Raw genomic sequence first — 72,089 nt, forward strand, 5'->3', positions numbered from 1 at the left:
ACTGACTTGGGTGTCAAATAACACCCAACGCCCGAGAGCGCCCAAGAAGCGCCCTGAGAGCGCCCTACGAGCGCCCCAGGAGCGCCATGAGCGCCCGAGGTGTGCCTGAGGACCTCACTAGTGTCAACCTGGGCACCCAACACGCCCTAAATCGACCTGGGTGAGGTCGACAACTGACTTGGGAGTCAAAAAAACACCCAACGCCCGAGAGCGCCCGATAAGCGCCCTGGGAGCGTCCTATGAGCGCCCCACGAGCGCCAATAGCGCCCGAGGTGCGCCTGAGGACCTCACCAGCGTCAACCTGGGCACCAAGGATGCCCTAAATCGACCTGGGTGAGGTCGAAAACTGACTTGGGTGTCAAATAACACCCAACGCCCGAGAGCGCCCAAAAAGCGCCCTGAGAGCGCCCAATGAGCGCCCCAGGAGCGCCATGAGCGCCCGAGGTGTGCCTGAGGACCTCACTAGTGTCGACCTGGGCACCAAGGATGCCCTAAATCGACCTGGGTAAGGTCGAAAATGGACTTGGGTGTCAAACAAACCCAACGCCCGAGAAGCGCCCTGGGAGCGCCCCAGGAGCGCCAAGTGCGCCTGACAGGCGCCCAACGCCCGAGAGCGCCTTAGTTGCGCCCCACTAGCGTCCTGGGAGCGACCGAGGACCTCACCAGGATCGACCACGGCACCCAAGGCACCCTAAATAGACCTGAGTGAGCTCTACCATCAATTTCGGTGCTAAAAAACACCCGGAGCTCGAGAGTGCTCGAGAGTGCTCGAGGTGCGCCACATGAGCGCCCAACGCCTGAAGGCGCCAGACTTGCGCCTGAGAGCACCCGAAGAGCTCACCATGATCGACCTGGGTACCAAAAGCACTCTAAATCGACCTGGGTGAGCTCCGCAATCGACTTGGATGCCAAAAGGCGTGCAACGCCTGAGAGCGCCCGAGGTGCACCCCATCAGTACCCCAAGAGCGCCCGAGAAGCGCCCTGGGAGCGCCCTATGAGCGCCCCAGGAGCGCCAAGAGTGCCCGAGGTGCGCTTGAGGACCTCACCACCGTCGACCTGGGCACCTAAAATGCCCTAAATCGACCTGGGTGAGGTCGACAATCGACTTAGGTGTTAAAAAACACCTAACGCCCGAGAGCGCCCGAGAAGCGCCTTGGGAGCGCCCTATGAGCGCCCCAGGAGCGCCAAGAGCGCCCGAGGTGCGTCTGAGGACCTCACCACCGTCGACCTGGGCACCTAAAATGCTCTAAATCGACCTGGGTGAGGTCGACAATCGACTTAGGTGTCAAAAAACACCTAACGCCCGAGAGCGCCCAAGAAGCGCCCTGGGAGCGCCCTATGAGCGCCCCAGGAGCGCCACGAGCGCCCGAGGTGCGCCTGAGGACCTCAACAGCGTCGACCTGGGCACCAAGGATGTCCTAAATCGACCTGGGTGAGGTCGACAACTGACTTGGGTGTCAAAAAACACCTAACGCCCGTGAGCGCCCATAAGCGCCCGATGAGCGCCCACGGTGCGCGCCAGCATCGACTTGGACGCCCTGAGCGCCCTAAATCGACCTGGGCGAGGTCGAGCGCCCCTGAGCGCCCGAGGTGCGCCCGAGTTGCGCGCCAGCGTCGACCTGGACGCCCTGAGCGCCCTAAATCGACCTGGGCGAGGTCTGGCGCCCTGGAAGTGCCCGGAAAACGCTCAAAAAGCGCCCCAGAACACTTGATGTACCCCCAAAATGCCTCGGATCGACTAAGGAAAGTCCAGAATCGGCCTAGATGGCTGACCTTACTCAGAATAGGCCCGAGAAGTGATTGAAAATGCTCTAAAACTTTAGAAAAGTTTCTACGAAACTTATCCAAAGTTGGGGGGCAAATAATATGGGTCTGAAATTGGCCCTAAAAATTATTGGGTAATTTTGAGTCCGGGTCTGATTAAAGGCCAGAATATAAGGCCCGGATTCTGGGTTTATCACCCAAAATTCGTGGCTAGCAGATTGAGGTTATAAAAAGCCCGTTGGGCATCTATGTTTGAGAAACATGGGCTGCCCGAACTCAAGGCACGAGCCCCCAGCCCGGTCAGGGCCCAGAACTCGAATCCTAGTCCTACTAGGAGTCTGACTGACGAGTCCAGGACTTCGAGAGTCCTACAAGAACTCTGAATTTCGTGGATAACTATCTAGAGTCCTAGATAACCTCCAGTAGCTCAAGATAAGGATCAGAGATCAGTCCTATCCTATCTCTGACTCAAAAACCTATTTCTACTAGGACTCTAACACCAGGGATCCTACTTCTAATCAGTCTCTAACCCTGAGACATCTATATAAAGGGCTCTACCCCTCCAAAATAGAACTACGTTTTTTGACTTGATTCTTCACCCCGCTGAAGATACGTAGGCACCTCGTGAGGACCCGTCTGAGTTCCGACTCGCGAGATCAGTCAAAAAGCACGAAGCTCACCCCTCGATTTTTGATCCATAACACCACCCTTGTCTCAGGTCACCGCTGGAACTGATAAGTGCATATTTTGGTATATTTTAAATGCCTAATTATTGCTTGTGCTCACTTATTTATTTGTTTATTTGTCTTTTTTTTAGGAAAATTGTAAAAGCTTGAAGAAATAAAAGAATAAAGCAAAAAGGAGGAAAAGATGGGAAGAAAAGGATCATAGGGGAATATTCTCAAGGAAGCATCTAGATGGGACACCTACACCCCCCCTCTACCCTAATTTCCCCCTATAAATACACATCTCCCCATCATGTTTCAACCAACCTAGGATCTCATATTTTTAGTAGCCTCTCTTTTATGTAGTAGATCTAGTAGTAGCACTCTAAATTTGTAAACACTTTTATTATATCAATACAAGTATTCATTTTTGTTCTTAAATCTTGCTCTTTACTTTTACTTCTAGGCTATGAAATCTTTCTCTAACCACATGAGACTCAAAATTACTTGTGGATTGGAAGGAGCCTAATTATATGTTTTAAGCTTGCATTTTTTAGTATTTAGATTGAGCCTTTTTTAATTCTCAATATTATTAGTGGGTTCAATGGTTTAGTATTCTTGATTTTGATTTTGGTTTGTAGTTTGATGGGGTTTTGTTGAAAATATGGTAGATAGGCTAGTTTTGAAGTTTTGTGTGATTTGGAGTTAGTTTGGCATGATTTGGTGTTGTTCTTGTTCTTGGTTTTGGTAGTTTTGGGGGCTTTTTAGTGTAAATTTTAGTTTATAATTTTGAGTTGAGGTTAGTGGGTTTATGTTGGAAATATTATGTTTAGGCTAGATTTAAAATTTGGTGTAGTTTGGAGTTCATTTGGTTTGATTTGAGTCTTGTTTTGGTCAAAAATGGGTAGTCTAGGAGCTATTTAGTGTAAAAATTAGAGTCAAATCTTGTTTAGAGGTTAATGGGGTTTTATTTGTTATGGTTAGAATGACTAGATTTTCCGGTGAAATTAATTTTCCGGTGAGATTTAAGCTATTCCGGCGACCTCCATAAGTTCCGGCAAGGGTTCGTTAGATTTATTTGTTTTTGCGACTGTTTAGTAATTACGTTCATCTTCAGGTTTTTGTATAGTGTATTATACGCGCGTTGACTGTTTACTTTGTTTCAATTTTTTTTCTTTTCATTTCTTTTTGTTTTTTTTATTTCCGTTTCTTTTATATTCAGTTTGGTTTACTTGACCAGTGTATGTGTATCTTCAGGTGTATGTGTTTGGTTTATTTTACCCAGATTAATGACCAATTCCACCGTGACCTGCTTTCTGTTATATTTTCTTTTACTTGCTTTTTTTTATTTTTTTACTTTTCTCATTAGCTTCTTAATTAATGATCTTCTCTCTAATATAAGTTTGGTATTCAATTAGTTTACTTACAAAGTTTTCTTAGTTTTTAATTTTACTAAAAATATCTTCCAAAATTAATTTGTCTAATTCGCCTAAATTAGAAATTAAGGTTTTCGTGAAAATTATTCTAGTCCTTGTGGTTCGAATCTAAAAGTATTAAAACGAGATCGTGCACTTGCGATTAAAATCTTATTTTAAGCACATCAAGTTTTTGGCGCCGCTGTCGGGGACTATAATTAATTTTTCGCTCCTTTATTTTTAATCTTTCGGATTAGTTTGTTTCTCTCTATTTTTGTTTTTATTTCGAGGAGGAGTATTCGGGAATCATGAAGTAAAGTAGATAAATTTTGCTCGGATTTGGAAGCTTGCTTTGGTAACCCGTATCTCTCCACTCTTATTTTTCGTTTTTATTTAGAAAACCACAAACAAATTTGAAAATTGAAAACACAAACAAATTAAAAAAATTAAAATTCAAAAATATTAGTTAGAAATACATATTTGTTGCATCATGCATTTTTACACTTAGGGCACATCATTTAGATTTTAATTTTCATTTTTTTTTAAATTTTCGTACCTATATTTGTGGTGATCGCTGGAGGACCCCAAGGTACGTTAATTTTTTCTTTTCTTTAGATTAAAACACGTAGTGTAGAGCATCCATAGTTGTTTATAGCTTTAATTAAATCGTTGTGTGGTGCATCATTTTAAATGAATCTTAAGTGATTTCATCACTCTTTCCTTGGCCCACAACGACCTAATTTCTTCATTTGCATTTACCCAGCCTTTAATAAAATTGAATTAGACATTAGCCCCTAGGTTTCGCGCTCAATTAAGAAGGTACCTAAAAGACGAGGTAATCTTTAATTATTCCGACTTTTCGGTGTCTAAGGCAAGCGAAAGCTTACCTGGCCGATTAAGGTTTGGTGTCTAAGCGCGGAGATTGGCCTCTTGGCAATGCCTGCTCCAAACTGGCCAAACCGGTCCGAATAATTTTGGATTTATCGAGTTTTTAGTGGTCCTTAACGTTAGGAGCAAGGTCTAGTTCTTTTTATTAGGGAACCATAGACTTAGGTTTTTCTTTCATTTTTACACCCTTTCTTTTGTGTGATTTAATTTCTCGCACTTATTTGCTACGTGTTTACTATCTAGTTTATGCGAACTACTTGGGTTAGGAACGAAGCATCTAGATTAGTAAGACCGATAATCGAGATTCCGTCTTCATCCTCTTCCGATTCCGAAACCCTAGAAGTTCCAGAACCGATAGTAACCATGGCGTTGTCTCTCAAGGATCGTTGTTATCCATCTCGTTCTAGTCAACCTTCGTGCATCACCCTTCCTCCCGTAAATTGGAACAATTTCGAAATTAAGGCACATCACATTAACATGTTGCCTAAGTTTTTAGGGAGTGAAGGTGAGGATCCTTATCTTTTCATTTAAGAATTCGAGGAAGTTTGTTCCCTCCCAAAGCTCCACCAATTAACGGAAGATTCAATTAGACTTAGGCTCATTAATTTTGCGCTTAAGGAGAATGCGAAAAAATGGTTATATAGTCTTCCCGTTAATTCTATTTCCACGTGGGAGGGGTTCGTTGTGGTGTTTCTTAAAAAGTATTTTCCAAATCATAAGACTACTCGAATTACAAATGAAATAAATCAATTTCATCAAAAGGAAAACGAGTCTTTTTGGATTTTCTTTGACCGCTTCAAAAATCTTCTCTCACAATGCCCCCACCACGGAATAGAAAAATGGAGACTTTGCAAGATAGTTTACGAGGCCTTAGATAGTCAAACCACGGCGTTATTAGAGTCTATGTGCCAAGGTAAATTCATGGAAAAAGATGAGGACCAAGGTTGGGAATTTTTCGAGGATTTAGCGGAAAAAACTATGATGTGGGAGTCAACTAGGGAACCCAAAAAGTCAAGTCAGTCGTCTAGTGCTAGGGGTTTGCATTCGATAGGAAACAATGTGGCAACCGATGCCAAATTAGCTACCCTAACTAGGAGACTTGAAGCTTTAGAAACTAGTAAACCTCCCACACAAATGTCGACGCACCCTTGTTACAATTTTCAAAATCCCGCAACTCAACCCTTGAACGAGTTTGAACAAGTAAATGCTATGTTCCAAAATTCTAGGAATGATGCGTTTGCACCCACTTATAATCCCGGGTGGAGAAATCACCCAAATTTCTCATGGACCCAAGGTAAAAATTGTCAAGTTCCTCAACCCAATTTTCAAATGAATCAAGGGCCAAATTCTTTTCCAACTCCTCAACAAAATTTTCAACAAAGGCCCAACCCAAACTCTTACTCAAATCAAGGTCCAAATTCATGTCATAACCCAATTCAAACTCCTTTGAATCCTCCCGGTTTCAATGATTCGGATAAACGCCTCAATTCTTTAGAAAAGAGTTTGGAAGCCTTAGTTAAATCGCAAACTAATTTGACTCAATCACAACAAACCTTCATGACAACCCTAACCCAAGATAGGCAAATTTTGCATTCTAATGTGCAAGCCGTGTCTAAGTTAGAGGCCCAATTGAGTCAATTAGCTAGCGCATTGTGTGAGCGAGAGAAAAACAAATTCCCAAGTCAACCCGAGGTCAATCCTAAGTTTCCTCTCAATCAAAGACCTCCCGAGAATGTTAATGCAATTATTTCTCTAAGGTCGGGAAACCAAGTGGATAACAAAGTTGGTGAGAACGTTAATGAGGAATCGATTCCTAGAAAAAATCCTTCTTTGTCTAGCACTAATCATGATAAGCCCGAATGTTCAAAAGCTCGTGAGTCTATGAGTGAACCTAATCCTGGGCCTATTTCTCAAAAGCCCAACGAAGAAGTTTACAAGCCAAGGGTTCCTTACCCACAAAGACTCATTCCTCCTAAACAATCGGCCCAAATGGAACAAATTCTAGAGGTTTTCAAACAAGTCAAGATAAACATTCCTATTTTAGATGCCATTCAACAAGTTCCTTCTTATGCCAAATGTCTAAAAGATTTGTGTACCCATAAGAGAACAACTCATGTTCCAAAGAAAGCCTTTTTGACCTCACAAGTAAGCTCGATTCTCTCGAATCAAATTCCCGTGAAATATAAGGACCCCGGTTGTCCTACAATTTCTTGTGTCATAGGCGATAAATTTGTGGATAAAGCTTTACTCGATTTAGGAGCGAGTGTGAATCTTCTTCCGTTCTCGGTTTACCAAGCCCTAGGTTTAGGGGATCTCAAGACCACCAATATGACCCTTCAACTTGCCGATCGTTCCATTAAAATGCCAAAGGGGATTATTGAGGATGTGTTGATAAAAATCGGTGATTTTATCTTTCCCGTTGACTTTGTTGTTCTCGAGACTCAACCCGTCTCGAATCCTAAGAACCAAATTCCCATCATTTTAGGACGACCTTTTCTTGCTACATCCAATGCCTTAATCAATTGTAGGAATGGTTCAATGAAGCTCACTTTTGGAAACATGACCATAGACTTAAACATTTTCAATGTTGGAAAAGAACCCAATGAGCTTTATGAGCAACCTATAGGGGTTAATGTGGTCAACAAGTTTGTCACATGGTCTAGTTTTGATGATAGTGAGATTGAGTCTCTTCTCAACGAGGACTTCAAAGTCAACCACAAGAATAATCGAGAATATCACGAGTCTTTGAAAGATTTGACCTCGGAGGAATTGTTAGGAGAATTGAACGACATTTGTTCAAAATGGGAAACTCCACCCGAGATTGTTAGAGTGAGCCCTAGGCCCGATTTTGAGAGCCATGTAGGTGGACCACCTACATTTGACTCGTTGTTCCATCATTCACATAGCGCCTTTGGAAAGGATGACATCATTTCTTACATCATTCCTAGTGATTTATCCCATGACCAAAATTGCATAGTCTCTAATTTGCTTGATAATAAAGAAGCATTAAGTTGGTTTATGGAGAACATTAGTGATACTTGTCCTATAGGGGTAAACGATGGTCATATGCTAGAAAAAGTTTTTGTGCCTAAAACTTTTCGCACACATTTTGACTCTTTCTCGAAGCTTCCTCCCATCTTTCCTTCCGGAATTGGTTGATTCGGTTCTTTTTTCGAGCCTTCCCTCATGAAGTTCAGGTATGGGGAAGGAAATGTGTGAGTGTGTGGGTCGTGTTAGTGTTAATAAAAATCCCCTTCATCTCCTATTCAGGTATTTTTCCTCTTTACTCTCTCATTTTAACTCTCTCTTTTGCATACATTGAGGACAATGCATGATTTAGGTATGGGGAGGGCTTTAGTATAATTCTTAAAAAATGAAAATCCCTAAAAATATGAAAAATTAGAAAAATCCAAAAATAGAGATTTTTTTGAGCTAAGTTGTCTTTCCTTCACTCGAACTTTAGGAGTAGTTGGTGTTAGCATGTTTTCGAAAACAATATATATGTAGTGTCTTTTAGATAATTTGAACGTAGTTGAGTAAGGTTGTCTTTTTGAAACTTGTATCGACCGATTTGTACTCGTAATTCCAAGATGGCACACACATTTGCACAAGACCTTTGATGGAGAGATTGTCTAGTGATATTATTCGATACCTGAGAGAGAACCCACATGTTGAAACAATGTCGAATCGAACCTTTGCGAATAAAAAGAAAAAAAGAAAAAAAGAAAAAAGAAAAAAAAGAAAGAAAAAGAAAAGGAATAACTACTTCAATACCCATTGTTCTTTATAGATAAAATCTTTAGATAATGGGCAAAAGTAGATTGGCTAGTCTCGTTTTGTGGCCTTTGTTACTCGAGCAATTAAGTCCGTAGGGGGATTTCAAAACCTAGTGCCCTAAGACCGTTTGGTTTGGGAGTCACTGACCCAAAGCTCGCTACATGGGTAACATTGTTTGCCTAAGAAAACAGACAAAATAAAGTCAATGCAAAAAAAAAAAAGAAAAAAAAAGAATAAGAGTTTGTGAAGTTTGGCTAGATATTTGTTTCGATAGAGACTGGGTCAGTTCAAAATTGGTTGAAAAAGAGAAAATGTTCTTAGACAATTAGGATCCATCAAAGGCCTTAAATTATTTACACTCCTTGGATTTCTAGTAAATTTTTGTGTCGATTCAAGTAGATTATAGACACTGTATCTTGATTATTAGTAGAAGAGTCTTTGAGTCGTATTTTCTTTAAAAACATTTTTTGTTAATACCAACGAATCTAGCGTAGAGTCGAGGAGTACGCTTGCTAGAATGTCTCGAAGATTTTATGGGTATATCTTCTGTAAACCCTTAGGAGACAAAACTCCTCTTGTAGAGATCGTCTACGAGTTTAACGGGTTGGTGAACCTAAAATCACCCGTCACGCCTACGAAAAGGAGCCTAGGAATCGCATCTAGTTTTTATAGTTTATTTTCTTTTCTTTTGATTTTACTCGAGGACGAGCAAAATATAGGTATGGGGAAGTTTGATAAGTGCATATTTTGGTATATTTTAAATGCCTAATTATTGCTTGTTCTCACTTATTTATTTGTTTATTTGTCTTTTTTTTAGGAAAATTGCAAAAGCTTGAAGAAATAAAAGAATAAAGCAAAAAGGAGGAAAAGATGGGAAGAAAAGGATCATAGGGGAATATTCTCAAGGAAGCATCTAGATGGGACACCTACACCCCCCCTCTACCCTAATTTCCCCCTATAAATACACATCTCCCCATCATGTTTCAACCAACCTAGGATCTCATATTTTTAGTAGCCTCTCTTTTATGTAGTAGATCTAGTAGTAGCACTCTAAATTTATAAACACTTTTATTATATCAATACAAGTATTCATTTTTGTTCTTAAATCTTGCTCTTTACTTTTACTTCTAGGCTATGAAATCTTTCTCTAACCACATGAGACTCAAAATTACTTGTGGATTGGAAGGAGCCTAATTATATGTTTTAAGCTTGCATTTTTTAGTATTTAGATTGAGCTCTTTTTAATTCTCAATATTATTAGTGGGTTCAATGGTTTAGTATTCTTGATTTTGATTTTGGTTTGTAGTTTGATGGGGTTTTGTTGAAAATATGGTAGATAGGCTAGTTTTGAAGTTTTGTGTGATTTGGAGTTAGTTTGGCATGATTTGGTGTTGTTCTTGTTCTTGGTTTTGGTAGTTTTGGGGGCTTTTTAGTGTAAATTTTAGTTTATGATTTTGAGTTGAGGTTAGTGGGTTTATGTTGGAAATATTATGTTTAGGCTAGATTTAAAATTTGGTGTAGTTTGGAGTTCATTTGGTTTGATTTGAGTCTTGTTTTGGTCAAAAATGGGTAGTCTAGGAGCTATTTAGTGTAAAAATTAGAGTCAAATCTTGTTTAGAGGTTAATGGGGTTTTATTTGTTATGTTTAGAATGACTAGATTTTCCGGTGAAATTAATTTTCCGGTGAGATTTAAGCTATTCCGGCTACCTCCATAAGTTCCGGCAAGGGTTCGTTAGATTTATTTGTTTTTGCGACTGTTTAGTAATTACGTTCATCTTCAGGTTTCTGTATAGTGTATTATACGCGCGTTGACTGTTTACTTTGTTTCAATTTTTTTTCTTTTCATTTCTTTTTGTTTTTTTTATTTCCGTTTCTTTTATATTCAGTTTGATTTACTTGACCAGTGTATGTGTATCTGCCATTCTGCCTGTTCTATTCGCCCACTCCGCTCCATTTTATTTTACCCAGATTAATGACCAATTCCACCGTGACCTGCTTTCTGTTATATTTTCTTTTACTTGCTTTTTTTTTATTTTTTTACTTTTCTCAGTAGCTTCTTAATTAATGATCTTCTCTCTAATATAAGTTTGGTATTCAATTAGTTTACTTACAAAGTTTTCTTAGTTTTTAATTTTACTAAAAATATCTTCCAAAATTAATTTGTCTAATTCGCCTAAATTAGAAATTAAGGTTTTCGTGAAAATTATTCTAGTCCTTGTGGTTCGAATCTAAAAGTATTAAAACGAGATCGTGCACTTGCGATTAAAATCTTATTTTAAGCACATCAAGTTTTTGCCTCGAATCCCGTCACAACCACACCACCAATCACGGTGACCCTTGCTAGCAGTGGCACAACCACCGCTGCTCAAACCTCGATTCCTATGATTTTTGGCACGTTGCCCCCTATGACTAATGTTGTGTCCACAGCCACTGATCATGGGACTCATTACTCAACCGTTGTGACGACCACAAGAGGACCAACAGATGAGTATGTAGTTTATACGGACGACTCTTCTGAAGATTCGGAGAGGGACTATGATATTCCCCCACGAAGGAGGAGAGACGGAAACCAGAGCCGAGGCTCCCAGCACAACACCAGGCCGAATAACCCCGAGTCCCGTCGACCCACGGACCAAGAGTACGAAGCCAGGATTCGAGCTTATGAACAGGAGATAGCTCAGTTGAGAAGAGACAGGGCGGCACACCAGACCAGGAAGCCACCACCCGAACCTCGGCAACAGACTGAAAACCCTCAGAACGCAGGTATGAATAGAATTCACTTGTTGGCTGCAGGTGATCCAGATAACCCGATCCCCCCATTCACCGAGGAGATCATGGCAGCAAGGATTTCTCGAAAGTTCAAGTTGCCCAAAATTAAGGCGGATGATGGAACGGGTGACCCCGCGAATCATGTACGAACTTTCATGAATGCATTGCTGTTGCAACCAGTCACGGAGGCCATTAAGTGTCGAGCCTTTCCCCAAATTTTGAGTGGGATGGCACAACACTGGTATAGTCGACTACCCCCTAACTCTATATCCTCGTTTGGAGCTTTGAGCCGAGCTTTCATAGGCCAGTTTATTGGGAGCAAGACCCACGCTAAGAGTTCAGCCTCGTTGATGAACCTAATCCCTCAGGGACTATATGAATAGGTTCACTAAGGAGGCGCTCAAGGTCCCAGATTTAGACCAGAAAGTAGCCATGATTGCCCTACAGCAAGGAACCACGGATGATAATTTCCGCCGATCACTAGCCAAGAGGGCCCCTGAAAATATGAATGAGCTCCAGGAGAGGGCCGAGAAGTATATCAAGGCTGAGAAAAGCCTGAAGAAATCTCAGAATAACATGGGACCGACCCCGAACCCAAAGAAACGTGGAAACGACACCGAGTACAACGCGGATAGTAAGTATTCAAAGACAGGGGATGGTGATAAGTCCCCCACCAAAAAGAAAGCAGGACCGAGGTTCACTGAGTATGCAAGGCTGAATACCCCTAGGAGTCAGATCCTGATGGAAATTGAGAAAGATGAAAGTGTTCGATGGCTGAAGCCTATCAGGACTGACCCCGAAAAGAGAAACAAGGACTTGTACTGCAGGTTTCATAAGGATAGAGGACATAAGACCGATGATTGCCGGCAGTTGAAGGATGAGATCGAGTTTTTGATCCGAAAAGGGAAGTTGTCCAGGTATACTAGGGATACGGACAAGAATCCCCGTGACAATGACAACCGTGGAAGAGACAACGATGATAGGAATAAGAGAAACCAGCCTAGAGGGTCTGTGATCAATGTAATTTCTGGAGGACCGACCACAGCAGGCCTATCTAGTAACTCACGAAAAGCTTATGCTCGTGAAGTGATGTACATTGTTGGAGAGCCCCCGAAGAGAGCAAAAATTGAGTTTGCTCTAGCATTCGACAATTTAGATCTTGACAGAGTTAAATTTCCCCATGATGATCCTTTGGTAATCACCCCGGTGATTGGAAACTTTTCTGTAAAAAGGGTACTCGTTGACAGTGGAGCCTCAGTAGATATCTTATTTCATGATGCATATGAGAAGATGGGATATTCTGATTCGCAATTGACACCTTCAGATATGCCTATATACGGCTTTAATAACGTGGAGACAAAGATTGAAGGTATGATCCAACTACCCGTGACAATGGGCACCGAGCCTAGACAGGCCACATGTATGCTGAATTTTTTGGTCGTTAAGGCTTCATCAACCTACAATGCTATCCTTGGGAGGACTGGGATACATGCTTTTAAAGCAATCTCATCCACCTACCACTTGATGTTGGAACAATCGGACCTTGGTCCTGCGTTTTATGATACTAATTAAAAGTTCGAACAGAATATTAACCTTAATCGCTACGGCGCAAGCGATTCAAATCCACGTCTTCTACTGTATTCCTTGATTCTCCTTGGACGAAGTGTGGCCTTCGATCTCCCAAGGTGTGCCTCTCCTTAAAGCTCCGAAAACCAAAAGCCTAGCTGTCTCCTTGAGAAAACCGTCTGCCTCTCTCAAACTCTAGGATCAATTCGTTTTGGTGTATCTTTCAGCTTTAGGAGAACGAGAATATATATAGGCTACAGTAGGGATCATGGACCATTAGGTCAGGCCTTCCAATGACATTCCGGGCCAGGCCCAATGTCATTAAATATTAATTCTATCCACTAAAGAACTAATATTTGCACTACCTTTCCTAACTCCGTAAATTAATTATTTAATTCGGTTCCCATATTAATTGCTTATAAATTCCCCATGTTTAAGATATCGCATGTCCATTAATTAAATTAATTTCTGACAATTAATTTAATTAATATCTTTTATCCTTGATCATCCACTCAACCTTATAATTATGCAAGAACAAATCTGCCTGCAGGACTAAAGCATAATTATCTTTATGAGCTTTCAAGAGGACATCATCACCCGAATATATTTTTCGGACACGGTTTCCTTTTATAGTCAATATCCCACTCTGTATATAATGTCATTGCCCAATATATAAATTCGTAATTTAAAATAAATTACTTAATTTATGAGTCAAGGCATGTGCATTAAATACAAGTGTCAATCACTATATCCAGATTAAGAACTTAAGCATTAATAACATCATAGAATCTTAGTTCTTTATTGTCAGAATTAAAGAAACAATTATTCTACTATTTTGATCCCGTTCAATGTACACAAAGTATATAAGTATTATTCAATAGTCAAGATAAACTATTTCCAAATAATACTTCAGCCGTTCCAGTGGTTTGTCTAACACCACCTCGACTGTGAACCCTTATTATATTATATAAGGAGTCTGACAATCTAATCTTCTGCTATCCCATTTGATACTAGATTGTCTACAATATATAAAATACAGACAATGTGAAAACATGCATTCAAGATTCTAAAATAATTGTTATATACTTCAAATGAATATTTCAGTATAACCCTAACAATCTCCCACTTATACTCAAGATATTCTTTAAGTATATCAGTGTCTATTACAAGCAATCCACTACCAACTATAATAACTATGTGACCAAGTATCTGACTCCTATCGCTTCCACGTGCTCCTGAAAAGCCTTAGCTGGTAAGCTCTTCGTGAAAGGATCTGCCCGGTTATCCTTCGATGCTATGTCAGCCACAATGATATCTCCTCGCTTAACGAACTGTCGTATGAGGTGATACTTACGCTCTATGTGTTTCGCTGCCTTATGGGCCCGCGGTTCCTTGGTATTCGCCACAGCACCAGTGTTATCACAATAAATCGTGATTTGCTGTGGCAGATTTGTAGGAACAATCGGATCTTGGCCCTGCGTTTTATGATACTTATCAAAAGTTCGAACAGAATATTAACCTTAATCGCTACGGCGCAAGCGATTCAAATCCACGTCTTCTACTGTATTCCTTGATTCTCCTTGGACGAAGTGTGGCCTTCGATCTCCCAAGGTGTGCCTCTCCTTAAAGCTCCGAAAACCCAAAACCCTAGCTGTCTCCTTGAGAAAAACGTCTGCCTCTCTCTGACTCTAGGATTAATTCGTTTTGGTGTGTCTTTCAGCTTTAGGAGAACGAGAATATATATAGGCTACAGCAGGGATCATGGATCATTAGGTCAGGCCTTCTAATGACATTCCGGGCCAGGCCCAATGTCATTAAATATTAATTCTATCCACTAAAGAACTAATATTTGCACTACCTTTCCTAATCCCGTAAATTAATTATTTAATTCGGCTCCCATATTAATTGCTTATAAATTCCCCATGTTTAAGATATCGCATGTCCATTAATTAAATTAATTTCTGACAATTAATTTAATTAATATCTTTTATCCTTGATCATCCACTCAACCTTATAATTATGTGTAAAGCATAATGTAACGTAACTGTAATTACGATAACTCAACACAACAAAAGACAGGAAACAATACGTAAGTATTATACAGGAATCTACAGGTTGGAGATTCGATACGAACAGACAAAGACAATCCAGATATCTGAGACAAGCATCCGTCCACTGAAAGAAGTTCATTAATATGTTCAAGCCTCAGTGAAGAATAAAGTTCAATGTGTCTGCTATCAAGATTGCCTGAAGATCAAGTATCAAAGACCAGAAGATTCCAGTACATTTTAATTTGATTATTAATAATCAAATTTATCGAAGCAACATCTAACCCGGAATGACTGATCAAGTATATTATCAAGCAAAGAATTCAAGGGATTATTTCAGTTCGAGTCGTTCGTGAACCAGACCAGTGCACAGGACGTCAGGACGTACGAAAGCATTCAGTGGATTCGATCAACGAATTAATTGATCAAGTCAATCGAGCTCTCCAGAATATGCTGCCAAGGAACTCACTATTATATATATATATATGTTAATTGTGAATTACCTGAATTTAATTAATTCAGGTAATTAATAAACAATTAATAATATATATATATAATAATGCAATTTTGTCTAAGTGCTCAACACTTACACAGGGGAACACAAGGAGTATTGGGCGCCATATTTGACTAAGTCAAAGGCTGAAGGTATTTGTGTCAAGAAGTTTTCTAAGTAAAATTACTACACAGTGGATACAGTGGAACTTCAAAGGCGCAACCTTTGACCAAAGTCAAAGGCGCAACCTTTGACTGGTCAACAGTTGCGACAATTCACTTACTTGGATTTATACTCTAAGTAACATACTGATGCCCTGTGAGGCGCAACTTTTGACTCGAAGTCAAAGTTGGCGCCACACATATACTCTCCCAGGCGCAACCTTGGTTACTTGGATTTTCTCCAAGTACTATAACTACAGTGGCTGCTATGAAGACATTGTGAGGCGCAAGAATTGACTGTCGCATGGTTTGACTTTCTATATACATATATATATGTTCAAAGCGCAACTTTGTTATATATATATATATATGTATATAGAACCTGCGCTTCCTTCATGCATACATTTGAGTTAGAATTATTTTGATTAATCGAATCCGTCCAGGACGAACTCAAGTCGTCCAGGACGAACTCGTTAACCATGGTTAGTTGTTGGAAAGCCTATAAATAGAGGTTGATAGTTTCATTTGAAACTAACTACACACTTTGTAAGTGCACACACTATACACATTCTCGAGAGTTAAATTAGAAGATCATATTTATCGAGAGTTTGTAATAGAGTGATTGTAGTCTCTGCAGCCGACACTTGTGTTGGAATCTGTAGCACCCGAGGATTATTTCTAATACAAGAATATTCCCCGACTTGCTGGAGTTATTTATTTACGATTGATTTAACATGGACTGAAACAGATTATCCGCAATTAAATTAAATCGAAGAAATTGGTACGACGTATTCAACCCCCCCCTTCTACGTCTGATTGGACCTAACAATTGGTATCAGAGCCAGGCTGATCGATATACAGATCTGAGATCCGTAACCAATCTGAAAAGCTAGCTGTCCGTACAATCGTAATTTTATCTGATAACAATGTCGACACACAAGTTAGGAATCAAAGTACCTCCATTTGACAAGGATGACTACAACAACTGGAAGATGAAGATGTTGCTGTACATCAGAGTTGCTAATCCCATGTTCATTGGGATTCTGGAAAATGGTCCATTTGTGCCTATGAAGATTATTCCTGAATCTGTTGAAAATGGTGTTCGTATTCCACAGAAGTCTGTTCCCAAAGAGAAAAGTGAATACACTGACACTGATAAGGAATATGTTGCACAGGATCATAATCTGCAACTCATAATTGTTGAATCAATGACCAAGACAATGACACATCTGATACTAAGTCTGAAAACTTCAAAGCAGATGTGGGACACTATTGAGGCATTGATGGAGGGATCTGAAGAAGTCAGGGAAAACAGATACGATATGCTAATTGCCAGATATGAAGCATTTCAGGCAATACCTGGAGAGAACATTTCTCAAATCTACGAGAGGTTCATGTTGTTGTTGAATGAACTCACCCTGCATGGAAAGACTTATCCACAGAAAGAGATAAACAGAAAGTTCTCATTTGTGATGCCACCCCATCTAGTTGTAAAGACAGAGACCATCCGGGAAAGAAGCGACTTCAGGACTATGACTTTGGAAAAGCTGTTTGGAAAACTGAAGACGTTTGAGATGGAACTTGAACAGAGAAAGATCATATATGGTGGTGGATCAACAGAATCCAAGAGTATGGCCTTACAGAAGACCACTGCACTGATTGCTGATCAACCATACTTTGGTTATCAACAATTAGTTGAATATGGTATCAATGATCACACTGTTGCTCAGAGTGATTGTTCATCCATCAAAGCTGACTATCCTTCTACCATTACTGAGATTGTAGAAGCTGAAGTTGATGAAGTTTCTGAAGAACCGGAGGATGAGTTCTACACTCAAGAAGAGCTGGAGCAGCTGGAAGATAAGTCAATGGCTTATATGGCTGCAAGGTTCAAGCATATCAAGTTCAGGAAGAACCCCCGGTACAAGAAAACTTCAGGGAACAAGTTTCAGGGTAAAGGAGGATACTCAGGCTCAGGGTCAAAAACTACTGGCAGTTTCAAACCAAACATGTATGACAAGAGCAAGGTCAGATGCTACAACTGCAATGACTTAGGGCACTTTGCAACAGAGTGCAGGAAACCCAAAGCAGCTCCTGTCAGAAGCAACTCATATGAGAAGAAGAATTCTTATGAGGATCTGAAGAAAGAGAATGAGAAGCTGAAAGCTAAGTTGGAAGCAATGGTGGCCAAGCACAAAGGAAAGGCTTACATTGCTGAGGGAAAAAGCTGGGATGACACAGATTCTGATGATGAACCTGTCCAGAGCAATTATGCATTTGCATTAATGGCTGACACTGTCGAGGAATCTCCATCTCAGGTATCTCCTGAAATTTCTGTTGATGACATGACTACTGCTGATTATAAAAAGACTATAAATGAACTAGGTCAAGAGATGTATAACTTGCACACTAGTTTGTTAGCTTCAGAATCAGATAACAGTAGTCTCTCTCTAAAAATAGCTAAACTTGAAGAAAAAGTAGATGAATTGGCTTTAGAGAAACTCATGTACACTAACCTTAAAGATAGAATTGCTTATCTAGAGAATAAGGAGAAGTGTAGTACAGAAATTGAGGAGTCCCTTAGGTCTCAGGTTGCTGACCTAGAAACTAAGCTTAGGGCCTATCAGAATTCTGCCTTTCTACAGAAAGAGATCTTGGATAGTCAAAGGGTTGATAAGAAGGTTGCTATTGGCCTTGACTATAGTTCTTTGGAAAGAGCTAAAAGAAAGAAGAGAAAAGAGAATGAAGGCATATTTGTTTCAGCAGGAACTGAGAATGCTCCTGAAGGAACAAATATACCTAAAATTCTGAAGAACACCAAGACCCCTATCTTTAGAATGGCTCAAACAGAACCTCTGATAGAAGAAGACCTTGTCATCAAGGAAGAGTTGAAAAATGAGGAAGTTGTTAAGCCTCAAGTAAAACAGGAATCACAAGATGTACCTTCTAATCCCCATGTCAGAGATGACTCAGATAAAACTGGATTAGGAAGTACTAGTTCCAACAAAAAGAAGAACAACAGGAATGGCAAGTTAGATCCTAAGAACACCAACTCTAGGAATTCTAATGCTAGAAAGGTTTGTAATAATTGCAATTCTACTAATCATCTTACTCATGCATGTAAAGTGATTAAAGTAGATAATTCTGTTTCTAGCATGCCTAATACTGTTAACATGAATGCTGTTCATTTGCCATGTGGTAGAGTAGGTTGCATGTTATGTGCTATGAATATGATGTCTGCATGCTTTACCATGTTGAATGCATCTGTTTTTGCACCATCTACCATAAATATGAATATGCCTGCACCTTCTGTTGCCCCTGTGGCAAAGACTGCTAGTCCTTCTAAGAAGAAGGAAACTCCCAACTCCAAGTCTAAAAGCACTTCTGCTAAGACTAAAAAGGAGAAGAGTCCAGTCACCCCTGAACAAGCACATGTTAAACCAGTTTCTGTTGATAATCCTGTTTCTACTAAATCACCTGGACCCAAGAACGTCTGGGTACCAAAGAAAGTTTAATCCATTTGTGAATGCAGGGCACAGGAAGGAAAAGAAAAGTTGTGTGGGTTCTTGATAGTGGTTGTTCAAGACACATGACTGGTGAAAAGTCCCTGCTCACAGATGTGGTGATGAGAACCGGCCCAATTGTAATCTTTGGAGATGACAGCAAAGGTTTTACAACGGGATATGGTAAGCTGAAAGTTGGAAATGTCATAATTGAAGATATCTCTCTGGTGGAAGGACTCAAGCATAATTTACTAAGTATCAGTCAGTTCTGTGACAAAGGATACGACGTAATCTTTCAGAAGGAAGTTTGCTTAATCCAGAACCGGAAGAACAAGGATCTTACACTCCGTGGTGTAAGAAAATCAAGTTTGTTTATAGCCGACATAGACTCAGCAAGTAAGGGGGAGGTCAAGTGTTTCTACACCAAGGCCTCTGCTGATGATAGTTGGTTATGGCATCGGAAGCTCTCACACTTGAACTTTAAGACTATGAATTCTTTAGTCAAAAGGGAACTTGTGAGAGGATTGCCACAGAAAGAATTCTGTCAAGAAGGACTCTGTGATGCATGTGAAAAAGGGAAGTCAAAGAAAGCATCACACAGGAGCAAAGGCATGTCTGACATTGGTTCACCCCTTCAACTGATTCATATGGATCTGTTTGGACCAGTCAACATTCCTTCTATATCAAGGAAAAGATATGCTCTTGTGATCGTCGATGACTACTCAAAATACACATGGGTATTATTCTTACATTCGAAGGATGAAGCAGCACTCGTCATCATTGATCATATCAAGAAGATTGAAAAGGAAGCAGATCTGCCAGTAAGGGCAATCAGATCAGATAATGGAACAGAATTTCGTAATGCTGTTCTTAATGACTTCTGTACTGATAAGGGCATCTCTCGTCAGTATTCAGCTCCAAGGACTCCACAACAAAATGGTGTCGTGGAAAGGAAGAACAGAACCTTGATTGAAGCTGCAAGGACAATGATTAGTCAATCAAGACTTCCAATCTATTTCTGGGCTGAAGCTGTGAGTACTGCTTGCTACACTCAAAATCGTACCCTGATTAACAAGGATTTGGATAAGACTCCTTATGAAGTAATGGCCAACAGAAAACCATCACTGAGTTACTTTCATGTGTTTGGTGCAAAATGCTTTGTGTTAAAAGAAGAGCATTTGGGAAAGTTTGATGCCAAAGCTGAAGAAGGCATATTTCTGGGTTATTCTTTGGAGTCTAAGGCCTACAGGGTTTATCTGATCAATGACGACAAGCTGATTGAAAGCATCAATGTAAGATTTGATGATACCAGACTCCCAAGTCTTCAAAAGGAAAATGAATCTGATTCTCTGGAATTTGAGAATTTAGAAGACATCTACTTAGGAGAAGATGAACCTGAAGCTGATATAAGAGATCCTAATGCAAATGAAGAGAATGCTGATCCTGAACCATCTGGAGGAAGTATTGGCAACAATACAAATGATCATCATGGTCACAGTGGTCAAAGTGGAGGATCATCAAATAGGATATACATCAGCTCAGGGGGAGTAAGTCAAAGTGGATCTACTAGTCATCACACTCAACACAACTATGATTTTGGTGAATCATCAAGATTGAATCTGCCAAGACAAAGGGTATGGAGTAGAGATCATCCTGTTGAACAAATCATTGGTGATCCAGACACAGGAGTGCAGACTAGAAGAGCAACTCAGAATGAATGCAACTTTGCTGGATTCTTGTCTCAGACAGAACCAAAGAAAGTTGAAGAGGCTCTAAATGATCCAGATTGGGTATCTGCAATGCAGGAAGAACTCAATCAATTCGAAAGGCAGAAAGTTTGGAAGCTAGTGCCAAGACCTAAAGGAAAATCTATAGTTGACACTAGATGGGTTTTTAGAAACAAACTGGATGAAGATGGTATTGTTACGAGGAATAAGGCAAGACTGGTTGCAAAGGGTTATTCACAACAAGAAGGAATTGATTATGATGAAACCTACGCTCCAGTTGCTAGGCTTGAAGCAATCAGGATGTTCTTAGCATTTGCAGCACACTCCAACTTCAAAGTATATCAGATGGATGTGAAAAGTGCATTCCTGAATGGTGATCTGGAAGAGGAAGTCTATGTTGAACAACCCCCTGGGTTTGAAGACAAAGAATTTGAAGACTTCGTATACTTTCTCTTCAAAGCACTCTATGGCCTGAAGCAAGCCCCTCGAACCTGGTATGACACTCTTTCCAAGTTCTTACTTGAAAATGGTTTCACCAGAGGTATCATCGATAAAACTCTTTTCCATAAAAAGCATAAGGATGATATAATTCTTGTACAAGTATATGTCGATGACATTATATTTGGTTCTACTAATGATCTTTTGTGCGAGAGATTTGCTAAGTTAATGCAGAGCAAGTATGAGATGAGCATGATGGGAGAATTGTCCTTCTTCCTAGGACTTCAAGTCATTCAGAAGCCTGACGGTATTTTTATCTGCCAATCTAAATACATCAAGGATCTTCTGAAGAAATATGGAATGGAAGAAGCATCTACTGCCAAAACCCCTATGCCAACTGCTGTCAAACTTGATCAGGACAAATCTGGTAAGTCAGTTGACATCACTAAGTATCGAGGTATGATTGGCTCTCTCTTATACTTAACTGCTAGTAGACCAGATATCATGTTCGCAACTTGTTTATGTGCTAGATTCCAGGCTGATCCTAAAGAGTCACATCTTATAGCTGTTAAGCGTATTTTTAGGTATCTTAAGGGAACCCCCAATCTAGGGATTTGGTACCCTAAAGATACAGGTTTTAATCTAGTTGGCTATACAGATTCCGACTTTGCAGGATGTAAGATTGATAGGAAAAGTACTTCAGGAAGCTGTCAGTTTCTTGGACGAAGGTTGGTGTCATGGTATAGCAAGAAGCAACACTCCGTGTCTACGTCTACAGCGGAAGCTGAATACATAGCTGCTGGAAGTTGCTGTGCTCAAATCTTGTGGATGAGGAGTCAACTACAAGATTATGGACTCATGTTGGATAAAATTCCGATTCTGTGTGATAACACGAGTGCCATTGCCATTGCCAACAATCCTGTTCAACACTCCCGGACAAAGCATATTGATATCAGGTATCATTTCCTTCGCGAGCATGTCATGAATGGAACAGTAGAGTTACACTTCGTACCTACTGATCAACAAATTGCAGACATCTTCACTAAACCACTAGACGAATCCACTTTCTCTAGACTGGTTGGTGAACTTGGGATGTTAAATATGTCTAATTAATTAGACAAGAAATAACTGCAATTTGTTCGTAAGTTCACAAGTTTTAAAATGTACATATTTTCAGGACTTGTGAATTTACAAAGTGCATCCAGTATTTTACATATTAATCTGACAATTAGTTTTAATTATTTGCCATAATTTATATGATTTGCATGATTTATGTGATTATGTGATTAATTGCTAAGTGGTAGATATTTAGAATCAATTTTCTTGAATTATTTAAGTGCTTATATTCAATTAATGAATATTAGTGTTCATTTAATTCATATTTTAATTATATTTGATTAATGGATTTGGAGCAATTCAAATTATTTTAAGTTAACCATTAATTGAATTGTAATTAAAATACTTGCAGCATAATTGACTAAATAGTGGTTGACTAATTTTAATTTAGTTCAACTTTATTTAGTTTAATTGTGATTTATTCAAGTTGTTTGTTAAATTATTTTGTTTCGAACAAAATAATTCAGTCAAACAAATTTGAATTGTGGGTGTGTACTGAACCCAAGCGCAAGGTTTGACTAAGTCAAAACTTGCGCCCAGGGTCAGTTATAGGTCTTAGCTGTTGCCCTTGAATTATTTTTCCAAGTACACGAGACTTGTTGCAACTGAGCGCAACATTTGACTAAAGTCAAATGTTGCGCCCCTGATATACTGTATACTCAACTTCTCGACTTAAGTTTTTGCCTAAGTCACGAGTTCGCGCCTCTATACTGTTATGTATAGAGGGCATTATGGTAATATCAGTTGTTGCGCCTTTGTTTTCCGTCTGTGTATACAATGGAGGGCAAGTTGGTCTTTAACCAACTTGCGCCTCGAGTTATCTCTGTGTATATATGCAGACACTTAGTCTTTTCTTTTATTTATCTCGCATATACACAGCCTATACACACATACGCAAACCCTCTGCTACTTTTGAAAACCATCGAGAACTCGAAGCTTTTAATCACTCTAAACTCAGACGAAACTCCGTCCATTTGGATTTCTAAGACCAGATTTAGGATCCCCTTTACAAGCTCTTTAGTTTCATGTAAATCTTGTTACGATCCACCGTTATTTTTCGAAGAGATTTTTCGAGACCTTAGAACTTCTAGGCTTGTTTTGTTCGAGTTTTTAGTGTCGAAAATTTGCGAAACCGATCCCATAATCCTTAGAATTTCAAGAAGTACAACATACTTGTATTTTACCAAACTCTAAAATTCTTGGAATTAGGGTTTTTCGGAGCGTTATTATTTAATTATTTTCGTGACATAAGTTGAAATTTGTTCATTATATTCGTGAAACGAAATTTATAATCATTTTTAATTCCAATTAAAAATGGCTGCAAATTTTGAGATTCCGAAAACAAATTTCACAATTGTTGAGAATAATAATTTAATTACGCAAGCGAATTATCGACGTTGGGTAAGATATATGTCTGAATATTCATTTGCTAGATTTGCTATGACCGAGTCAGTATATCTTAACAAATCTCTTCTGCGAGATTTCTTGTCTTCTATTTCTGTTGTGAATACAGGACAGGTACTTGGTATTACTTGTCAAATTCAGGGACGAACACTATCAATTACTGAAAATACCCTGAATACTGCTCTGCAACTTCCAACAGAGGACTTTGAAGCTGTTCCAGATAGGGCTGAAAGGACAAATTTTTTCTTTGCTATTCACTGCCAGAGGGAGAATGGTGATCTTCCAGGGAAGATGTATGTCAAGCATCTACCTCGAGAATGGAATTTCTTCTTTAATTCCATCTCTCATGTATTTGCACCAAAAACTGGAGGGTTCCATGGGATTACCATCTTCAACCAAGAGATTGGAATTGCAATAGCTCAGAATACAAGAATAAATCTAGGACACATGATCATGGGAGCTTTTCAGGACTCCCTAAGGAAAAACAGAAACATACTACTCTATCCTAGGTTTTTCCAGATTGTGCTCAACCAGTTGCTGACTCCTGCTGAAAGGGCTGTCTATCCTAATATAGACAATGTCATATGCTCCTTCATGACCACAAGGGTGATATCTATGCTGGAGAGTCACCAGAACTACACTAACAATGAGGATGTGGTTCTTCCGGAGGCAATGCAAGAATTCTTAAACAACCAGAACTTGCCTCCACCACACATTCAAAATGTTGCTGATCCTGTGGTTCAGGAAGAGGAGGTCTCTGAAACACAAAGTGCAGAAGTTCCTGAGTCATCTCATCAAGCTGACATTCCTGAGACTCAAACTTCTCAAATTCAAGAAGAGGTGATAGTGGAAGATGCACAGACATCCTCAGATGACAATGCTCAATCTGAAGGAGAGGATTCACTGCAAGACAACTCCACTGATTCAGAAGATGAAGTGAATACTCCTATTCAAACCACTGCAGCTGATGTAATGGTGGATGTTGATGAACTTTTCTCTAACACTTACAATCCACTGCTACAGTCAGGTATTCCTTCTGACTCTGATAACTTGTCCTTTGATGCACCTGATTGGGTTCATAATCTTTTGGATTCCAATCAGCTTTCACCACCTCTCACACGTGCCAGTGAATTTGAAATCCCCCAAATTCATAACCAAGGCACCACTTCCCAAACACTTGAAGCAGAAATATCTCAACCCCTCAGCCAACCACTTCAAATAATTGAGAGCGAGGGAGAAAGTGCCTTAGCTGCACCACATAAGAAGATTGTTTCTGAAACTGCAGCTCTGTCTCCTAGTCAAGAAAGGAGAATAGAACCTGAGACAACTGCAGATATGTCTATTTCTTCACCACCTCAGCCAAATACTATTCCAATGCACAGTGAGGTTGCACACACAGTTGAAGAATTGACGGTTGCGAACACTTTGTCGTCCATGTCAGGGATAGACACTGTTGTTTCTGATCCTTTTCAGGGTCAATTGCCTTCACAGGCTTCTGGGGGAAACTTGGATGAATTGCCACATTCTACATCCTTGTCTACCCCCCTGGGAGGAACATTCCCAGATCCTTCACAGGACTCTTCACCTCTCGAAGGTGAACGGCAATCTGTTTCTGAGCCCTTCGTATCAGGAAGTGTGCCAGTTATAGAGGACTTGTCACAAAGTCATTCGCCGTCAAAGGCAGTTGTGGGAAACCAGGGTCCTTCGCCAATTCAAGGATCAAATCCTTCGAGCCCTGTGTCTACCCACCCTGAGATTCCAACTCAGGATCCAACTAAGGACTCACTACCTTCGAGTAGTTGGCAACTTGTTTCTTATGACTCAGATTCATCTGACGAGGAAACTGAGGACGAAGGCTCACGAACCTTCATTGCACCTTCTGTGACCTCTCTAGAAGAGGCTAAGAAGATTTCTTCTGCAGGTACATCTAAGGATGCTGGAATGTCTTTGAGTGAGAGGGAAACACCAACAGAACTTGATATACAGAAACCCTCTGACCCACTGAGTGCTCTAGCTTTGAGTGAAACGAGAGAAACACCTACAGAACGCACTAGTGAGAACCCAACTGCCCAACCTACACCACTTCCAACTGTATCTGTGACAGAATTTGAAGCTCTGAAATTCAAAGTTCAACATCTTGAAGCTGAAAATCTTGTTCTACGGGAGGAGTTGGTGGAGATTAAGTCTACTATGGAGCAAAGGTTGGCTGCCCTGGAGGCTAAATTGCTGGCATCTCAACCCTCCAGAGAGGATTACTCAACTGAGGGGGAGAGAGCAGCAGAAAAAGCTAAAGGAAAAAGGGTGATAACAGGGGTGTCTGAAGAACTGATTGATTCTGCTCTTAGGCATCAATTCAGTTACACTCATGATGAATACATCCCTGAGTTTGTGGATGACAGGGTGATTAGGATGGTTGGTGCTGAGAATGAAGATCTTGAAGAAGGAGAAATCCCAGATGCTGAAGTCTTTGCTGATGAACTTGCATATCACAATGACATCTTTCCTGCTGAAGAATTTGAAATTGCAAATCCACAAGACATTGCTAATGTTGCTAGGGATTATGCTGAGCAAAAGAGAGCAAGGGAGAAGTTAGAAAACCAAAGACGGATTCGACGGGAAAGGAGACTTGCCAACTTACATAAAGATGGAGCTGAATGGGATGTTGCTAGATCTGTGTTTGACTTTCCAGAGGTCACTCAAGATAATGATGATGACGAAGTAAAAGATATCTTTGACTCCTTCAGGAACAACTACAAAGATTTACATGATTATCACGAGGTGTTGAATGATATCATTTCTACTGTGTCTGTTGCTGTTCTTCCCAGAAGAGGATGGATGGTTAACATATCATTTGAGCTACAAAGAGAAGGCCATGGACTCAAGCATGTGTCAAGTCAGTTTCTCAGAGATCTTTCTTTAACTGAGCTGTTTGTGGTAAGAAACAAGATCATCTCTACCGGCAGAAAGCATAATGAAGTATTCAGAGATATGGTGGAAGAATGGATCACTGATATTGGAGTTGAAATTCATGACAAGCCCTCAGTTATTAAGTACTTCAAGGATGGTATGATTCAGAGTATTGGACTCACTGATGAAGCACTATCAACATACAATCCTCGTATACTGAAATATCTGGAAGCTCAAGTCAGGGAGAAGTGCTCAAGGACTAGCAAGGGAAGACTAACTGCTGAACTGCTATATGCCTATCGTCTGAACTTTGCTGCTCTGAGAGAATTAGACTTATCAGCCATCAATCGTCAACCACCATATCCACTGCCTCCACTAGACCCTGAAGTTCCTGAAAATCCAAATGCACCTGTTGTTACTTACAATCCTACATCTGTAATATTCAAGAAGAAGAAAGACTCTGAAGTCACTGCTATACCACTCACAGAGATTGGGAAACTCAATTCCAAAAGAATCACTCGTGCAGTTGCAGCTGTTAAGTGGTCAGTGGTAAAGGAAGACAAGAGTGTGCTCAAAGATTTGGTTGATCTTCTGGAGATAAGAAAAGCTGTAGAGACTGTCCACAACACTTCTAGAGTTCGTGCTCATCCATCAAGGATCATTATGAAAATTGAAGGAATGGAGATGAATGTCACTTTCAAGAAGTTGAAGAAGATGGTTCACCTGCAAACTTTAGAGAAGATGAAGAAAAATCTAGAGCAACCTCCACCTGAGAATACACTGGAGCAAGTGGCACTGAGTACCATTACAGCAAGGATTGAAGAGATTGAAAACAAGCTTACTCAGAAGAGAGTAGAAGAAGCTGCAAAGAGAAAAGCTGAGCAGAAGCTGATTAATGCAAGAGCCAAGAAACCAAGGAAAGATTAGTTCAGGCTAGAGGAACAAATGGCTACTTGTATTTACTTTTGAATTCTGGAAATTGTAAGATATAATCCAGACTGTACTTAGTATTATTTCCTGTTTAAATTAGTATGCTTTTTCATTGTGTCAGTTGAGTTATCCTCTTAAAGGATTTGCTTGTCGAACTCTAACAATCAAATAGGGGGAGATTGTAAAGCATAATGTAACGTAACTGTAATTACGATAACTCAACACAACAAAAGACAGGAAACAATACGTAAGTATTATACAGGAATCTACAGGTTGGAGATTCGATACGAACAGACAAAGACAATCCAGATATCTGAGACAAGCATCCGTCCACTGAAAGAAGTTCATTAATATGTTCAAGCCTCAGTGAAGAATAAAGTTCAATGTGTCTGCTATCAAGATTGCCTGAAGATCAAGTATCAAAGACCAGAAGATTCCAGTACATTTTAATTTGATTATTAATAATCAAATTTATCGAAGCAACATCTAACCCGGAATGACTGATCAAGTATATTATCAAGCAAAGAATTCAAGGGATTATTTCAGTTCGAGTCGTTCGTGAACCAGACCAGTGCACAGGACGTCAGGACGTACGAAAGCATTCAGTGGATTCGATCAACGAATTAATTGATCAAGTCAATCGAGCTCTCCAGAATATGCTGCCAAGGAACTCACTATTATATATATATATATGTTAATTGTGAATTACCTGAATTTAATTAATTCAGGTAATTAATAAACAATTAATAATATATATATATAATAATGCAATTTTGTCTAAGTGCTCAACACTTACACAGGGGAACACAAGGAGTATTGGGCGCCATATTTGACTAAGTCAAAGGCTGAAGGTATTTGTGTCAAGAAGTTTTCTAAGTAAAATTACTACACAGTGGATACAGTGGAACTTCAAAGGCGCAACCTTTGACCAAAGTCAAAGGCGCAACCTTTGACTGGTCAACAGTTGCGACAATTCACTTACTTGGATTTATACTCTAAGTAACATACTGATGCCCTGTGAGGCGCAACTTTTGACTCGAAGTCAAAGTTGGCGCCACACATATACTCTCCCAGGCGCAACCTTGGTTACTTGGATTTTCTCCAAGTACTATAACTACAGTGGCTGCTATGAAGACATTGTGAGGCGCAAGAATTGACTGTCGCATGGTTTGACTTTCTATATACATATATATATATGTTCAAAGCGCAACTTTGTTATATATATATATATATGTATATAGAACCTGCGCTTCCTTCATGCATACATTTGAGTTAGAATTATTTTGATTAATCGAATCCGTCCAGGACGAACTCAAGTCGTCCAGGACGAACTCGTTAACCATGGTTAGTTGTTGGAAAGCCTATAAATAGAGGTTGATAGTTTCATTTGAAACTAACTACACACTTTGTAAGTGCACACACTATACACATTCTCGAGAGTTAAATTAGAAGATCATATTTATCGAGAGTTTGTAATAGAGTGATTGTAGTCTCTGCAGCCGACACTTGTGTTGGAATCTGTAGCACCCGAGGATTATTTCTAATACAAGAATATTCCCCGACTTGCTGGAGTTATTTATTTACGATTGATTTAACATGGACTGAAACAGATTATCCGCAATTAAATTAAATCGAAGAAATTGGTACGACGTATTCAACCCCCCCCTTCTACGTCTGATTGGACCTAACATTATGCAAGAACAAATCTGCCTGCAGGACTAAAGCATAATTATCTTTATGAGCTTTCAAGAGGACATCATCACCCGAATATATTTTTCGGACACGGTTTCCTTTTATAGTCAATATCCCACTCTGTATATAATGTCATTGCCCAATACATAAATTCGTAATTTAAAATAAATTACTTAATTTATGAGTCAAGGCATGTGCATTAAATACAAGTGTCAATCACTATATCCGGATTAAGAACTTAAGCATTAATAACATCATAGAATCTTAGTTCTTTATTGTCAGAATTAAAGAGACAATTATTCTACTATTTTGATCCCGTTCAATATACACAAAGTATATAAGTATTATTCAATAGTCAACATAAACTATTTCCAAATAATACTTCAGCCATTCCAGTGGTTTGTCTAACACCACCTCGACTGTGAACCCTTATTATATTATATAAGGAGTCTGACAATCTAATCTTCTGCTATCCCATTTAATACTAGATTGTCTACAATATATAATATACAGGCAATGTGAAAACATGCATTGAAGATTCTCAAATAATTGTTATATACTTCAAACGAATATTTCAGTATAACCCTAACAATCTCTCACTTATACTCAAGATATTCTTTGAGTATATCAGTGTCTATTACAAGCAATCCACTACCAACTATATATAACTATGTGACAAAGTATCTGACTCCTATCGCTTCCACGTGCTCCTGAAAAGCCTTAGCTGGTAAGCTCTTCGTGAAAGGATCTGCCCGGTTATCCTTTGATGCTATATCAGCCACAATGATATCTCCTCGCTTAACGAACTGTCGTATGAGGTGATACTTACGCTCTATGTGTTTCGCTGCCTTATGGGCCCGTGGTTCCTTGGTATTCGCCACAGCACCAGTGTTATCACAATAAATCGTGATTTGCTGTGGCAGATTAGGAACCACATCCAAATCCAGCAGGAAGTTTCGGAACCATATAGCCTCTTTGGCTGCCTCCGAGGCTGCCACATATTCGGCTTCCATGGTTGAGTCCGCGATGCATTTCTGCTTCACACTCCTCCATATTACGGCTCCACCTCCCAAAGTAAAAACACATCCCGAGGTGGACTTTCTCTTATCCTTATCCGTCTGGAAATCCGAATCGGTATATCCCAGAGGCACTAAATCAGAGGACTTGTAAACCAGCATATACTCCTTAGTCCTTTGTAGGTACTTGAGTATTGCTTTTACAGCATTCCAATGTTCCTGTCCTGGGTTTTACTGGTATCTGCTAACCATGCCCACGGCAAAACAGATATCAGGCCTCGTACATAACACTGCATACACTAGGCTCCCACATGCCGAAGCATAAGGAACTGCCTTCATGTTCTCTATCTCCTTAGGTGTCGAAGGACACTGCCTCTTTGATAGAGTAACTCCATGTCTGAAAGGTAAATTACCCTTCTTGGAGTCCCGCATGTTAAAACGAGCTAATACGTCATCTATGTAGGGCTCCTGAGATAAAGCCAACATCCTTTTCTTGCGATCCCTTATAAGTTTGATCCCAAGGATGTATGCTGCTTCACCTAAGTCCTTCATTTCAAATTGTTTGAACAACCATGCCTTTATTGAAGACAACATCTTAACATTGTTTCCAATGAGTAAATTGTCATCAACATAAAGCACTAGAAAAACCACTGCATTTCCCTCACATCTCTTATACACGCATGCTTCGCTTGGACATTAATCAAATCCATACGACTGGACTGCCTGATCAAAGCGAATGTTCCAATACCTAGAAGCTTGTTTAAGTCCATAAATGGACCTCTTCAGCTTACAAACAAGATGCTCTTGGCCTTCTTTAATGAATCCCTCTGGTTGCTGCATATAGATGGTTTCCTCAAGATTTCCATTAAGGAAAGCTGTCTTGACATCCATTTGCCAAATCTCATAATCGAGATGAGTTGCTATAGATAAAAGAATACGGACTGACTTAAGCATGACTACTGGCGAAAAGGTTTCCTCATAATCGATACCTTCTTTCTGAGTATACCCTTTCGCAACAAGTCTTGCTTTCCAGGCTTTCACCTTTTTGTCTAATCCCCTCGTTTTCTTGTAGACCCACTTACATCCAATAGGTTTTACACCTTTGGGTGGTTCCACGAGCTCCCAGACCTGATTAGAATACATTGATTCCATCTCAGAATCCATTGCCTTTTGCCAAAGACTTGCATCCTTGTCCTGTATTGCCTCTTCGTATGTCCGGGGATCATCATCATGTTCACCAGAGACCATGTCCGAAGACTCTCCCAAAAACATGAATCTGTCGGGCTATCGAACAACCCTCCCACTACGACGAGGAACTGGTGCGGTATTAGTGACCGGTTGCACAGTCTACTGTGGTTGTTCTACTTGTACTACAGGTTCATTATTCGTCCCTCCCACTAGTTCCTCTAAAACAATACTACTCTTGGGTTTGTGATTCATTATATAGTCTTCCTCTAAGAATCTTGCATTGGTGCTAACAGTGACATCCCGATCCTTAGGACTATTAAATAAATAACCTTTTGTTCCCATGGGGTAGCCTACAAACAGCTTTACTTCTGTACGAGATTCTAGCTTAGTCGCGTTCTTGTTCAGCACATGTGCTGGACAACCCCATATCAGAATGTGTCTCAGACTCGGTTTGTCCCCGGTCCACAATTCTAAAGGGGTTTTAGGAACCGACTTAGAAGGTACTAAGTTCAGAAGATAAGCTGCTGTCTCTAAGGCATGTCCCCAAAAAGACTTGGGTAAATCCGAATAACTCATCATCAATCTAACACTCTCTAAAAGAGTCCGGTTCCTTCTCTCTACTACACCGTTCTGCTGGGGTGTGCCTGGTGCAGTCAACTGGGATTCTATCCCATTCTCTGATAAATATTCCCTGAATTCCCCAAGCAAGTATTCGCCACCACGATCAGATCGTAGGGACTTGATACTTTTATTATGTCGCTTCTTCGTTTTAGCTTTGTACTCTTTGAATTTCTCAAAGCACTCAGACTTACGGTGCAACAAATAAACGTATCCATATCTAGAATAATCGTCAATAAAAGTGACAAAATACTCATAACCACCTCTTGCTTGGATATTCATAGGTCCACATAAATCAGAGTGAACCAATCCTAACACTTCTTTGGCTCTATTCCCCTTTGCCTTAAAAGGCCTATTGGTCATTTTACCTTCCAAGCAGGATTCACAAACTGGAAATGGTTCCACTGCCAATGAGCCTAAAGGCCCGTCTACTACCAGTCTTTATATTTTCCTCAAGTTAATATGACCTAATCTCAAGTGCCAAAGATATGTTTGGTTCAAACTAGAAGGTTCCTTTCTTTTATTAGAGGTAGAAGATGTGTTGTTCAATACCCTATGTTGTAGTTGCAGTGCGGGTTGACTAGGATTAATTATATACAAATTGTCTTGCAATGTACCAGAACATATAATCCGTTTATTCATCATAATAGAAACATTACGATCCAAACAAACATTATAACCATCCATAGCAAGTTTAGAAACCGAAATCAAATTCCTTCTAAAAGAAGGTACATAAAGAATATTGTTCAAAACCAAAATCCTATCAGAACCAAAAGATAAATGAATAACTCCTACTGCAACTACTGCTACTTTCGTAGCATCTCCCATGAACACGTAGATCTCACCATCTCTAAGCATTCTGGTTTGCTGGAACCCCTGCATAGAGTTACAAACATGATCAGTGGCTCCAGTATCTACACACCAAGTGCTCGTAGATATAGCCGCTACAAATGTTTCTGTAACTAGAGAAAGAGACATACCAGTATCGTTTGTCTTCTTAGGAAGAGGACAATCCTTTTTCCAGTGATCCGACTGCTTGCACCGGTAGCACTTCCCCTTAGGCTTTTTCACACCACTTTGAACTCCCACTACCTTCACAGCTTTCTATGTCTAAGCCTTTTTCTTCTTCTTATTGCCTTTCGGCTTAGAGGAAGAACCTTTCTCAGCCACATTCACTTGAACACTCTGGCGAAATAATCCTTCAGCTGCCTGAAGTTCTGTCAACAGTTCCGCAAGACTATACTGCCTCTTGTTCATGTTGTAATTCAAGCGGAACTGCTCAAAACTCTTGGGCAAGCTCATAAGGATAATGTCAATCTGGGTTTCCCCGTCAAGCTCTGCACCAAGGATCTCTATCTCATTCAGATGTGACATCATCTTGAGAACATGATCCCTTACAGGTGTACCTTCAGCCATCTGAGTGTTCATTAAAGCCTTCATGGCTACTTGCCTAGCAGCCCTATTCTGATCTCCAAAAAGTTCCTTGAGATTAAAGAGCATATCCGAAGCAGTGGCCATAGCCTGATGCTGATGCTGCAAAACACCCGACATTGCTGCCAGAATGTAACATCGCGACATCTCATCAGCCTTTGTCCACCGCTTATAATACTCTTTCTCCTCATCAGGAGCATCAGCAGCGGGCTGCTCAGGCTTGGGTTCATAAGTGCAAAACTTGTACTCCTCAGCAGTCAACAAAATGTCCAAATTACGTTTCCATTCAATATAGTTAGGTCCGGTAAGTTTGTTATCCTTAAGTATGGTGAACAGTGGATTAAAGCCTATTTTATCCTGAGAATCATGCATGAAAAAATCACATTACACATAAAGAAGGGTGCATAAAAAATTAAGACCTATTGGTTCTCTAACAATTATTAAAATTAAATGCACTAACGTTTAAACACCATAAGTTTCTGGTACGTCACGATGGGTGACATGTATACCACCTAAATTTGTTTAAACGTTACTTCGGTCCTATTACTAAACAATAAGCCACGTTGGGGTGGTCTATATTATTTTTCATATCTAAGTGTATACCATCATCAAATCTTAAATTACCCGAAACCTATGGAACTTGGTACGCCACGATGGGCGGCATGTATACCTTCCAATATTTCTCGAATAGAATACTTCAATTCAAAATTCGTGTCTGGTTTGACTTCTAGGCAGTGGAGGAGTCACATCGGTCTCACTTAATACCCATAAGCCTTAGAAATCGCCCCAAATCAGAGATAAAGAAAATTCGTATCTATTCGTATTAATTTAAGAAGTTTGTTCCAGTAATATCTATAACATTCTAGACACCATAAATTACATGCCACGATGGGTGACATATACATAATTTATATTCGTCTTTATGTTAAATTACATACAAACAATGATGGAGACCATGGGATTTAATATCATATTAACTCCCTCTCCCACTTAGAATTTACTTTGAGGATTTTAATCTAGATATACTATCATGAATTTCTTCGAAGTCCACAAGCATACTATCATGGTAAATATGATATTAGCATGGCAGCATACTAGCATGATTAAAGCATTAATTAAAAACATCCCTATGTCCATGTCATTCTAGCATGCGAAGGGTTAGTATCACATGGCATAACAACACAAACAAGAAACACATAATAACAATAATCAATAATCATAATAAAACACATCCACTATTATGGCCCCGGAAAAATCAGCTTCGAAATCAGCTTCCAGAAAACTTCGAGAGCCCGTTTGGAGGCCTAAACGGCCTCAGAATGCCTCGAAAAATCCCGAAAAACACCTTCGAAATCACCTCAACCGGGGAAACCCCGGCTGTGGCTAGCTTCGTCTCGTTCTGCCGTCTCCGAAAAGTGCTCATTCGCCCAAATCGGACACCGTATGCAAAAGTTACGGCCAAAACAGTGCAGCACCCCCGAAACCCTAATCGCAGCAGCGGAAGATCCTTGTTTCTTGCAGCCCCGTTGATCAAACAATTACATACTAATTGTACAGACGAACCAGCCTATTCTATTACATCAGATCATAATCTAAAACAATTACAAATTGAATTACAAGATTAAACTATCACGATCAACCCTCGTGATTTACAACAGCCACGATAAACCACGTGGAATCCAAAAATAACAGAATAATTAAAACACGGCCATAATAGTGTACAACGACCTGCATCACAGAATCACTATATACATGCATATATAATCATGACATGGACTACATATCATAAATCGCAGAACCGCAACCTCGCTCTGATGCCATTGTTGGAACAATCGGACCTTGGTCCTGCGTTTTATGATACTAATTAAAAGTTCGAACAGAATATTAACCTTAATCGCTACGGCGCAAGCGATTCAAATCCACGTCTTCTACTGTATTCCTTGATTCTTCTTGGACGAAGTGTGGCCTTCGATCTCCCAAGGTGTGCCTCTCCTTAAAGCTCCGAAAACCAAAACCTTAGCTGTCTCCTTGAGAAAACCGTCTGCCTCTCTCAAACTCTAGGATCGATTCGTTTTGGTGTATCTTTCAGCTTTAGGAGAACGAGAATATATATAGGCTACAGTAGGGATCATGGACCATTAGGTCAGGCCTTCCAATGACATTCCGGGCCAGGCCCAATGTCATTAAATATTAATTCTATCCACTAAAGAACTAATATTTGCACTACCTTTCCTAATTCCGTAAATTAATTATTTAATTCGGTTCCCATATTAATTGCTTATAAATTCCCCATGTTTAAGATATCGCATGTCCATTAATTAAATTAATTTCTGACAATTAATTTAATTAATATCTTTTATCTTTGATCATCCACTCAACCTTATAATTATGCAAGAACAAATCTGCCTGCAGGACTAAAGCATAATTATCTTTATGAGCTTTCAAGAGGACATCATCACCCGAATATATTTTTCGGACACGGTTTCCTTTTATAGTCAATATCCCACTCTGTATATAATGTCATTGCCCAATACATAAATTCGTAATTTAAAATAAATTACTTAATTCATGAGTCAAGGCATGTGCATTAAATACAAGTGTCAATCACTATATCCGGATTAAGAACTTAAGCATTAATAACATCATAGAATCTTAGTTCTTTATTGTCAGAATTAAAGAAACAATTATTCTACTATTTTGATCCCGTTCAATATACACAAAGTATATAAGTATTATTCAATAGTCAAGATAAACTATTTCCAAATAATACTTCAGCCGTTCCAGTGGTTTGTCTAACACCACCTCGACTGTGAACCCTTATTATATTATATAAGGAGTCTGACAATCTAATCTTCTGTTATCCCATTTGATACTAGATTGTCTATAATATATAATATACAGACAATGTGAAAACATGCTTTCAAAATTCTCAAATAATTGTTATATACTTCAAATGAATATTTCAGTATAACCCTAACACTTGAAGATCAAATTCCCTACCTATGGGGTGGGAGAAGAGATAGGAGATCAAAAAATGGCTAGAAGCCTGCTGAGGACTTGGTTCCCTTCTCTCTATATCCAGATGAGCCCGAGAAGGTGACCTATGTAGGGGCATCGCTCCCCGAGGATATGAAATCCGAATTTGTGAAATTCTTGAGGAACAACCGGGATGTGTTTGCTTGGACCGCAGCCGATATGCCAGGGATTGGTCCCCTCTTTATGACGCACACGCTTAACGTAAGCCCAGATAGAAAACCCGTAAAACAAAAGAAGAGAAGTTTTGCCCCTGAGAGGCAGGAAGCCATAAAACAGGAGGTCGATAAGCTTTTGGAAGCAGGTTTTATAGAGGAAATCCAATTCCCAGAATGGCTAGCCAACCCAGTCATGGTCAAGAAAGCTAATGGAAAGTGGAGGATGTGTGTAGACTTCACAGATTTGAATGATGCTTGTCCTAAGGACTGTTTTCCTCTCCCAAGAATAGATACTCTGATCGATGCTACAGCTGGGCACGAGATGTTGAGCTTTATGGATGGCTTTAATGGATACAACCAGATCCGAATGAATAAGGACGACATTCCTAAGGTATCATTCATCACTGATTTTGGTATCTTTTGTTATTTGGTTATGGCGTTTGGTTTAGAGAATGCAGGAGCCACATATCAACGCCTGGCAAATAAGATGTTCAAACATCTGATTGGAAAAACCATGGAGGTCTATGTTGATGATATGCTAGTGAAGAGCTTGAACAAAGCTGATCACCTTGAACACCTGAGAGAGGCTTTTGAAGTCCTGAGGACACATAAGATGATGTTGAATCCAGCCAAGTGTGCCTTTGGAGTTTGGTCTGGAAATTTTTTGGGTCTGATGGTCTGAAAACGTGGGATTGAGGCCAACCCCGACAAGATAAAGGCCATCCTTGATATGGAGCCGCCTAAGTCTATAAAGGATGTTCAAAAGCTAACAGGAAGAATCGCGGCACTAGAACGTTTCATCTCGAAGTCCGGGGATAAGTGCTTGCCCTTCTTTAAGGCTTTGAAGAAAGTTAAAGATTTTGAATGGACAAGTGAGAGCCAAGAGGCCTTTGAGCAGTTGAAGAAGTATATGGCAGAGCCACCACTCTTATCAAAGCCCGTAGATGGAGAAACATTATATGTCTACTTGGCTGTCTCTGAGAAAGCACGGAGTGCGGTCTTGGTTCGTGAGGATCGAAAAATCCAGAAACCCGTCTACTATGTTAGTAAGATTTTGCATGGAGCGGAGTTCAACTATTCTGTGATTGAGAAGTTTGCCTTAGCCATGATTACAGCTTCAAGAAAGCTAAGGCCTTACTTCCAGGCTCACAAAATTGAAGTCTTGACAGACCAGCCCCTTAGGAACATAATGCATAGCCCGAAGGCTAGTGGGAGATTAATCAAATGGGCAGTAGAGCTTGGGGAATTTGAAATTCGATACAAACCACGGGTGGCAATCAAGGCTCAAGCTCTAGCTGACTTCCTCGTTGAATGCACCCTTGACAACAAGGAAGTCGGGGGGAAGGAGAGTATGGTAGAGGAACCCAAAGAAGAGGAGAAACCTAAAGAGTATTGGTTACTATTTTTTGACGGAGCTTCAAAAACAAAAAATAGTGGGGCAGGGCTGGTGCTCCGAAGCCCGGATGGCTTCACGGTCGAGTACGCGATCAAGTTAGACTTTCCAACTACCAACAATGAAGCTGAGTATGAGGCCCTTATAGCTGGATTGGGATTGGCGAGAACCCTGAGGGTTAAAAACCTGAAAGTATGTGGGGACTCAAGACTTGTGGTGTCACAGGTTAATGGAGAATTTGAGGCACGAGAAGAAACAATGCTGAAATACTTAAGGATTGTGAAAGCCCAGATGACGCAATTTAAAGAATGTTTGGTAGAACATATACATAGGGAAGAAAATACAAAGGCTGATGCCTTATCCCAGTTTGCATCCTCAGAGAATGAGGTATGCTCGGGAAGTGTTTACTATCAGGTTTTGAAAACCCCAAGTATCAATGCCAAGCTGGTAGCCCCAATTGACACGGGGGCCACTTGGATCGATGAGGTCAAAACGTATCTCGAAACTGGACATCTACCACCTGATGCTGGGGAAGCACGAAAACTACAAGTAAGAGCTTTAAAGTATGCACTAATTGAAGGGATTCTCTATAAGAAATCTTGTGTTATACCTTATTTGAAGTGTTTAAGGCCGGATGAGGCCCGGGAAGCCCTGAAAGAGGTCCATGAAGGAATCTGTGGCCAGCACCTAGGCGGGAGAGCCTTGACTCACAAAATTATTCGCCTTGGGTTCTTTTGGCCAAATATGCTGAAGGATGCGAAGGATTATGTTAAGAGATGCGATCGTTGTCAGAGATTTGTACCTGTTGTGCGCCAGCCCCCAGAGATGCTAACATCCATTAACTCCCCGATTCCCTTTGCTATGTGGGGGATGGACATCCTAGGGCCGTTTCCACTCGCCAGTGCTCAAAGGAAGTTTTTGATAGTGGCTATTGACTACTTTACCAAGTGGATTGAGGCCAAACCCCTGGCCAAGATAACCACCAAGCAAGTTGCTCAGTTCTTCTAGGAAAACATCATATGCAGGTATGGCAAACCCCGAGTCTTGGTTACTGACAATGGAGCCCAGTTCAACAATCCAGAGTTTGTGGGATATTGTAACGACTATAGCATTGAGCTACGATTCACTTCGGTTGCCCATCCTCAAGCCAATGGGCAAGCTGAAGTAGCCAACAGGATAATCCTTGATGGGCTAAAGAAAAGAGTTGAGAAAGCGCATGGGTCTTGGGCTGAAGAGATTCTCCCTATACTATGGGCATATCGAACAACCTGCAAGGTCTCCACCAGAGCAACCCCGTTCCAGTTAGCTTACGGGGCTGAAGCCGTGGTGCCACTTTTAAGAAGCTGAAGAAGACGGTCCATCTACAAACTTTAGAGAAGATGAAGAAAAATCTGGAGCAACCACCACTTGAGAATACACTGGAGCAAGTGGCACTGAGTACCATAACTGCAAGGATTGAAGAAATTGAGAATAAACTCACTCAGAAGAGAGTAGAGGAAGCTGCAAAGAGGAGAGCTGAGCTCAATCTGATGAATGCAAGAGCCAAGAAGCCAAGGAAAGATTAGTTCAGGCTAGAGGAACAATGGCTGCTTGTATTTACTTTTGATTTCTGGAAAATGTAAGATATAATCCAGACTGTACTTAGTATTATTTCCTGTTTAAATTAGTATGCTTTTTCATTGTGTCAGTTGAGTTATCCTCTTAAAGGATTTGCTTGTCGAACTCTAACAATCAAATAGGGGGAGATTGTAAAACATAATGTAATGTAAATGTAATTAAGATAACTCAACACAACAAAAGACAGGAAACAATACGTAAGTATTATACAGGAATCTACAGGTTGGAGATTCGATACGAACAGACAAAGACAATCAAGATATCTGAGACAAACATCCGTCCACTGGAAGAAGTTCATTAACATGTTCAAGCCTCAGTGAGGAATAAAGCACAATCAGTTTCTACTATCAAGATTGCCTGAAGATCAAGTATCAAAGACCAAAAGATTCCAGTATATTTAATTTGATTAGTTATAATCAAATTTATCGAAGCAACACCTAACCCGGAATGACTGATCAAGTATATTATCAAGCAAAGGATTCAAAGAATTATTTCAGTTCGAGTCGTTCGTGAACCAGACCAGTGCACAGGACGTCAGGACGTACGAAAGTATTCAGTGGATTCGATCAACCAATTAATTGATCAAGTCAATCGAGCTGCTCCAGAATGAATTGCGAAAAGGACCTATTGTTATGTATATGTATAAATATATATATTTATTAATTGTGAATTACCTGAATATAAATAATTCAAGTAATTAAATTAACACAATTAATAATATACATATATATATATATATATATATAATGGTACAAAATGGAAGTCCAAGGCAAAAATTGTCTAAGTACTCCACTGTATACAGTGAAGAAGAAGCGCAACCAAGGTCAAAGTGCAACCTTTGACTTAGTCAAAGTTTGCGACTTTGACCTCTCAGTGAAGAATGGCGCAAGTTTGCCAATTCTCTAAATTGGCTAAGTCACAGGACAACACAGTGAGATGGAGCACAACCTTTGACCAAGTCAAAGGTTGCGACCCCAACTGTGTCCAAAGCGCAAGTTCAGAAAATTGGCTAAGGCATCACAGTGGAGAGATTGTCTCCTATGTGGCGCAAACTTTGACCACCAGGCGCAATCTTTGACCCTATCCCATATGAAGCGCAACTTTCAAATATAATGTGTATATATATATATCAAGCGCAACTTTGATATATATGTATACACTATATACTTTCCTGGAGCCAATTCATATACACTTAGGAGTTAGATTTATCTCTATAAATCGAATCCGTCCAGGACGAACTCAAGTCGTCCAGGACGAACTCGTTAACCATGGTTAGTTGTTGGAAAGCCTATAAATAGAGGTTGATGTTTTCATTTGAAAACAACTACACACTTTGTAAGTGCACACACTATACACATTCTCGAGAGTTAAATTAGAATATCGTTTTTATCGAGAGTTTGTAATAGAGTAATTGTAGTCTCTGCAGCCGACACTTGTGTTGGAATTTGTAGCACCCGAGGATTATTTCTAATACAAAGAATATTCCCCGACTTGCTGGAGTTATTTATTTACGATTGATTTAACATGGACTGAAACAGAATTATCCGCAATTAAATTAAATCGAAGAAATTGGTAAGACGTATTCAACCCCCCCCCCCCTTCTACGTCTGATTGGACCTAACAATTGGTATCAGAGCCACGCTGATCGATATACAGATCTGAGATCCGTAACCAATCTGAAAAGCTAGTTGTCCGTACAATCATAATTTTATCTGATAACAATGTCGACACATAAGTTAGGAATCAAAGTACCTCCATTTGACAAGGATGACTACAACAACTGGAAGATGAAGATGTTGTTGTACATCAGAGTTGCTAATCCCATGTACATTGGGATTCTGGAAAATGGTCCGTTTGTGCCTATGAATATTATTCCTGAATCTGTTGAAAATGGTGTTCATATTCCACAGAAGTTTGTTCCCAAAGAGAAAAGTGAATACACTGAGACTGATAAGGAATATATTGCACATGACCATAATCTGCAACTCATAATTGTTGAATCAATGACCAAGACTATGACACATCTGATACTAAGTCTGAAAACTTCAAAGCAGATGTGGGATACTATAGAGGCATTGATGGAGGGATCTGAAGAAGTCAGGGAAAATAGATACGATATGCTAATTGCCAGATATGAAGCATTTCAGGCAATACCTGGAGAGAACATTTCTCAAATCTATGAGAGGTTCATGTTGCTGTTGAATGAACTCACCCTGCATGGAAAGACTTATCCACAGAAAGAGATTAACAGAAAGTTCTCATTTGTGATGCCACCCCATTTAGTTGTGAAGACTGAGACCATCCGGGAAAGAAGCGACTTCAGAACTATGACTTTGGAAAAGCTGTTTGGAAAACTGAAGACGTTTGAGATGGAACTTGAACAAAGAAAGATCATATATGGTGGTGGATCAACTGAATCCAAGAGTATGGCCTTACAAAAGACCACTGCACTTATTGCTGATCAACCATACTTTGGTTATCAACAATTAGTTGAATATGGTATCAGTGATCACACTGTTGCTCAGAGTGATTGTTCATCCGTCAAAGCTGATTATCCTTCTACCAATACTGAGATTGTAGAAGCTGAAATTGATGAAGTTTCTGGTGAACCGGAGGATGAGTTCTATACTCAGGCTGAGCTGGAGCAGCTGGAAGATAAGTCTATGGCTTATATGGCTGCAAGGTTCAAGCATATCAAGTTCAGGATGAACCGCCGGTACAAGAAAGCTTCAGGGAACAAGTTTCAGGGTAAAGGAGGATATTCAGGGTCAGGGTCTAAGAGTACTGGCAGTTACAAACCAAACATGTATGACAAGAGCAAGGTCAGATGCTACAACTGCAATGACTTAGGGCACTTTGCAACAGAGTGCAGGAAACCCAAAGCGGCTCCTGTCAGAGAAAGAAGCAACTCATATGATAAGAAAAATTCTTATGAGGATCTGAAGAAAGAGAATGAGAAGCTAAAAGCTAAGTTGGAAGCAATGGTGGCCAAGCATAAAGGAAGGGCTCACATTGCTGAGGGAAAAAGCTGGGATGACACAGATTCTGATGATGAACCTGTCCAGAGCAATTATGCATATGCATTAATGGCTGACACTGTCGAGGAATCTCCATCTCAGGTATCTCCTGAAATTTCTGTTGATGACATGACTACTGCTGATTATAAAAAGACTATAAATGAACTAGGTCAAGAGATGTATAACTTGCACACTAGTTTATTAGCTTCAGAATCAGATAACTGTAGTCTTTCTCTAAAGATAGCTAAACTTGAAGAACGTGTAGATGAATTAGCTTTAGAGAAACTCATGAACACTAACCTTAAAGATAGAAGTGAATATCTAGAGAATAAGGAGAAGTGTAGTGCAGAAGTTGAGGAGTCCCTTAGGTCTCAGATAGCTGACCTAGAAACTGAGCTTAGGGCCTATCAGAATTCTGCTTTTCTACAGAAAGAGATCTTGGATAGTCAAAGGGTTGATAAGAAGGTTGCCATTGGCCTTGACTATAGTTCTTTGGAAAGTTCTAAAAGAAAGAAGAGAAAAGAAAATGAAGGCATATTTGTTTCAGCAGGAACTGAGAATGCTCCTGAAGGAACAAATGTACCTAAAATTCTAAAGAACACCAAGACCCCTATCTTTAGAAAGGCACAAACAGAACCTCTGATAGAAGAAGACCTTGTCATCAAGGAAGAGTTGAAAAATGAGGAAGTTGTTAAGCTCAAGTAAAACAGGAATCACATGATGTACCTTCTAATTCTCAAGTCAGAGATGACTCAGATAAAACTGGATTAGGAAGTACCAGTTTCAACAAAAAGAAAAACAACAGGAATGGCAAGTTAGATCCTAAGAACACCAACTCTAGGAATTCTAATGCTAGAAAGGTTTGTAATAATTGCAATTCTACTAATCATCTTACTCATGCATGTAAAGTGATTAAAGTAGATAATTCTGTTTCTAGCATGCCAAATACTGTTAACATGAATGCTGTTCATTTGCCATGTGGTAGAGTAGGTTGCATGCAATGTGCCATGAATATGATGTCTGCATGTTTTGCCATGTTAAATGCATCTTTTTCTGCACCATCTACCATGAATATGAATATGCCTGCACCCTCTGTTGACCCTGTGGCAAAGACTGCTAGTCCTTCTAAGACTAAACTCCAAACTCCAAACTCCAAGTCGAAAAGCACTTCTGCTAAGACTAAAAGGGAGAAGAGTCCAGTCACCCCTGAACAAGCACATGTTAAAACAGATTCTGTTGATAATCCTGTTTCTACTAAACCTCCTGGACCCAAGAGTGTCTGGGTACCAAAGAAAGTTTAATCCATTTGTGAATGCAGGGCACAGGAAAGAAAAGTAAAGTTGTGTGGGTTCTTGATAGTGGTTGTTGACACATGACTGGAGAAAAGTCCCTGCTCACAGATGTTGTGATGAGAACCGGCCCAATTGTAATCTTTGGAGATGACAGCAAAGGATTTACAACGGGATATGGTAAGCTGAAAGTTGGAAATGTCATCATTGAAGATATCTCTCTGGTGGAAGGACTCAAGCACAACTTACTGAGTATAAGTCAGATCTGTGACAAAGGATACGACGTAATCTTTCAGAAGGAAGTTTGTTTGATCCAGAACCGGAAGAACAAGGATCTTACACTTCGTGGTGTAAGAAAATCAAGTTTGTTTATAGCCGACATAGATTCAGCAAGTAAGGGGGAGGTCAAGTGTTTCTACAGCAAGGCCTCTGCTGATGATAGTTGGTTATGGCATCGGAAGCTCTCACACTTGAACTTTAAGACTATGAACTCTTTAGTCAAAAGAGAACTTGTGAGAGGACTACCACAGAAAGAATTCTGTCAAGAAGGACTCTGTGATGCATGTGAAAAAGGGAAGTCAAAGAAAGCATCACACAGGAGCAAAGGCATGACTGACATTGGTTCACCCCTTCAACTGATTCATATGGATCTGTTTGGACCAGTCAACATTCCTTCTATATCAAGGAAAAGATATGCTCTTGTGATCGTCAATGACTTCTCAAAATACACATGGGTATTATTCTTACATTCAAAGGATGAAGCAGCACTCGTTATCATTGATCATATTAAGAAGATTGAAACGGAAGCAAATCTGCCAATAAGGGCAATCAGATCAGATAATGGAATAGAATTTCGCAATGCTGTTCTTAATGACTTCTGTACTGATAAGGGCATCTCTCGTCAGTATTCAGCTCCAAGGACTCCACAACAAAATGGTGTCGTAGAAAGGAAGAACAGAACCTTGATTGAAGCAGCAAGGACAATGATTAGTCAATCAAGACTTCCAATCTCTTTCTGGGCTGAAGCTGTAAGTACTGCTTACTACACTCAAAATCGTACCCTGATTAACAAGGATTTGGATAAGACTCCTTATGAAGTAATGGCCAACAGAAAACCATCACTGAGTTACTTTCATGTGTTTGGTGCAAAATGCTTTGTATTAAAAGAAGAGCATCTGGGAAAGTTTGATGCCAAAGCTGAAGAAGGCATATTTCTGGGTTATTCTTTAGAGTCTAAGGCCTACAGGGTTTATCTGATCAATGACGACAAGCTGATTGAAAGCATCAATGTAAGATTTGATGATACCAAGCTCCCAAGTCTCCAAAAGGAAAATGAATCTGATTCTCTAGAGTTTGAGAATTTAGAAGACATCTATATAGGAGAAGATCAACCTGAAGCTGATACAAGGGAACCAAATGCAAATGTAGGAAATGCTGATCCTGAACCATCTGGAGGAAGTATTGGCAACAATACAAATGATCATCATGATCACAGTGGTCAAAGTGGAGGATCATCAAATAGAATTTACATCAGCTCAGGGGGAGCAAGTCAAAGTGGATCTACTAGTCATCTCACTCAACACAACTATGATTATGGTGAATCATCAAGATTGAATCTGCCAAGACAAAGGGTATGGAGTAGAGCCCATCCTGTTGAACAAATCATTGGTGATCCAGACACAGGAGTGCAGACTAGAAGAGCAACTCAGAATGAATGCAACATTGCTGGATTCTTGTCTCAGACAGAACCAAAGAAAGTTGAAGAGGCTCTAAGTGATCCATATTGGGTATCTGCAATGCAGGAAGAACTCAATCAATTTGAAAGGCAGAAAGTTTGGAAGCTGGTGCCAAGACCTAAAGGAAAATCTATAGTTGGCACTAGATGGGTTTTTAGAAACAAACTGGATGAAGATGGTATTGTTACGAGGAATAAGGCAAGACTGGTTGCAAAGGGCTACTCGCAAGAAGAAGGAATTGACTATGATGAAACCTATGCTCCAGTTGCTAGGCTTGAAGCAATCAGGATGTTCTTAGCATTTGCTGCACATTCCAACTTCAAAGTATATCAGATGGATGTGAAAAGTGCTTTCCTGAATGGTGATCTAGAAGAGGAAGTCTATGTTGAACAACCCCCTGGGTTTGAAGACATGGAATTTGAAGACTTCGTATACTTTCTCTTTAAAGCTCTTTATGGCCTAAAGCAAGCCCCTCGAACCTGGTATGACACTCTTTCCAAGTTCTTACTTGAAAATGGTTTCACCAGAGGTATCATCGATAAAACACTTTTCCATAAAAAACATAAGGATGATATAATTCTTGTACAAGTATATGTCGACGACATTATATTTGGTTCTACTAATGATCTTTTATGCGAGAAATTTGCTAAGCTGATGCAGAGCAGGTATGAGATGAGCATGATGGGAGAATTGTCCTTCTTCCTAGGACTTCAAGTTATTCAGAAGCCTGACGGTATTTTTATCTGCCAATCTAAATACATCAAGGATCTTCTGAAGAAATATGGAATGGAAGATGCATCTCCTGCCAAAACCCCTATGCCAACTGCTATCAAACTTGATCAGGATAAGTCTGGTAAGTCAGTTGACATCACGAAGTATCGAGGTATGATTGGCTCTCTCTTGTACTTAACTGCTAGTAGACTAGATATCATGTTCGCAACTTGTATATGTGCTAGATTCCAGGCTGATCCTAAAGAGTCTCATCTTATAGCTGTTAAGTGTATTTTTAGGTATCTTAAGGGAACCCCCAATCTAGGGATTTGGTACCCTAAAGATACAGGTTTTGATCTAATTGGCTATACAGATTCTGACTTTGCAGGATGTAAGATTGATAGGAAAAGTACTTCAGGAAGCTGTCAGTTTCTTGGACGAAGGTTGGTGTCATGGTATAGCAAGAAGCAACACTCCGTGTCTACGTCTACAGCGGAAGCTGAATACATAGCTGCTGGAAGTTGCTGTGCTCAAATCTTGTGGATGAGGAATCAACTACAAGACTATGGACTCATGTTGGATAAAATTCCGATTCTGTGTGATAACACGAGTGCCATTGCCATTGCCAACAATCCTGTTCAACACACCAGGACAAAGCATATTGATATCAAGTATCATTTCCTTCGCGAGCATGTCATGAATGAAACAGTAGAGTTACACTTTGTCCCTACTGATCAACAGATTGCAGACATCTTCACTAAACCACTAGACGAATCCACTTTCTCTAGACTGGTTGGTGAACTTGGGATGTTAAATATGTCTAATTAATTAGAAAAGAAATAACTGCAATTTGTTCGTAAGTTCACAAGTTTTAAAATGTACATATTTTCAGGACTTGTGAATTTACAAAGAGCATCCAGTATTTTACATATTAATCTGATAATTAGTTTTAATTATTTGCCATGATTTATATGATTTGCATGATTTTATGTGATTATGTGATTATTTGCTAAATGGTAGATATTTAGAATTAATTTTCTTGAATTAATTAAGTGCTTATATTCAATTAATGAATATTAGTGTTTATTTAATTCATATTTTAATTATGTTTGATTAATGGATTTGAAGCAATTCAAATTATTTTTAGTTTCCCATTAATTAAATTTTAATTAAAATATTGCAGCACAATTATTTTAAAATATTGATTAACTGATATCTTTTTAGTTAAACTCTATTTAATTTAATTGTGATTTTCATTATCCTATTATTAAATTATTTTGAGTTAATCGGAATTCATTTAATAATATGGAAAATGTCAAAAAAAATTTTAAGTACACAAGTTTTCTCTGTTATGTGATAACAGTAGCGCAACATTTGACAAAGTCAAATGTTGCGCCAAGAATGTTTGAGGGCACAGCTATGTACTATGTATTCACTTGTTTTTATTTATCACTGTACTCTCTCGTAGCGCAAACTTTGACTTTCCCATAGTCAAAGGTTGCGCCACGGCTTGTCTCTCCCTTGTGTAGCTTGTCTGACTTAGAATTTTTTCTAAGTCTACACGAACTTGCGCCTCCACAGTGCTTACTATGGAGGGCAAGATCGTCAGTTCACTGTTTGCGCCCTTGTCTTTCATCTGTGTTATGTATAAGGGGCAAGTTAGTCATTTACTAACTTGCGCCCCGAACTACTGTGTCTTCATATATATGACTTAGAGTTTTCGTTTGTTTTTCATCTCTTTCTAAACAGTCGTACACACATATACATACATAGACGCAAACCCTCTCTTCTCTATTCAAACTGCCGAGTTCTTGAGTTCTTAAATCCACTAAAACACACTGAAATCTCGTCCGTTTTAATTTCTGGAACCTGTTTTAGAATCACAGTGCCAAGAGCTTTCTTTGCATACCAACCTTTTCACGATCCGTCACCGTTTTTCGAAAGGGTTTTTCGAAGCTTTTCAACTTCTAGGCCAGATTTCTACGTGTTTTTGTTGTCAATAATTTGCGAGACCGATACCATTATTCCTAGAATTTCGAGAGGAACAACATACTTTAATTTCATCGAAATCTGAAATTCTTGGAATTAGGGTTTTTCGGAGCGTTATTAATTAATTATTTTCGTAACATAAGTGGAAATTTGTTCGTAATTATTCGTGAAACGAAATTTATAATCATTTTTAATTCTAATTAAAAATGGCTGCAAATTTTGAGATTCCGAAAACAAATTTCACAATTGTTGAGAATAATAATTTAATTACGCAAGCGAATTATCGACGCTGGGTTCGTTATATGTCAAAATTTTCATTTGCACGATTTGCTATGACAAAGTCAGTTTATCTTAACAAATCTCTACTTCGAGATTTTCTGTCTTCTGTTTCTGTTGTAAATGAAGGACAGGTATTTGGACTCAAGTGTGTCATTCAAGAACGAACACTCATTATAACTGAACACACCCTGAACAATGCACTTCAATTACCAACAGAGGACTTTGAAGCAGTTCCTGATAAAGCTGAAAGGACTAATTTCTTCTTTGCTATCCACTGCCAAAGGGAGCCAACTGGTGATCTTCCATCAAAGATGTATGTCAAGCACTTACCTCGAGAATGGAATTTCTTCTTTAATTCCATCTCTCATGTATTTGCACCAAAGACTGGAGGGTTCCATGGAATCACTACCTTCAACCAGGAAATTGGGATTGCAATAGCACAGAACACAAGGATTAATCTGGGTCATCTAATCATGGGAGCTTTTCAGGACTCTCTAAGGAAGAACAGACATGTACTTCTCTACCCTCGATTCTTCCAGATAGTGCTGAATCTGATGCTGACCCCTGCTGAAAGAGCTGTATATCCAAATATCGACAATGTCATCTGTTCTTTCATGACCACAAGGGTAATCTCCATGCTGGAGAGCCATCAGAACTACACCAATAATGAACATGTGGTCCTTCCGGAGGCAATGCAAGAATTTCTAAACAACCAGAACTTGCCTCCACCACCTGTTCAGAATGTTGTTGTTCCTGAGGTTGCTGAGGAGGTCCCTGAAGAACAAACTGAGCAAGTTACTGAGCCACTTAGTCAAGCCAATGTTCCCGAGGCTCAAACTTCTCCAGTTGAAGAAGAGGTGATAGTGGAAGATGCAGAAACATCCTCTGACAACAATGCTCAATCTGAAGGCGAGGATTCATTACATGATAATTCCACTGATTCTGAGGATGAAGTGAATAGTCCTGTTCAAACCACTGTAGCTGCACCTTCTGATGATCTCATGATGGATGTTGATGAGCTTTTCACCAACACCTACAATCCACTGCTTCAGTCAGGTATCCCTTCTGACTCTGACAACTTGTCATTTAGTGCACCTGATTGGGTTCAGAATCTTTTGGATTCCAATCAGCTATCACCACCTATCACAAATGCCAGTGAATTTGAAATCCCCCAAATTCATAACCAAGGCATCACTTCACAAATCCATGAAGCAGAAACTTCTCAACCCCTCAGCCAACCACTTGTTATTTCTGAGAGAGAGGGGGAAAGTGCCTTAAGTGCACCACACAAGGAGATTGTTTCTGAAACTGCAGCTCTATCTCCTAGTCAGGAAAGCAGAATAGAACCTGAGACAACTGCAGATATGTCTATTTCTTCACCACCTCAGCCACATGATATTCCAGTGCACAGTGAGGTTGCACACACGATTGAAGAATTGACGGTTGCTAACACTTTGTCGTCCATGTCAGGGATAGACACTGTTGTTTCTGATCCTATTCAGGGTCAAGTGCCTTCACAGGCTTCTGGGGGAAACTTGGATGAATTGCCAAATTCTCCATCCTTGTCTACCCCCCTGGGAGGAACATTCCCAGATCCCTTAAGGGACTCTTCACCTCTCGAAGGTGAACGACAGTCTGTTTCTGAGCGCTTCATATCAGGAAGTGTGCCAGTTATAGAGGACTTGTCACAAAGTCATTCGCCGTCAAAGGCAGTTGTGGGAAACCAGGGTGCTTCGCCTATTCAAGGATCACATCCTTCGAGCCCTGTGTCTACCCACCCTGAGATTCCAACTCAGGATCCAACTAAGGACTCACTACCTTCGAGTAGTTGGCAACTTGCTTCTAATGACTCAGATTCATCTGACGAGGAAACTGAGGACGAAGGCTCACGAACCTTCATTGCACCTTCTGTGACCTCTCTAGAAGAGGCTAAGAAGATTTCTTCTGCAGGTACATTTAAGGATGCTGGAACTTCTTTGAGTGAGAGGGAAACACTTACAGAACTTGTTATACAGAAACCCTCTGACCCACTAAGTGTTCTAGCTTTGAGTGAAACGAGAGAAACACCTACAGAACGAACAAGTGAGAACCCCACAGCCCAACCTACACTTGAATCTGCAATTCCAACTGTATCTGTGACAGAATTTGAAGCTCTGAAGTTCAAAGTTCAACATCTTGAAGCTGAGAATCTTGTTCTACGGGAGGAGTTAGTGGAGATTAAATCTACTATGGAACAAAGGTTGGCTGCTCTTGAAGCTAAGTTGCTGGCATCTCAACCTTCCAGAGAGGATTACTCAACTGAGGGGGAGAGAGCAGCAGAAAAAGCAAGAGGAAAAAGGGTGATCACAGGGGTGTCTGAAGAATTGATTGACTCTGCTCTTAGAGGTCAATTCAGTTACAGTCATGACGAGTACATCCCTGAGTTTGTTGATGACAGGGTGATAAGGATGGTTGGTGCTGATGATGATGATCTGGAAGAAGGTGAAATCCCAGACAAGGAAGTCTTTGCTGATGAACTTGCATATCACAATGACATCTTCCCTCCTGAAGAGTATGAAATTGCAAATCCTCAAGATATTGCTGATGTCTCTAGAGATTTTGCTGAGCTAAGGAGAGCGAGGGAGAAGTTAGAAAATCAAAGACGGATTCATAGGGAAAGGAGACTTGCCAACTTACACAAAGATGGAGATGAATGGGATATTGCCAGAGCTGTGTTTGATTTCCCAGAGGTCACTCAAGAAAATAATGATGACGAAGTAAAAGATATCTTTGACTCCTTCAGAAACAACTACAAGGATCTACATGATTGTCACGAGGTGTTAAATGATATCATTTCTACTGTGTCAGTTGCTGTTCTTCCAAGAAGAGGATGGATGGTCAACATATCATTTGAGCTAAAGAAGGAAGGCCATGGACTCAAACATGTGTCAAGTCAATTTCTCAGAGATCTCTCTCTGACTGAGTTGTTTGTGGTAAGAAATAAGGTCATCTCAACAGGGAAGAAGCACAATGAAATATTCAGAGATATGGTGGAAGAATGGATTACTGATATTGGACTAGAAATTCATGACAAGCCTTCAGTTATCAAGTACTTCAACGATGGTATGATTCAGAGTATTGGACTCACTGATGAAGCATTGTCAACTTACAATCCTCGTATACTGAAATATCTGGAAGCTCAAGTCAGGGAGAAGTGCTCAAGGACAAGCAAGGGAAGACTAACTGCTGAACTGCTATATGCCTATCGTCTGAACTTTGCTGCTCTGAGAGACTTGGACTTATCAGCCATCAATCGTCAACCACCATATCCATTGCCTCCACTCAACCCTGAAGTACTTGAGAATCCAAATGCTTCTGTTGTCACTTACAATCCAACATCCATTATATTCAAAAAGAAGAAAGACTCTGAGGCCATTGCTATACCACTTACAGAGATTGGAAAATTCTCCTCCAAAAGAATTATTCGTGCAGTTGCTGCTGTTAAGTGGTCAGTAGTAAAAGAAGACAAGAGTGTGCTCAGAGATGTGATTGATCTTCTGGGGATAAGGAAAGCTGTAGAGACTGTTCACAACACTTCAAGGGTTCGTGCTCATCCATCAAGAGTCATCATGAAAATTGAAGGAATGGAGCTGAATATCACTTTTAAGAAGCTGAAGAAGATGGTCCATCTACAAACTTTAGAGAAGATGAAGAAAAGTCTGGAGCAACCACCACTTGAGAATACACTGGAGCAAGTGGCACTGAGTACCATAACTGCAAGGATTGAAGAAATTGAGAATAAACTCACTCAGAAGAGAGTAGAGGAAGCTGCAAAGAGGAGAGCTGAGCTCAATCTGATGAATGCAAGAGCCAAGAAGCCAAGGAAAGATTAGTTCAGGCTAGAGGAACAATGGCTGCTTGTATTTACTTTTGATTTCTGGAAAATGTAAGATATAATCCAGACTGTACTTAGTATTATTTCCTGTTTAAATTAGTATGCTTTTTCATTGTGTCAGTTGAGTTATCCTCTTAAAGGATTTGCTTGTCGAACTCTAACAATCAAATAGGGGGAGATTGTAAAACATAATGTAATGTAAATGTAATTACGATAACTCAACACAACAAAAGACAGGAAACAATACGTAAGTATTATACAGGAATTCACAGGTTGGAGATTCGATACGAACAGACAAAGACAATCAAGATATCTGAGACGAACATCCGTCCACTGGAAGAAGTTCATTAACATGTTCAAGCCTCAGTGAGGAATAAAGCACAATCAGTTTCTACTATCAAGATTGCCTGAAGATCAAGTATCAAAGACCAAAAGATTCCAGTATATTTAATTTGATTAGTTATAATCAAATTTATCGAAGCAACACCTAACCCGGAATGACTGATCAAGTATATTATCAAGCAAAGGATTTAAAGAATTATTTCAGTTCGAGTCGTTCGTGAACCAGACCAGTGCACAGGACGTCAGGACGTACGAAAGTATTCAGTGGATTCGATCAACGAATTAATTGATCAAGTCAATCGAGCTGCTCCAGAATGAATTGCGAAAAGGACCTATTGTTATGTATATGTATAAATATATATATTTATTAATTGTGAATTACCTGAATATAAATAATTCAAGTAATTAAATTAACACAATTAATAATATACATATATATATATATATAATGGTTCAAAATGGAAGTCCAAGGCAAAAATTGTCTAAGTACTCCACTGTATACAGTGAAGAAGAAGCTCAACCAAGGTCAAAGCGCAACCTTTGACTTAGTCAAAGTTTGCGACTTTGACCTCTCAGTGAAGAATGGCGCAAGTCTGCCAATTCTCTAAATTGGCTAAGTCACAGGACAACACAGTGAGATGGAGCGCAACCTTTGACCAAGTCAAAGGTTGCGACCCCAACTGTGTCCAAAGCGCAAGTTCAGAAAATTGGCTAAGGCATCACAGTGGAGAGATTGTCTCCTATGTGGCGCAAACTTTGACCACCAGGCGTAATCTTTGACCCTGTCCCATATGAAGCGCAACTTTCAAATATAATGTGTGTGTATATATATATATATATCAAGCGCAACTTTGATATATATGTATACACTATATACTTTCCTGGAGCCAATTCATATACACTTGGGAGTTAGATTTATTTCTGTAAATCGAATCCGTCCAGGACGAACTCAAGTCGTCCAGGACGAACTCGTTAACCATGGTTAGTTGTTGGAAAGCCTATAAATAGAGGTTGATGTTTTCATTTGAAAACAACTACACACTTTGTAAGTGCACACACTATACACATTCTCGAGAGTTAAATTAGAATATCGTTTTTATCGAGAGTTTGTAATAGAGTGATTGTAGTCTCTGAAGCCGACACTTGTGTTGGAATTTGTAGCACCCGAGGATTATTTCTAATACAAAGAATATTCCCCGACTTGCTGGAGTTATTTATTTACGATTGATTTAACATGGACTGAAACAGAATTATCCGCAATTAAATTAAATCGAAGAAATTGGTAAGACGTATTCAACCCCCCCTTCTACGTCTGATTGGACCTAACATTGTGGCTCTCAGCTTGTTTTTTCCAAGCTTTAGCCTGATGGAGGGCAGCTTGGAATTGAGCATTGGGCTGAGACAAGTAGACAAACGGGTTAAGGAAGACTCGGAGAACCTAAACAATAAGTTTGAAAGGACACTCACACTAGCAAGGGCTTGAGAGCCAAAGCCATCAATCCCCTCGATCTCCGACTGTAGCACCACATCCTGGTAGTCGGCAGGGGTAATAGAGTGAAGGGACCAATCAGAAGCATGAACAGTCGATCCTAGCACCGAATCAGTCCTTCGAAAACCCCAGGCCGGTTTAAAGGCTTGAGACTTGGAAGCCCGAGGCTGACTAGATGATCCTCCTTCTGCCGAATGGGGTTGAAGGAAGGCGGGCAACTCCCGAGGGACCCGAGGGTCTTTAGCCAACCTATGCCGCTTCATCCGACCCGTCTCCTCTTGGAGAGGCGCATTCTGCTCATTGATTTTTATGGCAGCTGCAAAACAAAAACAAGAAATAAGTTAAGTCGTGAATAATGGGGTAGACCCGAGAAAAGTCCTAGGTGTAAAAAAAAAGGTTTATACCTTCATCACTAACCCTTGAAAGACCAAGCTTTCTAAGATTGAATTCATCAAGGAGATCCCAGCATTTGGATTGGCCATTGTCTTTGACCAATTCAGCATAGGCTGCCTTCTCGACATCCGATAGGTGGATGAAGTCGACACTCCCATCAACGACCTTACAAAACTTGGATCTGAATAGAGTTCCCCAATCTCCCCCTTCCCAGTGTAGCTTGAAGAACTCTTTCTTCCAACGAGGGTTGTTATCCGGAATAGAGGAATTGTTGAAAATATGAGGCTGGTCAGGCCGATGACTAATAAGAACCCAACCCGTGGAGCCCATCGGGTAGTTCTTGAATTGGAAAATCTTACGAAACAATGAGACAAACATGGAAAGGCCTTTAGATAGGCACTGAACCATGAAACAATGGATTATGCGCCAAGCATTGGGCGTCAATTGGCAAGGATTGAGTCCCACATCAGCTAAGAGCTTAGGGATGAAGGGATGCAGGGGAAACCTAAGTCCGGCTAGTAGAGCATGCTTGTATACAAACAAGTGCTGAGGATCCCAATGACAGGTCCTATCCCCGGGTTCGGCACGGACCAGGGAATAAGCCTTGGGAAAGTTAAGCAATCTATGATAGGCCTTGGCCAACGAAGGCGAACAATCGGCAGCGTAGCCATAAGAACCTAGCTCAGCTAGGGAGGGGTATTCATCCCGCATAATATTGATCAAATCAAGTAAAGATGAACAAGAAGAGTTTATAATTATAGGAGTACCTCTCTTGGACTTGGAGGAGGTGCCCTTGGCCTTGGAAATCTTGGCCAAGCGTGATGCTTCCCGATCAGCCATTTGAGCTCGAAAGAACCTTGGTGGTGAAAGCTTGAGGCTTGAGAGAATTCTAAAGAGATGTAGTAAACTTGTAGAGTGAGAAGTGAGAAGTGAGAAATGAGGATGTTCACTTATTTATAGGATGGCCAACAGGTCATCTAACAGGTCAACAGGCCAAGTGACCTGCTATTACAGGTCAACTAGCCCAAGCCAAAGAAAAAGCCCATAATCTAGAAGGTTTTAGAAGGATCTAGATTGTCCTAGAGCTTAAAAATAAATGAAAATACAATATTTATACATATTTTCATGTATAAAATATGTATAAAACCTTATAAAACCCTAATCAAGGGATTAGCCTAGAAAAGGCCCCTAAAACCTTGATTAAGGCCTAATCTTATCTCATACCATTAACAAGTCATAATCAAGCATGATTACACTTAATGGTTGCATAATTCATGTTTAAACTATGTATGTCGACCTGGGCACCAAGGATGCCCTAAATCGACTTGGGTGAGGTCGACAATTGACTTGGGTTTCAAAAAACACCCAACTCCCGAGAGCGCCCAAGAAGCGCCCTGGGAGCGCCCCAGGAGCGCCAATAGCACCCGAGGTGCGCTTGAGGACCTCACCAGCGTCGACCTGGGCACCAAGGATGCCCTAAATCGACCTGGGTGAGGTCGACAATTGACTTGGGTGTCAAAAAATACCCAACGCCCGAGAGCGCCCAAGAAGCGCCCTGGGAGCGCCCTATGAGTGCCCCAGGAGCGCCAAGAGCGCCCGAGGTGCGCGTGAGGACCTCACCAGCGTTGACCTGGGCACCAAGGATGCCTTAAATTGACTTGGGTGAGGTCGACAATTGACTTGGGTGTCAAAAAACACCCAACGCCCGAGAGCGCCAAAGAAGCGCCCTGGGAGCGCCCTATGAGCGCCCAAGGAGCGTCATGAGCGCCCGAGATGCGCCTGAGGACCTCACCAACGTCGACCTGGGCACCAAGGATGCCCTAAATCGACTTGGGTGAGGTCGACAACTGACTTGGGTGTCAAAAAACACCCAACGCCCGAGGGCGCCTGAGAAGCGCTCTGGGAGCGCCCAAAGAGCGCCAAGAGAGCCCGAGGAGCGCCTGAGGACCTCACCAGCATCGACCTGGGCACCATGTATGACCTAAATCGACCTGGGTGAGGTCGAAAATTGACTTGGGTGTCAAAAAACACCTAACGCCTGTGAGCGCCCATAAGCGCCCGAGGTGCGCCCACGGTGCGCGCGAGCGTCGACCTGGGCGAGGTCGAGCGCCAATGAGCGCCCAAGGTGCGCCCGAGCTGCGCGCCAGCGTCGACCTGGGCGTTTAATCCGTCCTAAATCGACCTGGGCGAGGTCGAGCGCCCGAGGTGCGCCCGAGTTGCGCGCCAGCGTCGACCTGGACGCCCTGAGCGCCCTAAATCGACCTGGGCGAGGTCTAGCGCCCGGAAAACGCTCAAAAAGCGCCGCAGAACACTTGATGTACCCCCAACATGCCTCGGATCGACTAAGGAAAGTCCAGAATCGGCCTAGATGGCTAACCTTACTCAGAATAGGCTCGAGAAGTTGTTTAAAATGCTCTAAAACTTTAGAAAAGTTTCTACGAAACTTATCCAAAGTTGGGGGGCAAATGATATGGGTCTGAAACTGGCCCTAAAAATTATTGGGTAATTTTGAGCCCGGGTCTGATTAAAGGCCAGAATATAAGGCCCGGATTCTGGGTTTATCACCCAAAATTCATGGATAGCAGATTGAGGTTATAAAAAGCCCGTTGGGCATCCATGTTTGAGAAACATGGGCTTCCCAAACTCAAGGCACGAGCCCCCAGCCCGGTCAGGGCCGAGAACTCGAATCCTAGTCCTACTAGGAGTCTGACTGACGAGTCCAGGACTCCGAGAGTCCTACAAGAACTCTGAATTTCGTGGATAACTATCTAGAGTCCTAGATAACCTCCAGTAGCTCAAGATAAGGGTCAAAGATCAATCCTATCTCTGACTTACATACCTATTTCTACTAGGACTTTAACACCAGGGATCCTACTTCTAATCAGTCTCTAGCCACGAGACATCTATATAAAGGGCTCTACCCCTCCAAAATAGAACTACGTTTTTTGACTTGATTCTTCACCCCGCTGAAGATACGTAGGCACCTCGTGAGGACCCGTCTGAGTTCCGACTCGCGAGATCAGTCAAAAAGCACGAAGCTCACCCCTCGATTTTTGATCCATAACACCTGGTGTTAGAGTCCAGTAGAATTAGGTATCTGAGTCAGAGATAGGATAGGACTGATCTCTGATCCTTATCTTGAGCTACTGGAGGTTATCTAGGACTCTAGATAGTTATCCCCGAAATTCAGAGTTCTTGTAGTACTCTCGGAGTCCTGTACTCGTCAGTCAGACTCCTATTAGGACTAGGATTCGAGTTCTGGGCCCTGACCGGGCTGGGGGCTCGTGCCTTGAGTTTGGGCAGCCTATGTTTCTCAAACATGGATGCCCAATGGGCTTTTTATAACCTCAATCTGCTAGCCACGAATTTTGGGTGATAAACCCAGAATCCGGGTCTTATATTCTGGCCTTTAATCAGACCCGGGCTCAAAATTACCCAATAATTTTTAGGGCCAATTTCAGACCCATATCATTTGCCCCCCAACTTTGGATAAGTTTCGTAGAAACTGTACGAAACTTTTCTAAAGTTTTAGAGCATTTTAAATCACTTCTCGAGCCTATTCTGAGTAAGGTCAGTCATCTAGGCCGATTCTGGACTTTCCTTAGTCGATCCGAGGCATTTTGGGGGTACATCAAGTGTTCTAGGGCGCTTTTTGAGCGATTTCCGGGCGCTTCCAGGGCGCTAGACCTCGCCCAGGTCGATTTAGGGCGCTCAGGGCGTCCAGGTCGACGCTGGCGCGCAACTCGGGCGCATCTCGGGCGCTCAGCGGCGCTCGACCTCGCCCAGGTCGATTTAGGGCGGATTAAACGCCCAGGTCGACGCTGGCGCGCAACTCGGGCGCATCTTGGGCGCTCATGGGCGCTCGACCTCGCCCAAGTCGACGCTCGCGCGCACTGTGGGCGCACCTCGGGCGCTTATGGGCGCTCACGGGCGTTAGGTTTTTTTTGACACCCAAGTCAGTTGTCGACCTCACCCAGGTCGATTTAGGGCATCCTTGGTGCCCAGGTCGACGCTGGTGAGGTGCTCAGGCGCACCTCGGGCTCTCTTGGCGCTCCTGGGGCGCTCATAAGGCGCTCCCAGGGCGCTTCTTGGGCGCCCTTAGGCGTTGGGTGTTTTTTGACACCCAAGTCAATTGTCGACCTCACCCAAGTCGATTTAGGGCATCCTTGGTGGCCAGGTCGACGCTGGTGAGGTCCTCAGGCGCACCTCGGGCCCTCTTGGCGCTCCTGGGGCGCTCATAGGGGGCTCCCAGGGCGCTTGTTGGGCGCTCTCGGGCGTTGGGTGTTTTTTGACACCCAAGTCAATTGTCGACCTCACCCAGGTTGATTTAGGGCATCCCTGGTGCCCAGGTCGACGCTGGTAAGGTCCTCAGGCGCATCTCGGGCGCTCTTGGCGCTCCTGGGGCGCTCATAGGGCGCTTCCAGGGCGCTTCTCGGGAGCTCTTGGGCGTTGGGTGTTTTTTGACACCCAAGTCAATTGTCGACCTCACCCAGGTCGATTTAGGGCATCCTTGGTGCCCAGGTCGACGCTGGTGAGTTCCTTAGGCGCACCTCGGGCGCTCTTGGCGCTCCTGGGGCGCTCTTAGGGCGCTCCCTGGGCGCTTCTCGGGCGCTCTCGGGCGTTGGGTTTTTTTGACATCCAAGTTAATTTTTGACCTCACCTAAGTCGATTTAGGGCGTCTTGGGTGCCCAGGTCGACGCTGGTGAGGTCCTCAGGCGCTCCTGGCGCTCCTGGGGCGCTTATAGGGTGCTCCCAGGGCGCTCCTCGGGCGCTCTCGGACGTTGGGTGTTTTTTAGCAACCAAGTCAATTGTCGACCTCACCCAGGTCGATTTAGGGCATCCTTGGTGCCTAGGTCGACGCTGGTGAGGTCCTTAGGCGCACCTCGGGCGCTCTTGGCTCTCATAGGGCGCTCCCAGGGCGCTTCTCGGGCGCTCTCGGGCGTTTCTAGTTAATCATGGGCGTTTCTATCATGTTTATTATGATAGACCCCGTTGAGGTTGAATCATGAGTTTAGAAGGCGTTAAAGTCGAGACTTGTTGTGTCTAGTTAGCTTAATGTCTAATCGAGACTAACCTTTTATTTGTTAAGTTGAACAATAATCACTCGGGAATATCATAATCCAATATCTTAACTAAGACTGAGCCTTGACAAGTATTTCAGGGGCCCTTTATAGGCTAATTCCATAAGAGGGTTCTACTAGACCTTATCAGGCTAAAGCTTGGAAGGATGAAGCTGAGGGCCACAGAAAGACCATAGAACCCCTGTTTCGAATTGATTCATTCATTGCATATAAACAAACACTCAAGGCAAACATTGAAACATTAGATATGAATAATCCTCAAGAAGTTTTATTAAAACTATAGTAGAAGAGATAAATAACTAAAATCAACTAAGATTGAAACTAAATGGTAGTGGTCTATCGGACCTTATTCAATGGTTATCTACTTACTAAGACAATCAAACATAATAAATCTTCAAGTTGGTGGCGTGCCAACTCCTTGGAACCTCGACTCCATCCAGGGTCTGAAACTTGTACGAGTCGCGATTAGTGACACCACTGATTTGGCTCCATAAGCTAACTGAAAGACTTCAAGTCTTGAGTCTCCACAGACTTTTAGGTTCTTGATTCTCAGAGTTCTAGCTAGTCCAAGGCACGCCAATAAGGCTTCACATTCAGCATCGTTGTTTGTGGCCGGGAAATCTAGCTTTTTAGAAAACTCAATGATGAACCCATCAGGGGTTTGGAGCATAACCCCTGCACCATTTGTTTTTGAAACGTCGTCAAACAGCTCATTAAGTTTCTCCTCTTCTTTGGGTTCCTCTACCCTACTCTCCTGCCCCCCGACTTCCTGGTTGTCAATGGTGCATTTAACTAGAAAGTCAGCCAGAGCTTAAGCTTTGATTGCCACCCGTGGCTTGTATCGAATGTCGAAATTTTTGAGCTCTACTGCCCACTTAATCAATCTTCCACTAGCCTTTGGGCTATGCATTATGATCCTAAGGGGTTGGTCCGTCAAGACTTCAATCTTATTTGTCCTCGGGACTTTGGAAGCCTCTCTCAGGTGCTCAAGTTGATCAGGTTTCTTCAAGCTCTTCACTAGCATATCATTGACATAGACCTCCATGGTCTTCTCATTTATATGCTTAAACATCTTATTAGCTAGGCGCCAATACGTGGCTCTTGCATTCTTAAGATCAAACGCCATAACCTTTTCTGGTTTACCTCGGTACAAGAAGATGGGAACCAATTCCTTAATTGATAGAACCTGCCCCCCGACTCCCCCGGGTTTCAAGGCTGCAACATAACAACTCCTGGCCATTTTTTGGTCTCCTTTTTCTTCTCCTACCCCGTTTCTTGTGGGGAACTTGATTTTCAAGTGGTAGGTGGATGGGATTGCTTTAAAAGCATGTATCCCAGTCCTCCCAAGGATAGCATTGTAGGTTTATGAAGCCTTAACGACCAAAAAATTCAGCATACATGTGGCCTGTCTAGGCTCGGTGCCTATTGTCACGGGTAGTTGGATCATACCTTCAATCTTTGTCTCCACGTTATTAAAGCCGTATATAGGCATATCTGAAGGTGTCAATTGCGAATCATAATATCCCATCTTCTCATATGCATCATAGAAGAGGATGTCTACAGAAGCTCCATTATCAACAAGAACTCTCTTAATAGATGAGTTTCCAATAACGGGAGTTATGACCAACGGGTCGTCATGGGAGAACTTCACCCCTTCTAGATCAGAATCATCAAAGGTTAACGCAATCTCGGTCTTGGCCCTCTTCGGGGGTTCTCCAATGATACACATCACTTCACGAGCATAAACTTTTCGTGAGTTACTAGACAAGCCTGCTGCAGTTGGTCCTCCAGAGATCATATTGATCACGGGCCCTCGAGGCTCGGTTCTCCTATCATGATCATCATTGTCCCTATCGCGACTATCATTGTCACGGGGATTCCTAGCTGCATCCCTAGTATACCTGGACAACTTGCCTTTCCGGATCAAAAACTCAATCTCATCCTTCAACTGTCGACAATCATCGGTCTTATGTCCCGTATCCTTATGAAACCTGCAATACAAGTCCTTGTTTCTTTTTTCGGGGTCAGTCCTACTTGGCTTCGGCCATCGAACTCCTCCCTCTTTCTCAATTTCCATCAAAATCTGACTCCTGGGGGCATTCAGCCTTGCATACTCAGTGAACCTCAGTCCTGATTGCTTCTTGGTGGGTGACTTTTCACCATCTTCCCTTTTCAAATACTTGTTATCAGCATCATATTCAGTGTCGTTCCCATGCTTCTTCGAGTCCGTGGTTGGTCCCTGGTTATTCTGGGATTTTTTCATGCTTTCCTCTGCCTTAATATACTTCCCGGCTCTCTCTTGGAGCTCATTCATGTTGTCAGGGGCCCTCTTGGCTAGTGAGCGGCGGAAATTATCATCCGTGGTTCCTTGTTGAAGGGCGATCATCGCTACCTTTTGGTCCAAATCCAGGACTTTGAGCGCCTCCTTGGTGAACCTATTCATATAGTCTCGAAGGGATTCGTTCCTGCATTGGTGAAGGTTCATCAACGAGGCTGAACTCTTAGCGTGGGTCTCACTCCCAATAAACTGGCCTATGAAATCTCGGCTCAAATCTCCAAACGAGGATATAGAGTTAGGGGGTAGTCGACTATACCAGTGTTGTGCCATCCCACTCAAGGTTTGGGGAAAGGCTCGACACTTAATGGCCTCCGTGACTGGTTGCAACAGCAATGCATTCATGAAGTTTCGTACATGATTCGCGGGGTCACCCGTTCCAGCATACGCCTTAATGGTGGGCAGCTTGAACTTTCGAGAAATCCTTGCTGCCATGATCTCCTCGGTGAATGGGGAGATCGGGTTATCTGGATCACCTGCAGCCAACAAGTGAATTCTATTCATACCTGCGTTCTGAGAGTTTCCAATCTGTTGTCGAGGTTCGGGCGGTGGCTGCCTGGCCTGGTGTGCCGCCCTGTCTCTTCTCAACTGAGCTATCTCCTGTTCATAAGCTCGAATCCTGGCTTCGTACTCCTGGTCCGTGGGTCGACGGGACTCGGGGTTATTCGGCCTAGTGTTGTGCTGGGAGCCTCGGCTCTGGTTTCCGTCTCTCCTCCTTCGTGGGGGAATATCATAGTCCCTCTCCGAATCTTCAGAGGAGTCGTCCGTATAAACAACATACTCATCTGTTGATCCTCTTGTGGTTGTCACAACGGTTGAGTAATGAGTCCCATGATCAGTGGCTGTGGCCACAACATTAGTCATAGGGGGCAGCGTGCCAAAAATCATAGGAATCGAGGTTTGAGCAGCGGTGGTTGTGCCACTGCTAGCAAGGGTCAACGTGACTGGTGGTGTGGTGGTGACGGGATTCGAGGTTCCAGCGATGACTTGAGTCAAGGGTGGATCCTGGGTTGCGGTGTTGTCTCCGTTTGAAGGTGCATGAATTTCTGAGCGTAATCTGGTGGACACCATGGTTGTTGTCTTCTTCCCACAGACGGCGCCAAATGTTATGGATCAAAAATCGAGGGGTGAGCTTCGTGCTTTTTGACTGATCTCGCGAGTCGGGACTCAGACGGGTCCTCACGAGGTGCCTACGTATCTTCAGCGGGGTGAAGAATCAAGTCAAAAAACGTAGTTCTATTTTGGAGGGGTAGAGCCCTTTATATAGATGTCTCAGGGTTAGAGACTGATTAGAAATAGGATCCCTGGTGTTAGAGTCCTAGTAGAAATAGGTATCTGAGTCATAGATAGGATAGGACTGATCTCTGATCCTTATCTTGAGCTACTGGAGGTTATCTAGGACTCTAGATAGTTATCCACGAAATTCAGAGTTCTTGTAGGACTCTCGGAGTCTTGGACTCGTCAGTCACACTCCTAGTAGGACTAGGATTCGAGTTCTGGGCCCTGACCGGGCTGGGGGCTCGTGCCTTGAGTTTGGGCAGCCCATGTTTCTCAAACATGCATGCCCAACGGGCTTTTTATAACCTCAATCTGCTAGCCACGAATTTTGGGTGATAAACCCAGAATCCGGGCCTTATATTCTGGCCTTTAATCAGACCCGGGCTCAAAATTACCCAATAATTTTTAAGGCCAATTTCAGACCCATATCAGTGAGGTCCTCAGGCACTCCTCGGGCGCTCTTGGCGCTCCTGGGTGAGCGCGCTCCTGGTTGTCGTAGACCTTATCAGGCTAAAGCTTGGAAGGATCAAGCTGAGGGCCACAGAAAGACCATAGAACCCCTGTTTCGAATTGATTCATTCATTGTATATAAACAAACACTCAAGGAAAACATTGAAACATTAGATAGGGAATAATCCTCAAGAAGTTTTATTAAAACTATAGTAGAAGATATAAATAACTGAAATCAACTAAGATTGAAACTAAATGGCAGTGGTCTATCGGACCTTATTCAATGGTTATCTACTTACTAAGACATTCAAAAATAATAAATCTTCAAGTTGGTGGCGTGCCATCTCCTTGGAACCTCGACTCCATCCAGGGTCTGAAGCTTGTACGAGTCGCGACCAGTGACACCACTGCATTGGCTCCACAAGCTAACTGAAAGACTTCAAGTCTTGAGTCTCCACAGACTTTGAGGTTCTTGACTTTCAGAGTTCTAGCTAGTCCAAGGTCAGCCATTAAGGCTTTACATTCAGCCTCGTTGTTTGTGGCCAGGAAGTCTAGCTTTATAGAAAACTCAATGATGAACCCATCAGGGGTTTGGAGCACAAGCCCTGCACCATTTGTTTTTGAAGCTTCGTCAAAAAGCTCATTAAGTTTCTCCTCTTCTTTGGGTTCTTCTACCTTACTCTCCTGCCCCCCGACTTCCTGGTTGTCAATGGTGCATTCAACGAGGAAGTCAGCTAGAGCTTGAGCCTTGATTGCCACCTATGGCTTGTATCGAATGTCGAATTCTTCGAGCTCTACTGACCATTTAATCAATCTTCCACTAGCCTTCAGGCTATGCATTACGATCCTAAGGGGTTGGTCTGTCAGGACTTCAATCTTATTTGTCCTAAGGACTTTGAAAGCCTCTCTCAGGTGCTCAAGGTGATCAGCTTTCTTCAAGCTCTTCACTAGCATATCGTTGACATAGACCTCCATGGTTTTTCCCATCTGATGTTTAAACATCTTATTTGATAGGCGCTAATACGCGGCTCCTTACTCCTGCATTCTTAAGATCAAATACGTACAAGGAGATGGGAACAAATTCCTTAATTGATAGAACATGCCCCCCCCCCCCGACTCCCCCGGGTTTCAAGGCTGCAACATAACAACTCCTGGCCATTTTCTAGTCTCCTTTTTCTTCTCCAACTCCGTTTCTTGTGGGGAACTTGATTTTCAAGTGATATGTGGATGCTATGGCTTTAAAAGCATGCATCCCTGTCCTTCCTAGGATAGCGTTGTAGGTTGATGAGGCCTTAATGACAAGAAAGTTCAAAATATAAGTGGCCTGTCGTGGCTCTACTCCCATCGTCACTGGTAATTGGATCATTCCTTCAATCTTGGATTCTACTCCGTTGAAACCATAGATCGGCATGTCGGACGGTGTCAACTGTGAATCAGCATACCCCATCTTTTGATAAGCATAATAGAAGAGAATGTCTACGGAAGCTCCATTATCTACAAGAACTCTCTTAATAGATGAGTTTCCAATAACGGGAGTTATGGCCAACGGGTTGTCATGGGGGAACTTCACCCCTTCCAGATCAGAATCATCAAAGGTTAACGCAACCTCGGTCTTGGCCCTCTTCGGGGGTTCTCCAACAATACACATTACTTCACGAGCATAAGCTTTTCGTGAGTTACCAGACAAGCCTGCTGCAGTCGGTCCCCTAGAGATCATATTGATCACGGGCCCTCGAGGCTCGGTTCTCCTGTCATGATCATCATTGTCCCTATCGCGACTATCATTGTCACGGGTATTTCTATCTGCATCCCTAGTATACTTGGACAACTTGCCTTTCCGGATCCAAAACTCAATCTCATCCTTCAACTGCCAATGTCAGTTATCAAAGAGGAGTTGTGAGTATTATCAATGAGGTTAAGGGTGACATGCGAGCGAAATTAGCTTCCAGTACCTACTTTCAGGAGCAAATTAATCGGGACCCGTCTCTCATTTCTCGATTGTATTAATTTGCTTTGTGTTACTTTAACTCTGTACTACTTCAGTTTAGTCCTTTTTAGCTTCTAGTCTTATTAGATGATTATGTATTTCATTTCGAGCACTAATGTTTAGCTCATAGACTTCTTATGTTTTTCTCGCGGGGTATGCCCCTAGATTATGTATCTTTCTCTCTTTTTTAAAAATTTTATTTAGCAAAAAAAAATCATAGGTCTTATGTCTCGTATCCCTATGAAACCTACAATACAAGTCCTTGTTTCTTTTTTCGAGGTCAGTCCTAATAGGCTTCGGCCATCGAACACTTCCCTCTTTCTCAATTTCCATCAAAATCTGACTCCTAGGGGCATTCAGCCTTGCATACTATGTGAACCTCTGTCCTGATTGCTTCTTGGTGGGTGACTTTTCACCATCTTCCCTTTTCACATACTTGTTATCCGCATCATATTCAATATCGTTCCCACGCTTCTTAGAGTCCGTGGTTGGTCCCTGGTTGTTCTGGGATTTTCTCATGCTTTCTTCTGCCTTAATATACTTCCCGGCTCTCTCCTGGAGCTCATTCATGTTGTTAGGGGACCTCTTGACTAGTGAGCGGCGGAAATTATCATCCGTGGTTCCTTGTTGAAGGGCGATCATCGCTACCTTTTGGTCCAAATCCGGGACTTTGAGCGCCTCCTTGGTGTACCTATCCAAATCCGGGATTCGTTCCTGCCTTGGTGAAGGTTCATCAACGAGGCTGAACTCTTAGCGTGGGTCTTACTCCCAATAAACTAGCCTATGAAAGCTCGGCTCAAATCTCCAAACGAGGATATAGAGTTAGGGGGTAGTCGACTATACCAGTGTTGTGCCATCCCACTCAAGGTTTGGGGAAAGGCTTGACACTTAATGGCCTCCGTGACTGGTTGCAACAACAATGCATTCATGAAGGTTCATACATGATTCGCGGGGTCACCCGTTCCATCATACGCCTTAATTGTGGGCAACTTGAACTTCCGAGAAATCCTTGCTGCCATGATCTCCTCGGTGAATGGGGGGATCGGGTTATATGGATCACCTACAGCCAACAAGTGAATTCTATTCATACCTGCGTTCTGAGGGTTTTTCGTCTGTTGCCGAGGTTCGGGCGGTGGCTTCCTGGCCTGGTGTGCCGCCCTGTCTCTTTTCAACTGAGCTATCTCCTGTTCATAAGCTCGAATCCTGGCTTCGTACTCCTGGTCCGTGGGTCGACGGGACTCGAGGTTGTTCTGCCTAGTGTTGTGCTGGGAGCCTCGGCTCTGATTTCCATCTCTCCTTCTTCGTGGGGGAATATCATAGTCCCTCTCTGAATCTTCAGAGGAGTCGTATGTATAAACAACATACTCATCTGTTGGTCCTCTTGTGGTCGTCACAACGGTTGAGTAATGAGTCCCAAAATCAGTGGCTGTGGCCACAACATTAGTCATAGGGGGCAGCGTGCCAAAAATCATAGGAATCGAGGTTTGAGCAGCGGTGGTTGTGCCACTGCTAGCAAGGGTCAACGTGACTGGTGGTGTGGTGGTGACGGGATTCGAGGTTCCAGCGGTGACCTTAGAAGAGGGTGGATCCTGGGTTGTAGTGTTGTCTCCGTTTGAAAGAGCATGAATTTCTGAGCGTAATCTGGTGGACACCATGGTTGTTGTCTTCTTCCCACAGACGGCAGCAAATGTTATGGATCAAAAATCGAGGGGTGAGCTTCGTGCTTTTTGACTGATCTCGCGAGTCGGAACTCAGACTGGTCCTCACGAGGTGCCTACGTATCTTCAGCGGGGTGAAGAATCAAGTCAAAAAACGTAGTTTTATTTTAGAGGGGTAGAGCCCTTTATATAGATGTCTCAGGGTTAGAGACTGATTAGAAGTAGGATCCCTGGTTTTAGAGTCCTAGTAGAAATAGGTATTTGAGTCAGAGATAGGATAGGACTGATCCCTGATCCTTATCTTGAGCTGCTGGAGGTTATCTAGGACTCTAGATAGTTATCCACGGAATTCAGAGTTCTTGTAGGACTCTTGGAGTCCTGGACTCGTCAGTCAGACTCCTAGTAGAACTAGGATTCGAGTTCCGGGCTGGGGGCTCGTGCCTTGAGATTGGGCAGCCCACGTTTCTCAAACATGGATGCCCAATAGGCTTTTTATATCCTCAATCTGCTAGCCACGAATTTTGGGTGATAAACCCAGAATCCGGGCCTTATATCCTGGCCTTTAATCAGACCCGGGCTCAAAATAACCCAATAATTTTTATGGTCAATTTCACCAGCATATCTCATACTCATTCTAAATATCTCTATAAGAAATAATAGCTGACCTTCTATCCAATATTCTATAAGTGGTAGAGATGACAAGAAACACTCCAAACTAGACAGGTTAATCCAGGAGTCTAGCTGGCACTAGTTACTCAGAAGTCAACCTCAAGATCAAAAACTCACTGATTCTAGAACTAGAAGACTCGCACATCCCAAATGATTACTCAGAATCAGTACTCCAATCTCAATCACAAAACTATAGACAAAGACTATATCCAATAGTCTTGACTTACCTCTATGTGAAGTTTCACTAAACACACTCCTATCACAACCTACATTCTGATTTCAATAACTTATAACCTACTGCTCTGATACCAACTGTGACAGCCCTCAAATCCGGGGGTCTGGATTTGGTGCCACTAAAAGAAAATCATTTAAAAACCTGTATATGGGGAAGAAGGTAAAACAAATATTTAAAAATCTGGACATTTTAAAAGAGATTTCAATCAATATCACTTTGACCCCCTAAAAACAGGATCGCTAATAGGTCACAACATTGAAATCAGAAATCAAAACTTCTTATCTTATTACAACTTAAACTACATTATCAGTTAAACCTCGATAAAAAGAGTAACTGATAACCAAATAAATAAATCTATTTACAACTGAACTGAAATAGAACAATTCTAACCATAATTGGTTTCACAGACATCTCCCTGGCATTCTCGCGTAGCATCAGTCATACGCGCCACAGGATATAAATTCTTTTGAATTAAATCAGAGTATTCGAAATAAATCAACTTTTTCTAAACATTTGTAATTCAAAAGTTTATCAAACATGTAAATCAATATGCTTGAAAATTTCACAGAATATATTTGACAATAATCAAAAGCTATCATAAGCTTAAACAATAATGACCAGGTTTTATACAACAGCATACTATCATAGTTGATCAACCCATGTGATAATACCAAGGCATACTTCGTAGAAGCATGTCTCAAAACAGGTACCAATACAAGGCAACACATTGGCCTTTGGCAGAAAAGTATTATAATATTTCAATAATACCTAGATAGCCCTCCGCTGGACCGTCGTCCTTGCCACCAACGCAAAAACAAAGAAATCCTTCGATTTCTTCCGGAAGCAGATGATTATTCATCTGTTCTCACAACAATATTTTGCTGGTCTATCTGGCAGGACTATTAAACAGCCCCTTATGTCATAAAATCATTTCTTTCGAAACTTTTCTGAAAACTCTTTTGTTCTCAATCTTAAAAAACTGTCAAAACCAATTTTATCAAAGTCTGAGTATAATTTTGAATACACCATCATACGGCTCAAAGGAATCAAAAGGCTATTTTCGCTTTTTAAAATCCAGGATTTAAGTCTGGGACAGAAGACCAGGCTTATATTGTAATATCAAAATATGACTGCTATAGAGTCATCAATACTTCCAAACTGTAAAAGAACTCAGACAATAACGTTTCATAAAACTGATTTAAATCAAAAATTAGAATGCTTTCTAACAATGTTGTCATTGTACAACAATAAAAGTATCGAACTTGGAATATTCGATATTTTAAATCACAAGATAAACATAAAAGTATTTGTATTTTTAAATATCAGAAATCATAATCATGCTTGCAGGAAATACAAGCCATACATATAAAACTTGATTCATCAAATGATGGAGTTGAAATACTTGCTCTTTATTTAAAAGAGAAGGGTAGGAATACTTGCCTCTGGTAGAAACACAAGTGACAACACTGTCACTCTACTCGAGATTCCTATATTGGCTTCAACTCTGCTAATCTCTGCAATGACTATATTCTATTGGACTATCTTATAACACAATCTGGTCTTATCGAACTATTTCATACTTGAATTGCCATACTATTCGCTTGCTTCCGAAGTTGTTGAATGCACTCGTCTCGATATTTAGTGTATGACAGTGAAGCAATACTCAATCGAAGAACAATCCATAGCGTTGTCCAAAGCGCATTATCGAAATTATATTACTACCCTTCACAAAATGATTATATTATAAAAATATTTAGATAGTATATATAGATATTGTCAAACAATAAACAGGTAGTCACGTCAGCACGTATAACTTAATTTACATTCTTTAATATTCATACAAAATATAAATATAATCTAATAATCATGTATATAATCTTATATCTGATTATAAACAACAATTAACACAGTGACAATAATATCCCTGGCTACAATATATTTCAGAAATATAATCCAAGCTAATCTGAATTACGAATCCATTTATAATTCAGTCTCAGCTCAGCCAACTCGAAGTCCACGTAATAATAAATTTATAAAGTTCAGATATTTTAAAATCGAGGAACTCCCCAAAACTCAATCAACACAACAATCATGTCGAACTAATATAAATATAAGTCAAAACGCCAGCCTATATAGCTAAGCATGCGATTCAAATTATAATCACATCCGACAATTAACAAGTCAGAATCAATAATAATTTATAATCAACAACCAGTTCCGGGATTTAAAAAGAAATAATATTATAATTTATTTTAATCTGAAATAAATAATTTGATTTTCAGAAGTAGATAAAAACTTCCAGAATTTAAATGAAAATCATAATTGTCGCGAGATTTTAGGTAAATACAACCCGAAATTTAAATCACCACTACAATCAATATACAAGCCCACCCTTCCATGATAATTAATCGACATTTACCTATAACTGGCTCAATAAAATATTAAAAGATAACAATTAATATTAAAACAATAACAACAATTCTAATAACAGTAAAAGTAATATTTTATTCTTCCGACATTGCTAACACCGTCTCTCCAGAACCTCAGCAACCCATTGGCTTCCCTATATCAACACCAATGCCTTACCCCTTAATTACATCATTTCGAATTCCATTCCCTAAATCAGCCCCCCTTCATCAAGCTCTCCTTTACTTCCTTTTCACCTCATTGCCATCCTCCCTATAAATCACCTTCTACACTGTTACATACCTTAGTCTAACTTCGGCCAGCCAGAGTGAAGGACACAACTATTCAAACCACAAATCAGCTTCAATTGTCCGAACCTTCAATCAGCCTACCACTCACTTGCAACTCTCATTGCCAACATCCCGCGACCCTGTCTTCTCCTCCCCTATGTTTTTCGGAGTTTAGAAACCACCCAAACCACCCCAATCTCTCTCTTAGCCCCGTATAATACCCAACTTTGACCACTGTCTAACACACTCCCCACCGACACATAATCACCTTAATTTCTAACATCCACTCAAACTGTGAACACACCACAAATAATCCCAAATTACCCTTCAACCTTCGACCATCCCTACTTATCCAACCTCCCTACCACCCCCTTTAACCACCCCTGAAATCTTCCATTTACTACAGTGGTGACGGCACCGCTGGCGGTAAACCCACGCTGCCACCTCCTTCGATCTCCACCCATCAAAGGTACAGACTCCTTCTCCGTCTTGAAAGCAAGCCACCTCCGAGGTCAGCCGCCGCGGCTCCGGTGGAGTATCACCGCCGCGACAGCACACCCTCATACACCAGCCTTCTCTCCCATTACTCTCAACACCGCTAGTCCGTAACTCTGTCTTGCCCTTCCCCCTCTGTCTCCGCTGTGACACCACCATCTCAGTTCTCTCCTGCTGCGTGGCATCCACCCGCTACTACACCTCCAACACCCTCTAAGAACACCTCCTCAGCCACCCACGAAGCTCCGATTCAACCACCAACAATAATCGGGAAGAAAAACAAACATACATATACACACAAACGCCTAACAATCAATGAGAGGCAAGTTTAAACCACGAAATCCCAGCAGAACATATGGATTGAGCAC

At 41.3% G+C, this 72,089-nt stretch overlaps 2 protein-coding genes across 2 annotated transcripts; both read left to right on the plus strand.

Annotated features, from left to right (window-relative positions):
* The first annotated feature begins 11,711 nt into the window (after nt 1-11,711).
* On the plus strand, nt 11,712-15,567 carry LOC135151646 (uncharacterized). Its single transcript, XM_064090635.1, has 2 exons — nt 11,712-12,648; nt 15,488-15,567. Exons 1-2 carry the CDS (start codon nt 11,712-11,714, stop codon nt 15,565-15,567), a joined length of 1,017 nt encoding a protein of 338 aa, XP_063946705.1.
* An 8,621-nt stretch (nt 15,568-24,188) lies between these two features.
* On the plus strand, nt 24,189-39,448 carry LOC135151655 (uncharacterized). Its single transcript, XM_064090667.1, has 6 exons — nt 24,189-24,575; nt 25,722-25,936; nt 36,484-36,554; nt 36,600-37,228; nt 37,406-39,015; nt 39,127-39,448. Exons 1-6 carry the CDS (start codon nt 24,189-24,191, stop codon nt 39,446-39,448), a joined length of 3,234 nt encoding a protein of 1,077 aa, XP_063946737.1.
* The last annotated feature ends 32,641 nt before the right edge of the window (nt 39,449-72,089 follow it).

Source organism: Daucus carota, chromosome 1, assembly GCF_001625215.2.
Source record: "Daucus carota subsp. sativus chromosome 1, DH1 v3.0, whole genome shotgun sequence".
Taxonomy (NCBI): Eukaryota; Viridiplantae; Streptophyta; class Magnoliopsida; order Apiales; family Apiaceae; genus Daucus; species Daucus carota.

What these genes read in the sequence shown, in the direction of transcription:
- LOC135151655 (XM_064090667.1), top strand. Translation starts at nt 24,189, where the DNA reads ATGGGAGCTTTTCAGGACTCCCTAAGGAAAAACAGAAACATACTACTC. An exon ending in CTTCTCAAATTCAAGAAGAG is followed by an intron (nt 24,576 to 25,721) that starts GTGATAGTGGAA and finishes CTTGATATACAG; the next exon opens with AAACCCTCTGACCCACTGAG. An exon ending in AAGTCTACTATGGAGCAAAG is followed by an intron (nt 25,937 to 36,483) that starts GTTGGCTGCCCT and finishes TGAATATTTCAG; the next exon opens with TATAACCCTAACACTTGAAG.
- LOC135151646 (XM_064090635.1), top strand. Translation starts at nt 11,712, where the DNA reads ATGATTGCCCTACAGCAAGGAACCACGGATGATAATTTCCGCCGATCA. An exon ending in CGTGGAGACAAAGATTGAAG is followed by an intron (nt 12,649 to 15,487) that starts GTATGATCCAAC and finishes ACACTTACACAG; the next exon opens with GGGAACACAAGGAGTATTGG.